At 43.4% G+C, this 66159-nt stretch overlaps 7 protein-coding genes and 1 non-coding gene across 17 annotated transcripts; 2 read left to right on the top strand and 6 right to left on the bottom strand.

Moving 5' to 3' along the window:
* Window positions 1–2027: 2027 nt before the first annotated feature.
* Window positions 2028–5996, bottom strand: LOC133887349 (UDP-rhamnose/UDP-galactose transporter 4-like). Its single transcript, XM_062327277.1, has 6 exons — window positions 5835–5996; window positions 4872–5077; window positions 3937–4121; window positions 3663–3863; window positions 2968–3129; window positions 2028–2665 (listed from the first exon to the last, which is right to left on the bottom strand). The coding sequence occupies exons 2-6, from the start codon at window positions 4999–5001 to the stop codon at window positions 2345–2347; spliced, it is 999 nt and encodes a 332-aa protein (XP_062183261.1). The 5' UTR covers window positions 5002–5077; window positions 5835–5996; the 3' UTR covers window positions 2028–2344.
* A 2052-nt stretch (window positions 5997–8048) lies between these two features.
* TRNAV-CAC (transfer RNA valine (anticodon CAC)) lies at window positions 8049–8122 on the top strand. Its single transcript has one exon. It is a non-coding gene; the product is annotated as a tRNA-Val (tRNA).
* A 1428-nt stretch (window positions 8123–9550) lies between these two features.
* Window positions 9551–11714, bottom strand: LOC133886052 (mitochondrial import inner membrane translocase subunit TIM8-like). Its single transcript, XM_062325785.1, has 2 exons — window positions 11464–11714; window positions 9551–9937 (listed from the first exon to the last, which is right to left on the bottom strand). Exons 1-2 carry the CDS (start codon window positions 11509–11511, stop codon window positions 9746–9748), a joined length of 240 nt encoding a protein of 79 aa, XP_062181769.1. The 5' UTR covers window positions 11512–11714; the 3' UTR covers window positions 9551–9745.
* Window positions 11715–16275: 4561 nt separating this feature from the next.
* Window positions 16276–17625, bottom strand: LOC133887287 (uncharacterized). Its single transcript, XM_062327225.1, has 2 exons — window positions 17289–17625; window positions 16276–17185 (listed from the first exon to the last, which is right to left on the bottom strand). Exons 1-2 carry the CDS (start codon window positions 17587–17589, stop codon window positions 16407–16409), a joined length of 1080 nt encoding a protein of 359 aa, XP_062183209.1. The 5' UTR covers window positions 17590–17625; the 3' UTR covers window positions 16276–16406.
* Window positions 17626–24476: 6851 nt separating this feature from the next.
* On the bottom strand, window positions 24477–25052 carry LOC133887249 (uncharacterized). Its single transcript, XM_062327191.1, has one exon. It carries the CDS (start codon window positions 25047–25049, stop codon window positions 24477–24479), a length of 573 nt encoding a protein of 190 aa, XP_062183175.1. The 5' UTR covers window positions 25050–25052.
* Window positions 25053–27616: 2564 nt separating this feature from the next.
* On the bottom strand, window positions 27617–38387 carry LOC133887455 (replication protein A 70 kDa DNA-binding subunit B-like). 10 transcript variants are annotated; one of them, XM_062327420.1, is made up of 13 exons: window positions 38275–38378; window positions 30823–30967; window positions 30476–30749; window positions 30242–30338; window positions 29987–30114; window positions 29819–29900; window positions 29624–29738; window positions 29388–29545; window positions 28965–29278; window positions 28769–28872; window positions 28627–28680; window positions 28271–28513; window positions 27617–28163 (listed from the first exon to the last, which is right to left on the bottom strand). In XM_062327420.1, the coding sequence occupies exons 3-12, from the start codon at window positions 30633–30635 to the stop codon at window positions 28373–28375; spliced, it is 1353 nt and encodes a 450-aa protein (XP_062183404.1). In that variant the 5' UTR covers window positions 30636–30749; window positions 30823–30967; window positions 38275–38378; the 3' UTR covers window positions 27617–28163; window positions 28271–28372. The 10 variants fall into 10 exon arrangements, with proteins under 10 accessions (XP_062183404.1, XP_062183405.1, XP_062183406.1 ...); XM_062327421.1 differs by lacking the exon at window positions 38275–38378 and adding an exon at window positions 36674–36871; XM_062327422.1 differs by lacking the exon at window positions 38275–38378 and adding an exon at window positions 36231–36871 and having other exon boundaries at window positions 29864–29900.
* An 11648-nt stretch (window positions 38388–50035) lies between these two features.
* Window positions 50036–54302, top strand: LOC133886921 (uncharacterized). Its single transcript, XM_062326833.1, has 2 exons — window positions 50036–50355; window positions 51632–54302. Exons 1-2 carry the CDS (start codon window positions 50349–50351, stop codon window positions 53737–53739), a joined length of 2115 nt encoding a protein of 704 aa, XP_062182817.1. The 5' UTR covers window positions 50036–50348; the 3' UTR covers window positions 53740–54302.
* A 2632-nt stretch (window positions 54303–56934) lies between these two features.
* On the bottom strand, window positions 56935–61529 carry LOC133887149 (rhamnogalacturonate lyase B-like). The gene is made up of 13 exons (XM_062327091.1): window positions 61395–61529; window positions 61015–61136; window positions 60781–60840; window positions 60122–60238; window positions 59841–59960; window positions 59609–59750; window positions 59088–59264; window positions 58633–58989; window positions 58204–58345; window positions 57959–58112; window positions 57757–57873; window positions 57419–57542; window positions 56935–57246 (listed from the first exon to the last, which is right to left on the bottom strand). The coding sequence occupies exons 1-13, from the start codon at window positions 61527–61529 to the stop codon at window positions 56992–56994; spliced, it is 2022 nt and encodes a 673-aa protein (XP_062183075.1). The 3' UTR covers window positions 56935–56991.
* Window positions 61530–66159: the final 4630 nt, after the last annotated feature.

Here is a 66159-nt window from a genome sequence, read left to right on the forward strand (position 1 = left end):
ATATGCAGCACTGCTATGAAAGAGCTCGTAGTCCTCTAAGAGTTCTTGAAGAACAATCATGATCGATGGACGTATCATGATGATCACCGTTCATGATGAATGTTAAATGACACTTAAAAAAAATTCAAATATTCAAAGTTAGAAAAGAGAAATAATAACATTACAAAGAATTGAAGAAACAAGAAAGAACATTGATAAAAAAAACTTACCAAGATTTCTTAAAAAAAGTAGGATGACGGTATTGATTTTTTCCGTATTTTTGGTAACAATTTAAACTACTTTTACTAAATTATCATAATTTTTCAAGAACTTTGAGAGAATAATGAAAGTAGAAAATAAGAGAACAAATATTGTTTCAGTGGTATGTACATAATTTTTACATATACTCCATTATATATACAAATATATATATATATATATATATATATATATTATAATTAGCTAAAATTCATGGATTTGTTTGCAATTTTTTTTCATATAGTTTGTATTGGAATATCTTAGAATTAATGTGTGAATATACTTGGAATGATAAAGAAGTATATCATGTGCATTTATGTGGTATATAATAGATGAGAGTATGTAATTTTGAGAGTACGGACTAGTTTTCTGTATATATATATCTTTCCGCCTCTTCAGGAAAATAAATATCTCCTAAAAAGATTTTGAGTTCTGGATGGCTTTTTTCTTTCTCTTCACTCGGACCAATCCACCTAGTCAACTTCTTGCATTTTTTGTAAGTTGTGTATCCAATATATATATATATATATATATATATATATATATATATATATATATATATATATATATATATATATATATATGCTATTCTACATTCTAGATGTAGCATATTATTCTACACTTACTGAATAAAATTTTAGTAGTAAAACACGATTCAGTAGTTACTGATGAAATTTTATTCAGTAGATGTAGAATAATACTCTACATCATATGTGTAAAATAGCACTACCGTATATAGACAAATACTAGTATATACTACTTTATAAGATGTATATACTACTTTTAAAGATATACATACTCCTTTCTTAACACCTATTAGAGAGACTATGTACACCTGTGAGTACAAAAATGCTTCCTATGTCCTGTTTTTTAGAGTCTGCTGAATCGGACACTCACACCCTATCAGACTTCAACACCCACCCCGTGTTTGTGTAACACTAGTTGTTGCTATGCCACGGCTTGAATTTGGTTGTTAAGGGCGTGCAAATAGGTTATCTTTTGCTGTTGTTACCTCTTCTTGGTCAATGAAAGCACAAGTTTCGAAAACTAACCCTATCAGGTGTATTCGCACACATGTAACGCTTCGGCCTTATTCACGGCACGACACACCGAAGTGACGAACATAAGGGGAAGAGGTGTGGGGGGTTGGATGCAGTAAAGTTGGACGGTTAATTGGGTGCCCGCCTGTATATTAGTGAATTCAATCCAAATTAAACGAACAGTGTTGTTTCTGCTTTGTGCCAAAGATAGCTCTCATCAAGCATAACTGAGGGCTGAATTATCAACGTGACACTACACAAACCCTAATCCGTAATCCGTGGTTGGCTATCACTGTCGGTTCAACTAGAATCAGTAATGATACACAAACTCTAATCCGCGGTGATAGCCAAACCGACGGTGATAAGTATCACTGCTGGTTCAGAACTTTAAATGACCAAATAATCATTGATGCCATATGGGCTGATAGTGATTGCCAATGGGCTAGCCTGGGCAGGCCAAAATCAGGTTGAGCCCAAGCCAGTTTCAAGCTTTTAATACAGCTCACGTGAGACGCAAGCACAGTAAAAACTCTCCCAGTTGAAACCACCAAAACTACTGGGCTCACATAATGCAACTTCCAAGGCTATCACAAGCCGAGATGGGTATAGCATTGTATACCCTTGTAGCGAGAGTCACTAGCCGGGACACTCCAGCTAAAGCATATTCAGTCCTTAGTCCGAAACACAACACTGTCAGCAGCATTTTCTAGGATATAAATGATATTCATATCGACGGTTGAATGCCTACAGTTTCAAACTTTGTAACTGCAATTTCAACAACGTCATACAGCCACCAGCAGAAATTCACGCGAAATACAGGATGCTATGTTTTGCATACAATTACACTATATTTGATAAAACTGTCTCGAAGCCTTGTAAAACATCTGTCATTCCCCTCACTACAAATGATTCGGAGAATAAAAAATGAAGTATACCTGTAACTATAACAATGCTGAGTTTCTAGACGGGAAGAGTTCAGCTTCTACGGTAAACATAACGCTTGCGATACTCGCATCACCAGAACTCACAGGAAAAATGCTCGTCTCAGTTGCAGTCAGATAACAAGACTATTTCTCAGCTTCAACCTTTTCTTCTGAATCCCCCTTGTGCTTCTCAGACCTCACCGGCAGGACGCTACGCCGCTCTTTGCCACCTGGTTTAGCTGATGCATTTCCATACCATATCATTCCAAGAACAGCAAGGACCATCCCAAGGACTACCTGAAGATTCAGACCCTCCTTGCCAAAGAAGAGGAACCCAAGGGACAGAACAAGCACGGTCTTCATGTGGCCCAGGACTTGGAATGATACAGCAGAAAACCGCCCAATGCAGATGAATTGGCTCAGATTAACACCAATGGCAATGAAGCATGAAAGTATGAGGAAAAACTGCAGAATTCAGGAAAAGCAATGGTAAGGAAGACATTCAAATCCAAAATTCTAGGATGACAAAAGCTAATAGTTGCTAGAAACATTTCTAACATAACATCCACAAGACCATAATACAAATATTCCTTAAACTTATAAGCCACTGTGCACGTTCCGTATAGTAAAAATCCCAACCTGCTAAATGCTGGCTAATCACAATTCTATCTCCAAGCAAACAGATGGATAAATCATTTTTAGAGAAGTTGCAGCATCGATCACAATATGATCAGAGAGATGAAACATTGTTATGACTGTGCCCTTACCAGAGCAAGCGATGAGAAATTGAAGTGATCCACCCTTTTGCCGGTCAACAAGAAATCAACAAATGGTCCCACTAGAAGGAGGGATCCTGCTTGGGCTGGAGCAGTGTGGCTCAGGAGGTTGAATGAGTTCAGTGAGTACTTCCTTTGGAGAAAATGAACGTACTGCAAAAAGAGCAGAAATTACAAAAGATTCAAAATTCCCCTTTTAGTTGGGTATATATAGGACCAAAGTCCACATGCAGTGCTAATAGAACAGATACTGAAAATGTAGGGCAGCAAGGGCAATCAAATAATGCACTCCACATTTGGAAAATGAAGTGATAACTTCTGTAAAGATTAAGCAGTAATACCATGAGGACATTGTATCAAGTCTTACAGTTCACAAAAATGGCAAATACCAAGTACTGGCATGGTGAGTAGCTATATCCTAATGTCTAAAAAAGGAGCTATATCGTAAAGCAGTGGCAACACCAACAGGTGATTCAGTAACAGCTAATTATTCATAACTTTGCAGAGTGAACGAGCACCACTGCCACTATAGTGCCATATTTAACACTTTGTCCTTTGAAAAGGTTTCAAGTATGCCAAAGAACTTGCAGTTAATTGCAAACAGAAGCACACAATCAGTTACAGCAAGCAATCTTACTGGTGAGCTGACATATAAGAAATCAGCATACAAAAGTGGTTAAACTTACGTATTGTTGCAAAGCTGTGCTCCAAACAGCTATAACTGCCGCTATTAGACCTCTTGCATTCACACTGACATCAGTAACCGTGCAGACTGCAACACCTATAAGCACAACCATTATGCTCAGCTTTGTGTCCCGGGAATAATGTACATGATCAAAGACAACCTCCAGAAGACATGATGCAGGTATCATGCACAGCTTTGCTATCTGAGCAAGGGGAAAAAATGAATTCAGTTGTTAACAATAAGTCACAGAGTTTAGCTACTGAAAATTCACTAACCTGGTAAAAGCCCACAGAGTTCCACATCAAGCTCACATTCATCCCAACAATTGACAAGTTTGAAAATATCACAAATTTAATCAGATCTGTTAGCGGTAAGTGGGAGGGCTGGCTCAGGCCTAACCACCGAAATACGATAGTCATCAAGGTGGTAGTCACAAAATGAAGCCCGGTTAATGTTGTGGCTGCAAAAAGAAAAAAACAATTAATGAAATGGTAGGAGATATACCCAAGTTCCCATCCATGTACAGTTTGTTGAGAAAGTGCAGAAATATGGTAAAATCTGCAACTACCTAACATATAGTAAGAAATTACATAATGTTAGCATGTTTCTATTGCTTCCATTAAGGCTCAACAGACACATTACCAATATATGCTAAGTTTCATGTTAGCAACTAGAAGAGCGTAGGTTTCAGGTTCAGCAGAAACTTCTGATAGTCAAAGCACTTTATAAGTTTGTGTTACAATTATTCTTTGATCATTAACAAAGCAAGTGTGGTGAATATTTGGTATAAATTGGTATTTGCAGTGAAAATTTTATTGACAGAAGAGCATATATCATTCGAAATGAGGTAGGAATCCCTTTCCTTTAAATGAATTTTAGGTAGGAAATTTGCGTTAGCATTGTTAAAACTACTAGAGTCTATAAGATGCCTGTCAGTTCTCGAAATGTGCACTCTCTAAGGAAAATGTATATAAATTCCACAATTAAATAAGAGCCACCATCACTTTGTTCAGAAAAACCCAACAGGATAACACTGATTTGTTGTTCAAAACAGAAAATACGCATACAGTATTCACTTCGAAGTCTGACAAACACATAATAAAATACAGCACAAAATAATACCACTCAATAGCAACAAATACAAGAAATAGAGACCGAAAGTGAGAGTCAGATATCTGATAAAATAATCTTCACTATATCACAGACATACCAAAACTGAATCCATGTGTAGCCATTAAAGCTTTGTTGACCATGATGATTCCAACAGATGTAGTAACATTGAAACTCCATGCTCCGAAATCTAGGGCAGCTTTCTTGTCAGATTTCTTCAAAGAAGTCATCTCTACTTTGATGATTTGGATTCAATGCTTGCTGAACTACAGTCTCCAAGAGACCAATGCTGAATCCAAGCTTGAACTGCAGAAAATGAAGTGATTAATTATAAGTGAGCAAATGCGGCAGAGAATATTGCACCAGATGACTATAAATCGATCAAAGTGTGCTGCGTGCACCAGTGTGAAATGTAACCAGAGCAGTTCACCCAGTAAGCAGAAATATCTGTATTTACAGGTTGTGGGCAGGTTATGCCTGGGCCTGATATTTGCAGCAAAGGTCAAGTGAGTACTGAGTACACAGGGATTCCAAAAACTGGATAAATGATACAATAGTTCTCTGTGTTTTCACTTGCAAAGATGATTCATGATGCAAGCAACTGGGTTGTTGAACTCAAGTATCCACTACCCAGCAACAAGCAAACGAAAGAAGGCAGGGATTCCATACCAGTGAAGAACTCTCTCGTACCTATCTAATCCAGCAATCCTCCATTTGTTTCCCACCCCTTTCGATTCCCAATCGCATCTCTTTCGCGTTCAATTCGAGGAACTACGTAGCCACAGCACGGAATGCGATCTAGCTAAGCTATCCACACCCTCCATAGATCCGAACAGCAAGCGAACACCAGTCCGTGGAACCCCATCAAGACAGGAGCTGCTCCACCTCCATGAACGCAACGCGGCCTCACACCGACAGCCCTCCTCCGAGCCCGTCCCCAGATCGCACTCGTTCAGCATAGCACGCCAAAAAAAAAAAAAAAAACCACCACCACACCACAGATCGCACCGAAAAAAATGACAGAAAAATCGGAGAATCTGTGAAGGGGAAGAAGAGAAACTACATGCGATTGCGGACCTCCTCCGCGCTCGATTGGATCCCTTCCTCCGGTGTGTTTGATCTGAGATTTGGGTGCGCTCTTTTGAAGGGTTGGGAGTGGTGTTCTGTGTGAGCGCTCGCTCGTTTTTTTTTCTTATCCTTTTTTTTGGTTCTATTTTTTGCCACATCACAACTGCCACTATTTATATAGTGTCTTCCCCGGCAGCATTGCCTGCATGACCGTCACATATCCCAATACATATAAAATGGTAGACGAGATCTAATCAAAGTTAATTATATATGAATAAAATGGTAGATGAGATTTAATGGACGTTAATCATATATGTTAAATAATAAATATACAAGATAATTTTTATTTTAATGAGATCTATCACTTCAAGATCCACATTAGAGATAGGTGGTGGTGATCATTCAGACGATGTTGCAGGCGAATGAGTCTAAAGCACTGCTGTATAGATTTTTTTCCCCTTTATGTAGGCCACTCACTTTGTTTTATTTCATTTTACTTTTTTCAATACAATTTACTCGATTAAATCACTATGATTTCCTTCTTATTTATAAAAGGTGACAAGAAAATGCCATGATTTCCTTCTTATTAAAATTTGTTCTTCTAATGGATTTTTTTAACCGAAGGTCTTTTAATGGTAAAGAAAAGTTGAATTCTCTACGACTCCTCGAAATGTCATGCTTACTCATTTTCGCAATAAAATTCATGGGAAGCGTATTGCAATTATTGGATAACAATGACAAAATGGTCATTATTTCGTAGAATCGAGGAATGTTATTAAACTGAAAATGGAAAATGATTGTCATAGCTGCTGATAGCAATTTGGATGACGCATTAGAATGCACGCCAAGGTGTAACCTTTTTAAGATTAGAAGCCATCTCAATCAAATGAACATGGCATCTAAGCTAATGCAATTGAGACCCTACTGCATTTTTCTTATATATGCATTGCATCGAGAGAAACGAAGAGGTGGCTTGTCTATTTATCTAAACGATCGAGTGTCAAGTGAAATGCACTTGCCACCCGTGTTATAGATTACTAGTAATCAAAAGCTTGCATCTTACTAATACACTTTGCGTCAAAAGGTGCATGCTAACTTGTTGACCAAATTTTAGCTTAGAATATTTTAATCCAAGGATTCTTTTTGAAAGATTGATTAATTCCAAGCTGTTTGTGTGAGAGGTAATTCAGCTAGCAAAGGGTTTGATTTGGCATGCCGATGAAGCAACTTAAATCCATGAGCCGAAAGCCCATGTTTCACTTTCACGCAACTTTTTGTTTCCCAAATCAGGCCAACTTAAAATCTCAGAATTCTTGTTTTAAATCAGGCCAACTTAAAAATCTCTTTTCCTTCAAAAAGGCAGAGCTGGGCGATCTAATCTTGTAAGGCCAGAGCAATTTGAATATTCTCCTTAAGTACAAGAGTAATTTGGTTGCCTGTGCTTAAGAGTAATTTGAATATTATTTCAGGCTTTTATGTGCGGCCTTGTAACAATTAACGTTTCCGTGAGAGTCCTTATGGACTTAGACAGCTCAATTGCTAGCTGATATTGACCCATCGTCTAAAATCTAAAATAGAAAACACCTCTCCATAATGGCTTATGAACACCAGAAGATCTGCCTCTGTGGTATAGATTAGATTGATAATGAGCATGGCCAGAATTATAATCTGTCGGTGCATGTTCAATCGATCCTTGTTTACACGTTAACGGCACATGACTCCGGAAGAAACAAAAAAAGAAGAAGGGAGAAGAGTGAAAGCATGGGGCATGTGACAGGATCCAAATCCTTTGACTTGTAATCAAGGTGAAGTCAGAGGGAATAATATTTCAATCTATTTACAACCTAACGACTCACAGCATAGTGAATTTACCATAACTCCATTTCGTGAGAAGCCAGGGGATCCTCGTCCATATATAACCGGCGTTTGTCAGTGCCAAGGACGGAGCCATTGTTGCTCAAGATCGGAGGTCTGCAGTCTTGTGTTCTGTACCCACTCCGTTGCGACAGAGATTTCTGGCAAATACTCCATTGCTAGTGTTGTACATCAAGACATGCTCGTAGATCTCTAGTTTCTCGTAGTTTGTAACAGTGTAGATGGTTCGGATCACAATTCTTACAGATTGCGAATCCATTCGTACATCTGCATGCTGTTCGTTCAAAATGTAATGGTGTTAAGTGGTTGTCTTTAATTAGTTCAATGTCAGATTGTCAGGGTGGTGTAGTTGGTTATCACGCTAGTCTCACACACTAGAGGTCCCCAGTCCGAACCTGGGCTCAGACAAATGGTTTTTGTACTTCTTTTTTCAGAAAATTTTGTGGCTTCCATAGTACCAAATGCAGCAGAGTTATTAACACTGTCATTCTTGTGTCCCATCTGCAAGTAGTACTCGCAGGAAGATTGTTATCAGCAGATATTTACATGTGGCATACTGGTATTCCTAAGTCTGGAAGCGTGTTGTTGAATAAGTGTCGAATATTATATAAGTTAGGGTATGTATTAGATTTGAAGCTGTAATTAATGGTATGAATAGAGTTGGTGTTAGACTCTTATAATCCAGTCTTTTCATAAATATGAGATGTTCGATGTTAGTATGGCAATATAACGACAGGCTTGTAAGGGGGCGGCGGCGGTTCTATCAGAATTTTGGGGTAGCAGCGGTTCTATTGGGATCTCGGAAGGATCGGTATTGTAACCATAGGGAGGAGCACCTATAATTATGCCTCAATATGTAGGTTTCGACTGAACCTTATTAATAAATATTATGTTTCTGGTGTCGTATATGATTTCATGTGTATCATCTCAGTATATCAATCCACACTTCTGCATGCTAATTTCCTAACAAAGCGCATAAAACCCTTTAGTTTTCACGATCGACATAAGTAATTGAAGTGGCTTGATCCTTTCTCATCATCGACATCGTTAACAAGGCGCACAGGTCGTCTGGTCGTGGTTCTCAATCTTCAAGCAGTATAACCTTATCTCTTGTGGAAGGATTTGCTTTCCATTTGTCAGTCATCTTCCAAACTGAAACCCCAACAGGCTCCCTTCTCATCTTGTACTTGATAACACTAAAACCATTCTTTGCTTTGTCTATCCAAGTATCTTCGATGCAAAAGAGGAGCCCATCAGAAATGTAAATTTTACCGGAGTTACAGAATGGGTCCTGTGCGCTGCGCACAACCCTGATCAGGTTTTTTCTTTTTCGTGCTGTTCGTGAGAGCGAGGTTACCCCTTTCAAGCTTCTGGTCACGCTTCTCCTTGTGCCGACTATTGCCTCCAGTCATCATTCTCATAACCACCAGACGAGATAATGCTAACGGCCATAGTCTCATCTTTTCCAACATGCTCAGCAGAAATGTAATCGACACCAGCCATGGCAGGTGCATGTAAGCCTTGAGATTTCGTGCCGCTGGAGTTAATTGGAAACGACTGAAAACAGTGTAATGGTCGATGGTTGCTACGATGAAACAGCAGTGTCAACAACAAACAGCAGTAGCAGCCTTTATCCCAAATAAGTTAAGGTAGGCTAGAGATGAAACACACAAGATCCAACTAAAAAGATGAATAAAACAGCAGTGTAGAATGTAAAATCTGTGAATCCTATTGCATCAGCAGCTGAAACTCATTTCAATTCAACAACGCCTCTGCCACACATTTTTTCTTAGCCTCTGCTTCTCTCAGCTTATTTCCAGGTCAAACTTTGAAGAATACTAGAACATTGAACATAGCATTTCAATAACCAAGCCATATGGATATGGGCATGTCTTTCCATCATCTCACCAACGATAGTATACCAGCAAAGGATAACAAAACTCGTGCTGCAGCAGAAGAAAGGTACTAATTTTGGGTTGCATAAACTCCAGAGGGTACTACACTTTTAGATGCAGAGAGACCTATGTGGTTTTATCTACTGCTGCTGGTCAATTTTTGCATGGTCAGCATCTTCAGTTCGGCGAAGCGTTTTGCACAGTTGGAAAGGCATGAGGTTTCACTCTTGCTGAAGCTGCTTCCGATGCTCCCGGTGATGCATTTGTCCCAGCAAACGTCGGTCAGCTTTGCCACGAGCTCGTTTGCCAGTGCCTTCGTTCTCTCCTCCTGCATCAAAAGAAAAAAAAAAGTAATTGATTTCTGTTGAAGCAACAATCATCATGCTATTTCAGTCACACAGGTGTTTCCCAGAAAATAAACAGAATGCATGAATCTTAAGTATAAATGCTGCAAAAAGATACACGAGTCGAGAGACACTGCTTAATCCTCCGGTATCCAGATAAGAAAACAAATGGAGGCACGGAACGAAAGTGAACAATCAATTTCTGTCCATTTAATATAAAAATCCATGATGATGGTTGCTGAAGCATACTACTAGATGTAAAGCAGCAATGCCTGTTGCAATTATTCACTTCAAATTCGACCATGCCACCCTCAGGTTGGACTGCCTAACTGCCAAGTGCAAATTTTGATGCTTTTTCTTGTGCATGTTTATACCAGAAAAAGGAACCTCATACTGCCAATGTCCCCCTTGTATCGGATTATGTAGATGCATACACGGTAAGTTTGATACTACTTTAAACCAAGCAACTTCTATGCACATGCTCCCCATGGTAAGATATATACATCACAGATATTGACTACAAATCATTCATCTCATCAATGAAATAATGTGCAGCAACATTATTTAGATCCAGGACAGACGTGCATTTCTGTTAAATCCACAGGAATGTAACAAGTCGGCTCCCTTGCATAGATCAGAGACGCACTTGGTGATCCAGGATTGCTTTAATTCAAGCAACTAGAAAAATTAAACTGTCTCCCTGGTACCACGAGGTCAAACTCATATTAGAGGTCCAAGAGACCAATTTATTATTATATGGGTCCATGAGGCTAATTTTAACTTCCATTTGAAACAACCATGGTCATAAGTACAGGTTACGACAAAACCATTCCGGAAGTCCCCTTAGTCTAGGTGATAGAAACATGGAAAGTTGTGGTATTTCTTCTTTAGCAAAAACATCATGAGTAGCTAGTGCCATTTAGGCTACGCCAGAGCTCAGAGAGCAGGGACATGGTTCAGTCTAGGGTGAGGGCGATGACTAAATAGTTAAGGAATCGGTAAAAGTCAGAAGGTTCTACACCCGTGTCAGATTCCAAGTTGTATTTCGCGTATCCAAATTTTCTTTGTTGAATCGAACACCCGAATCCAAGTCGGATTCCAACACCTATATCCTTGTTCAGATAACACTGCTCTAAACCCAAACCGAAGGGCACTCTCGATCTTAGTCTCAGCTGAAGAGATTCACCAGCTCTCTATGTTCAAGAATCCTAGCACACTGACGAATAATGCTAACTAATGAAGAAAAACAATAAACGCGGATTCCGGGTGGAAATTAATGGTTGGGACATTACATACAATTACACCTAAGCCCAAATTTCTAAGCTTTTCGACGCTAGGTGCCGAGGGCATCGAGCAGTATCGTCGATTAGACGAGAAAAAGCCACGGCAAAATAAAAAGCGCGAAACAAAAGAAAAGCCCTGCGGCTAGGGACATGGCTAGCAGCAGCAGATCGACAGCCGGGTAGCAAGAAAAGGTGAGTGGATCATCGTTATCCGTATGAGCAGGTACCTCTATGAGCGCCTTCAGCCGCGGGTTGTTGAGGGCCGAAGCATCCATAGCTCTTCCCTCTCGAGCTCTGCTCTCGACTCTGCCGCTGCCGCTGCCTGCCTGCCTGCCCTCTCTTCTACCCTTTTCTGTCCTTGGCAAGGAAGAAGAAGGGATGGCGCCGGCCGCCGCAAGGGAAGGATGGATTTTGAGGAGTGCCGTGGGGTGGGTGGAAGAAGCTCTTTCTTTGGGCCGGTTTAGGATCTGTTTGTAATGAGGGCTGAAATCTGGCCCGCTTGATAATCTGTTTGGGTAAATAAGTTTTGGAAAGTCGAAAATGAAAATCAAGTTGGAACTATTTGATTTCGAAAACAGAGCCATCATAAGGAAGGAGGACGCGGATCCTTTAATATCGCGCGCTATCGCTGATGCATGAGATCGAACCTACATATTAACGATGAAGTCACCGTGACGTTGACATCAAAAGATCCAGATCTGAAAAAGAATAGATCTCGAGAAGAAGTGATATGAGGTGAGGTGGGGTGGGGGTAGAAAAGGCTCTTTTTTTGGGCTGGTTTTGTTTAGCAAACATGTTAGTATTCAAATCAAAATGTCGAAACACAGAACCATAGTGTCAAATGTTTGACTTAGCACAAGCATTTATAATTATATAAGTTAATATATTCATACAAGCCCACTGGCATATATGAGTTACAATACAAATATATTAATGCTCATAACGTCGTAAATTCAATATAGAATTTTAGGTTTCATAACATCGTAAATACAAATATATTAATAAGGTCTCGTAACATCGTAAATGTCCGAGATCACTGGACTTTAGGTCTGCATCTCGACATTGCATCAAGGCTTGAGCACAAGCAGGTTGTTTCTTTTCTGCTGAGCATATATACTTGATGTGCCAACGTCTGAATTTTTAGTTTTGTTCTTAAACTTTAGGCGTGCTATTGTTATTCTTTTTTTCTATTTACAAAATTCGAGGTGTTTTATTCCATCGTCAAGGATCGAATGATCTAAGAGAGGGTGAATTATTCTACAAAAAACTAGAATAAATAGTAGCATTAGCCTAGATAAAAAGAAATCCGATTACACAAATAAGTTAGGAGAAATCAACTAAACAAGCAAGTAAAGACATTAAGAAAATACATAATTGAAAACTTGCAAGTATGTAAATACTCAAATTAAATTATAGAATAGTAAAGAAATGGACAAGAGAACATTGGATTTTTTTTCCCCCGTTGTATCAAGAAGTTGGTACTCCTCCTAGTCCTCGTTGGAGCATCCACAAATGATATTGCTCCCTCTTTAGTTACCAAGACTCAAGTGCTCACTTATGATTGTCACTTCTCTATCTCTGAATTAGTGGGCATCAAATTAAGTACATAGCTCTTCCCAGGGCTCTCACAATAACTTCAGGATCTCACCAAGACACCACCAATCAACAAAGACCTGCTAGATGTTATCAACCACCAAAAGTAACAAGTTAATAGCTTCACTTGATCAAGATCAAACCTAGACTACGGCTATATACATATTTGCTACTCTTCAAACACTAATGATATTCTTAATCTTTAATTAAGGACTTATAAATCAACTCAAGTGCTCTATCTTACTTCTTGATGACACACACAGTGTATGAATTCTTCTGGGACACGAGAGAGATAAATAAAACCAAATAAAGGGGTATTTATAGGCTAAAGATCCAAATTAGTCGTTACCTAACCATCCACCTTTTCTGTTAACACTGGATGATCCGGTGAGTATCTACTTACTCACACCGGACAATCCGGTGACTCACTATGTCAAACTAATACTCTTAACCTCTGTTAATAGTACGGTCAAAAAACTAAAGAAAAATAACCTATACTGCTCTAAGTGTCATTTATCTCTTTTGTGATATTTAGAAACTAGAAAATCCTTAATCTTGATGCACAAGTCATTTGATCATCCACATAATCGTTTTAAGGACCAAGAATACCCACTTATCATTGTAAACTGAATTTTTTATTCTCTTCAAAACAAATTGTTAGTCACAATAATACGATTGTCATTAATCACCGAAATACTTACCACTTACCTAGAGGTCTAAATTGTACGATATATTTTAAATTAGGGAATATAAATCAGGCTATGAAAAACGTAAGAAGAAGAAGAAGAAAAAAAAGACTCCAAGCGCTAGCTTAGACTCAAAAGGTTGTTCTTGATAGATTTCTTGTAAATCAATATCAAATTACTTGGAATGACGGCGATAGAACTCGAGATGTTCTTTTGTTGCGAAATATGTTCCAGAGAAGATTAATTACAAACATATAACTGGATATTCCATTTCAAAGAATACTAGATGGATTGTATCGGCTTAGTGTTTATTAAACACTACCTTTTCTCTTTTAGCATGAATGCCTAATGTAATTCTTAGTACTGTAAGAAAAAATTATGTTGCCGGTATATAACGAAATAAAAAATATTTTGATTGTTGATATTTCTCAAATGTAGGGCAAAATTTTGCGTTTAGCACCAGGGACAAATTCAAATTCTCGGATACGGCCTTGAGGCTACCAAGGAGCCTGGGAGGGAGCTCAACGTACACGTGTTTGTTTGGGCTTCTGGAGCTGCTGATAGCTAGACATCATATGCATCGATCGGTCCGACACTAGAAACAACTAGGATACAGATTTATCTCCAGTGCACTGACGAGTGAAATGCATGTAGAAGGTAAAGGTAGCACGGCATCACGGTATTGTTGGAGATTTTGAAAACAGTTCTGATGTCTTGCATTGGTTCCTATTGCGGCGCTGCATGGACGGGCAAAATCAGAAATCTAGAGGAAAAGGCTAGCAAGACCGGCGCAATATCTCCACACCATGGATGCACCATTGTGCCAAACACGGCGAGATCGATTTTGCTTGGTGCTGTCAAATTCGCGGCGTTCTGACTGCGACCCATATGCACGCAAGAGTTTATATAAATGGAGGCTGGATGCTCCGCTCCAGCGGCCGGTGTGCGGCGCCGGCCGTGCCCGGTGATGACCTGTGGACCATGCATCACACGGCGGCGCGTGCGAGCGCGAAGCAAGCACGAACGGACTTGGAGCGTGCTGCACATGCCTGAGCGCCTGACGGTGGCGCCGCCGGCGCCAAGTCGCGCCTGACTCCATGCCGTTGCAATCCATTCCATTCACGTCCGCCGCTCAACGTATTCCTTTTTTTTTTCTCGATCAAATTACGACTATAAAATCTGGAAAAAAATTTACAGAGATGGGTGATAGTATGGAGAAGAATTGTATAAAATTTCGTACACAAATTCAAGCTGTGCAAGGAGAACTGAAAAAGAGAGTGAAATCGGGGTGGTCGGTATTTCAAATACCGTCCACCCCAGAGCCTGCATGTCGCTTTGTTTCCGGACCAAATCGCGACGACAAAATCTGAGAAAAATCACAGATATGGGTGATACGATGGAGAAGCACCGTATAAAGTTTCAAACTCAAATTCTATCTGCGTTGGGAGAACTAAAAATGAATTTCGGACTTGGGGTGGTCGGTTGAATTTCGGACTTGGGGTGGTCGGTGTTTTAAATACCGACCACCCCTGAACTCGTTTTTCACTTCGTTCCCCCAACCAAATCGTTAATATAGAATCTGAGAAAAATCAAAGAGGTGGCTGATACAATCTGGAAATAACTTGCAAAGTTTCATACTCAAACACGAGCTGTGGAGGGGGAGCTAAAAAGGAGAAAATCTGGACAGATGGTGGAGTACTGATGATGCTCGATCGGAGTTTCAGTCTTTCAGATAGCGACCACCATGTACACTTCTTTTATGTTCAGTCATTTGAGGAAAAAGATAAGGCACTAGCTCCTCTATTTGTGATGCAGTTAGAGGGTCTGTGATTTGGCATGTTGGCTTCTTGTTCACAAGCCATTGGGGCAACGGAATTATCTTTTCAAAGTTAGAATGGTTACAAAGTTGAAGCATTCTCAGTCGGTGATATCTGTTCTGCTCTTTCCATCCATCGCCCGTTCCTGCAGTCTCATTCTCACATGCTCCCTTTTATCATAACTGGACAGAATGGGAGTTGTTGTCGGACGCGACCTGCAACATGTTCTTGTTTTGTAACTCGAATGCGGCCGGACAACCAAAAGCTAGCGGCCGCACTTGCTCATGTTCAGTTCAGCTGTTGCTTGTCACCTTGCACTGTTAAATAGTAGTACTTGCTTGTACAATTTATACATACTTAAACATTCATTTGTACACTGCTTACAAGTGAACTAATTATCAATCGAATATCCAATGAATAGCCTCTTCCATCTACACTACTTACAAGTGAAATAATTATGAACCCTTTCTCACAATTGGAGTGCTTTGATGGTTTTACTAACCGTGACGCCCGCGAGCTGTATAGCCAGTGGTTGATCCCCAACAATCCCTATCTGAACCTGTTTCTTTTCTTTCGTGTTAAAAATTTTGAATCGAAAATTTTCAAGTTGAACTTCTTTTAGCTGGGTGAACATATTGAATCTGAGTTTACGACAATTTTATGTTCTTAGTTTTGACTGTTTTTTCCTTGGATTGAAGAAGAGAAATGGAGTGGGGGAGGGAGTCAGGGGAAGAAGAAGAAGTGGGTGCTTCGCCCGTCAGGTATTTACCTGGCCGGTAATCACGTACTGTATTACTCTTCTCCGTGCTTAGAGCAGCCAACTCGGCCGTTACTTACGCAAAACCGATTTTACTTTCTGCATTTAAGCATGCATATCGAGTGAAACAAAATAATTTTTTAGGCAGCTGAATTTAGCAAACCCGATATATATAAAGGACAACAATTTGTGACAAGTTTATTGCTGGTACTTGGAGACCATGCATGCAGGCATGGCTACAGTACAAGTCACATATGGTAACACCATGGATTGCTCAACGTAATTTAATTTTGGGCACATATATAAGTAGACGTGTCTTACTTCTTGCACACCACCCCATGGCCACTCATGGCGCCACTGGCGCAGGTGACACCAGCAAGCTCTGACATCACCGCAGCACCGTCGTCGTGACGATCGGATCCAAAGCGCGAGACGGCACAGTCGGCGGCGAACAGGCTGGACGTGGTGAAGTCGCTCTCCCCTCCCATGGTCGGCATGGAGGCCCTGACGTCGAACTGGTTCACGTAGTCCGAGCGGTACGTCTGGCCGACCACGCCGTGCACGTCGCTGGTGAGCGTGTCGAGCTTGAAGGCCAGGTCAAGGTGCGCAAGGCAGTCATCCGCCGTCACGCCGTACCGGTGCACCCTCGACTCCTCCTCGGTGATCGGCACGGCATTCGCCCTGATCTTGAACTTGCCGTCGAGCACGACCAGCACGCCGTTCGCCGCCTTCGTGCGGGTTATGGACAGGGCCGGCACGGCGCTGGACGTCCACGTCGTGTCCACCGCCTCCTCCGGAAGGTGCACGGGCTCCCCGTCCAGGGTGAGCTCCATGCGGTCAACGTCATCGTCCCATGTGGCGGTCTTCATGGCGCCGACGTAGAGCCGGTGGCCGTCGAAAAGCACGGCGATGGCCTGGATCCACGTGAAGTCCCGGGACATGCCATCACCGCGCTTACCGATGAAATGGGCGTTGATGTGGAGGTCACGGTCGGAGAGGACGCAGAAGTCGGCGTCCCTGCGGCCGTGGAAGTAGAAGGCGTTGCCGTCGCCGCCGATGAAGCGCGGGTCGCCGCAGGCTCCCGGCACGCTGCACACTGAGATCGATCGACGCGTCACATCACAACCAATACATTGGCATGATCAAGGTACGTACGGCGATTAAGATGGAGCAAGCGACGGGCCGACGAGAGTCCTCACCGCAGACGGGTTTGCAGGAGTTGCAGTCGACGTAGCAGGACTGAGGGCAGGTGGCGGGGCACTCCATCGGCCTTCCGGAACAGTAAGGGTAGGCCTTGCGGTCCTGGCACTTGACCTTCATCGGCTTCGGCTTCGGCTTCGGCTTCGGCTTCGGCTTCTCCTTCTCCTGCTTTGGTGGTTTCGTGTCTTTCGGCCCCTGGGCCTTGGGTGGCCTGTCAGAAGGCTGCGCGGCGGCCGCGACGGCGAGCAGGAGGACGACGGCCGCGAAGGCCAGGGGAAGCAGCGCTCGCAGCCTGGCCATTTGGACTGCACGTTGTAACGGGTTGTTGTGCAGTGGTGTTGTATGAATGACATGATCCCATGCAACATTGCTAGGAAATTTATAGGCGATCGAGCTGCTGCTATCTGGCGAGCTTCTACCCTTCAATATGGGATCTTGCCAACCTTCCCTGGTACATGCCTAGCTTGTAGCGCCGCCAACAATATACCTTTGCGTGCATTGATCCATGCGTAACTTTATACCGCCTAATCACCTGCATGCATGCATGCATGCTCGTTCGTAGCACTGGCCTTTCCAGTTGTTTCAAGATTCCTTCGTCGTCGCAGGTTTCCAGGGCCAGCTCGTGAGATGCTTAATTATGTCACGCTTCCTAAATTTTATAGGAGCGGCGATCACGCCACGACGGCCGGTGAGATTTAAGATTTAGGATAACATTTTTGGGTTGTTGGTGTGCTTCTCGGGTTTAGAGAGATATTCAGGGAAGTGGCAAACCTAACAGATGAGATGGGCGTGGGGACGAGGCCTGTCACCCGCGGGCGGTGGAGGACTACCGGTGGGACAGTGCCAGCGGCGGGAGGCAATGATGCTGTTTGATGGAGCCGGGTTAGCGCGGTGGCGGATGGCAGGCGCGGCTCCCACTGCCGGAGGCAGACAGGACGGGGAGTGGTTGTGCGTGCTGGAGGAAGAAGTTAGTCGAGCGCCATCCGATCGTGATTGTCGTCTGAGGAACACCTGGTTTTTTTCAGGCACCTGACAAATAGTAACCGCCTAATTATATATATATTACCTTAGTAATTTGGTTAGATAAGTTAAACAATGTTTTTTATTTGCTAGCTGCATAAGCATAAATTCAAGTGTAAGTCGTCTAAGCTGGGGGTTCTAATTACCACAGGACGGCCGGCCACGTTCATTTCCATTCCTTCAAGAAAAACAAGCTATGCATGTGCTTAGCAGCACACTCAATGAAGCAATCCTCATGTGCTTGACAATCTCGTACACTTCTCGTCCTATTCATTTCGCTATGATTGAGGTCAAATGCTTGCTTATATCTGAATGAAGAAAACATGCAGGGCATCGAGTGGTATTGAGGAATACGTGCGCAATCTTATTCTAGTCTTGGCACAATCGTACGTACGTGCATTCAGGAATACGTGTGCGTACATTTCTTTGCTTCATATGCCCGGAACAATACTTTAACATTTATCGGGCAGCCCGGCCTGGCCTGGCCCAATCAGGGCCCGGTTTGGGCCCGACTTCTGTTGTCCCGATGGGTTTACTGGATGTGCCTGGTTACAGATTTCAGACCAAAAAATCGACTTTTTGCAGGCCCGGCCGAGCCTGACCCGCAAAATGCCCGGGATAGTGCTAAGCAAGGAGCTGAAAGAATGGACGGACACACTTGGTTTGGGCTTCATCTGTATTTCTGTCTAATAGTGGCACATGAGGCCCAATATTTTAAATGGGCCTTAAAGTTGTCCTCTGTTTTTCTCTTGGAAAAAGTCTATTTGTCCCTCTCAACTATTGCTCGAGTCTATTTTTCTCCTTTAAACCGTAAAATCAGTTACACAGGCTCATTTAATAATTAAAACCGTTTGTTTTTCCTCACTGAGCGGGTTTGGATGATGTTTTTATCCGATACGGATCACGCGTAGTAGTGGCCTCACATGTTATATGACAACTAGCTCTATGGTTCACTAGACCCACACTAGTCATCCTCTTCACCAAAGTTGTGGGGCCCGCTTTTTGGCCGCACAGAGTAAGAGCACGACCACGGCGGCTCTGATCACGCTCACCGGTGGCAGCACGTGGTCATGAGATGCAGCACACTAAGGCAAAATCAGATAGGGGCTCTGCTGCAAAAGCGCGTGGCCAGAGTCGGTTGGAGGCGAAGAATGATGACGGTGGCGCTCAATCCTTCAGAGAGCATTGCACCGGCCATCGGTTCGCCACCACCATTTTCCCCCATTTGTCGGTTCATCGAAGTCAGTCGCACCAAAACCGTGGCCCCTTCCTTCTCCCTCTCTCCCGCCGCCATTTTTCCCCATTTGCTCCGTAGCCAAGCAGAGCGGCGATCAATGGGAAGGAGCTCGAGATGTTGCCACACTTGGTCACACCCCATCCAAGAAACTGTGGTAGGAAGGTGCGCCATGAGTTCCTGGTGCTGTCATAGCCACTAGGTCCTCGCCTCCCCGCTAAAGAAGCCGATCACAGTGCCTTCTTCTCCACCTCCGGCCTTGGGCCGAGCTCCATCGCACCGGCAAATCCACCACAACGGTGAGCTTTGGCTCAATAACCTTTGTTAACAGCTTCCTCACCTTCTCATGCTGCTCCTTGGCTGTTCACTGTTGTGGATCCTCCCTTGTACAGTCCATCATAGGCGATCTCCTCACCGCTGGTCTCTATTGCCGCCGCTGAGGAGTGCCAAGCCATCGACCCGAACCAGTGCCTCTCTAGGCCAATTGGCATTACGGTGGTGTCCCCCTCACCATGCGGATGCTGATTCCCACACCAGTTTGGCTCAAACTTGAAGCCAGCTGACACTCCGCTAAGTGCCCTTGCTTCGTCGAGCCGCCTCGCCCTCGCCGACCGTGCCCCTATCATGCCCATCGGGCGGGAGCCCCACGAGTGGGTTCTCCAAAGCGTAGTGAAGCTGCTGCTACCCTCAGCTAGCCAGGTTGTGGCCTAGTTCGTCGTCAGCATAGTGCTCTCCGAAGGATCGAGCGCCACCGTTGCCATTCTTCGTCGCCGACCAACTTCGGCCATACCCATTTGCAGCAGAGCCCCCATCCGAGTTCACCTTCATGCACTGCAGCTTCCTGTGCAGCTCACCAACCACGCCAACCACTGGTGAGCACGACCAAAGCCGCTGTGGTCACGCTCTTGCTCTGTGCGACCGAAAAGCGGGCACCACGACTTCGGTGAAGAGGATGACAGGTGGGTCCCGTGGACACTAGAGCTAGATGTCATATGGCATGTGGGGGCCACTGCCACGTGTGATCCACATTGGACAAAACCACCATCTAAACACGCTCAGGGAGGAAAAATAAACGATTTTAATTGTTAAAGGAGCCTGTATAACTGGTTTTGCGGCCGAGGAGGGAAAAATTGGACTTGGGCAATAGTTAAGGGAGGCAAAATAGACTTTTTTTCTTCTCTCTTGGAATCCGGGCTTCTCGTGCTCTATATATTGACGTGCACTCCGCTCACAAAATCATGAGCTATCTTCCTAACCATCCATGGGATTTTTTATTTTTATGTTTTTTAAATCTAAAAATTGCAAATATATGCATTTGTTTCCAAATTTTGCAATTATATACTCATGTGGTCTGTTGGAAAGGTTACAAAAACCGGAGGTGTCAATGGCCTTGGATTGGGCGATGAGGCCATAGTGGCATCCACATCGGATGCCACCCACCCATCACCCTTCCGAAGGGAGACAACGGCCACGGTACTACATGAGGCTCACGTAAAAGCTGCTGCCCATCCGAAGAACAACAACTTTTACTATTTAAGAGGTGCGATGGCCCTTGCACCGAGCACAATGCTCAATTGTGCCTCCATCAAACTGATTAAGAGTGAGACAAGAAGAGAAGAGAGGGGAGGGAGCTGAGGAAAGGGAAGGGGAGTGAGAAGAAAGCGGCGAAACCTTACTAGAATTCATATGTGGTAAAGTTAAATATTGTAATTTTTTTTTTTACAAACCAGTTATGTTAGCTATTATATCTAGTTTTAGACATATCTTATATATCATATCTAGAATTTAGTAATATTAGACTTAGTTTTTTTTATGGATAGTTATAAATGTTAGACTTAGGTATTTTAAGGATAGTTGTACTGTTATTAGATATATATTTTTAGAGCAATGTAGAGTAACTATTAGACCTAAGTTTTTTAAGGATGGTCGTAGTGTTATTAGATCTCGGTTATTAGAGCAACACAAAGTAACATTAGCTATTTGTGTTATTATGTTTTATTGTTGTAGATCTAGTACATATATTTGTTGTAAGCCAAGATAATAACATTAGCTATTTGTGTTATTATGTTTTATTGTTGTAGATCTAGCACATCTAGCACCACCATCGACCCGGCCTCCGTCGCGTCGGACTGGCCATCACTATGCAAGACCAGCCATCGCTGTCGCCCAGGCCCAGTGCAGATCCAGACGTCTCTTTGAGTCACCGAGCTAGCCACTGCCATGCGGGACTAGCCGGCACACTGCCGTAGCGACAACGTCGAACGAAAGCCCAAAGTGGTCACAGACATCCCAGGCCACCGCAAGGCCAAGGACACCCCTTGCCAGACTAGGCACCACCATGCGAACCTAGCCGCCGTAGGGCACCCGGCCATCGCCCACACAGCCACATGCGGGCTGTCCCATGCCAGTTACAGCCACCACACTTGGTCCAGTCTGGAACCGCTAGCCTCCGACGTGTTGTCAACCTGGTTGTGATACACGGATACCCTCGCCCGCTGTGGCCACCACACGCCGCATCGCACCACCCATAGCTCTACCAGGGTCAAGGGTGGCACCATCTTCTCATGACGCCTCCGTCTCGTCAGACCATGCCGCCTCTTTGAGAGAAACTGGATCTGTGCAGTGTCACCCATACCTCAACGTCGGTCCTGCAGTCCCCACCACACCATGCAACGCCACCACAACTGCACCCTCTCCTCGATGCCCCGCGTAGACGCCTAGCACCGAAATTGATCGCCGCTATGCGTGACCGATCGCCGCCATGCCACCTTGCCCCACTAGCTCCATTGCACATAGCGTCACCACCATCACCGAGCACCGCTACCACTCAGGTGGCCTCAGCCGCAGCACCACCGCTCATCGCCCCTTAACACCACCACCACACCCCGCAGGGACACCACCATGCCCGCACCACCGAGCGTGTATCTGAGACCCCTCAGGCGACGCCCTCTCTAACATCCCAGCTCCCCTCCGGCGACGTTACGGCCTAGCCGCACATGGCCAACGTCGCCGTCCTCCTCTGCCTGCAGCACCACGCAGTTGCCAACGCGCCTCCGCTGCCAACGGGCAAACGCCCCTCCTCCTGGAGATCTCCGGCCGCCTCCTTCGTAGATCTGCGGCCACCGCGACCTCGTTGCTTGAAGTGGCCCTGCCGCCGTCGTCCTTGCAGCTGTGCGGCCATCCAGCAGCGTGCTCAAGCAGCGGCAAGGCGGAAGGGAGGTGGGGGAGGGGTGGCGGCGCGCTGTGGTTAGGGAGCCACCCGTGTCGCCCCTTGGAGCGACGTGGGGGCCTTGCACAGTTTTTTTGACCCGTTTGTCCTGGTGTTGTGCTCGTTCCCTATGATTTAACGTTGCAGTAATTATGTTTGAAGAAAACAATCAACTGGAACCCCGATGCTATTGTCTTCAACTCCTGGCAACATTATGGAAATCCTAGTTACTGGATGAAGACGCTTTTCTGTGAGTCTATTGGTGCTATGATTCATCCCATTACAATCAGTTCCAGCTACTCTCGTTTGCTAGCAGCATCTGTAATTACTTGGCAGGATTCAGAGAACAGCTTCCGAAGAGTAGATAAAGGCAAGCAAAGTTTCTCGCATTCATCTTAGCCTGTACCTGAACTCCGAAGGATTATAAACTTGTACTGATGCTGAAAGCTCTTTTGTGCAGGTTGTAAACTTTGGGTCGGACGCTGTTAGCCTCGATCACAATCTCCACAAAATGGACTTGAGGCCAGTGTTAATGCGTTGGGATCAACCGCCACGTAATGTTATGACATCTAGCAATGTGATGGATGGAAATTCTTTCAGCAACCCATAACAAGGTAATCTAGCCGGCCTTTCCTTCTTCTTCCTTGTGTCTGAATGACCATATGAATTAACTAAATGCGTCGCTATATATGTTTAGAGATTATTAATTGTTGGTTTTGGTCTCCTTGCATTGTGCCTCCGGCTCATCTGAACCCAAAGGGTGCTTGTAAACAATGGCGCAGGTTGTGCCGGTGAAAAGCGAGCTGCGCAACGCTGTAGAGCAGATGCAAGTCGCGCTGTCTCCTCACTCCTCCACTTCCTTGGATCTCGCGCTGGCTCAGTCCAAACTTGTTGCTGCAGAGCAGATGTGAAGTAGCCACATGATGCTGGCGACAGGCACACGAGAAAAGAAATCCACGAGTACGCAAATGCATGTAATCAATCAGTCAGCTGTCAGTACTCATCAGCGTTGTACTTGACAAATTATAGCGTTGTAGTATATATAGGTATAGATGAAAAATATATCTAAAATGACGATATAGATAAAATTATTCTCATATATAGTATAACACTAATGATATTATATATTAAATAAAGCGACTGCTATTTGTCAGGCGATCGAGAATCGGATGACATCAATTCACAATCAAACGGCACTCGTCTATCATCTTCCTCTAGCTCGCGCAACTGCTCGTGCAATGCTCCTCGTCCCGTCCGCCTCCAACTATCTCTGACGGCTCTCCCGTCGCCGAATCTGTACCCACCATCTGCCACTGCGCTAACCTGGCTCCGACGGACCGCATCCTTGTCTCCCCCGACACTGACCCACCGATCATCCTCCACTGCCTCCTTCGTTAGGTTGACATGTTTCTCCAGGCATCCCTCTACGATTGGAAAGCACACCAACAACCTAAAAACCCCTCCTCAAACCCTAAACCTCACCGATCATAGCATTCGTGGCTGCCTTCATCGCCTGATAGCTGCTCATAAATTTCAAGCACCTGAAATTTAGGAGCGTGACTAAATAAACATCACATCAGGTTTGTTTGAGGTTGATTAACTTGCCTTTTCTCCGTGTTTGCTTTGTATGTCAGATGACGCCATATTGCTCCGTTTTATTCATTATTATTTATTGGAAAAAGTCAGTTCCAGACTACCAGTACGGAGGAATACGACTAAGCTTCTTCAGTAAGCGTTGCTGAGCAACGCGACGGCGAGCTTCGCGAGCTTGAACGCGTCGTCGTCCTCCATCGCCACCGGCGACGCCACTTTTCTCTTCCCGAAGCCGTCCTCACACTCCTTCGCTGCGCTCGCTGATTCCTCCATGCACATCACGGCCTCGCCGTCCCTCTTGTCCTTGACGGCGGCTGCGCAGCCGGGCTGCCTCTGCACTATGCCTCTGTACAGCGCTTGGCATGACCGGATGCAACGCGTCGTGGCGTCACCTTCGCCGCCGCCCTCCCGGAGCAAGCCGTCGATCTTGGTCGCCGTGCTGGTGGCGTTGGCTGTGAGGAGGTCGATGGCGATGATGGAGTAGGCCCGGTAGTTCATGCCGGCGTTGGCGCTCCGGCCATCGGAGCCAAGTGCCTCCACACAGAACTGGACGTCGAAGAACGTACTGCCGCCGCCGACGGTCTTGCATACCGGGAGTATACTTGGGACGACGTCGGCGGTTGCCTCGGTGTGCGTGCCCCCAAAGAAGAGAGCGTAGAGCAAGATTGCACTCACACTACTAAAGGAGGAGGCGGCGGCGGACATGGCTATTTCTGGAGTTCCTAGGTATGTTATGTCAGATGGGGATAGTGGTGTATAAGGAAGGATTTAAAGATGATTGGTTTAGCATAATGTAAAATTTAGCCTTGTGTAATTAATAATTAGAGGTGCGTATTAAATAATTCATTATCTATACATATCCATCCTATACTACTATAAAATAGAGTTTTGATAAATTCGAACTATCTTCACCGAACATCTTATATGATCAAACGGTCCATAATCAAAGTTGATTCACGGTCTCCTCCTTTTTCAATTGTTTGAAAACTTCTAATCAATTTGAAAACCTACAATTAAAAAATAGTAACGCTAAGAAAAAGCGGGTAGAGGAAGAGATATCACGGCTCTCAGCTGAGTTAGAGGCCAGACATGCTCCAGAGCTTTCTTCTTTTGGGTGCAAACCCACAGCCAGCTCAGAAAAGTAAATCCTCAACAACTTAGAGTCTATTTGGTTGAGACTTTTTTAAAACTACTTTTAAAAGCTGCCGTTGAAAAGTTGCTTATAGAAAAGCTGCTTTTGAATTGTCTTTGAATGCGAATGAAATATATAATATATGTAATACCTCTATAAACATTATCCCTTTAAAGTTAAAAAAACTCCTCCAAACCAACTTCTAGTAATAATGACAACTTTTGTTTCTCACAAACTATTTTTAAAAATAGACTATTTAGTTAAATTTCTGATTCTAAATAATAGAGGACAGCAGAAGCTGAACCAAACATGCCTTAGTCAAGGCCATAGCTGGTGTTTCCGTGTCCAGCCGTTCTGATTCCGCAAAGCCTAGCAAGGGTGCACAACAGTGAAATACAAATTATATGTCGCACTACCATAAAATGGATTGTTGGTGACTGCTCCACAAATTTGGTGACTGCAGTATAAAAACCGTGTGTGCTTGATTTTTGGTGACTGCTCCATAAAATGAATGTAGGTTAGTAACAGGGGCGGACCCACAGGGTAGTCCTGGTAGGCTCAGGACTACCCTGTGTAGCCCAAAGCCCGTTGAGGAAACCGGAGAGATCTTCGCTGAGGAATTCGGAGCGCGTTGGTCGATTGGTCGCGATTCCTGGGAACTGAAGGAAGGAGGGGCGCTGCTTTGCTGAGAAGGAGGCGTTGTATTTTTTGGATTTTGCTCGGGCTCCGGTCGAGGAGGTAAACTCTCCGTTCTTCTCGTCGGTGGCCGGCTCGTTTTCTTGGTGCTTCGATTTGGGGGAGATTTGGCTGGAACAGGGTGGGGAGCAGTAGAATCTGGTGGTGTCAGGTTACGGTTCAAGGTTTGAGGAGAAAAAGAGGGATTTTTCTTGGAGGTTATGGTTCGAGGTTTCGTTCGTTTGGTTTGATTTCTTCTCGTGCGTGGTTGATTTTTGTTTGTTTTACGAGGTTCATTTGAAGGAAGCTTTCTAGATTAATTGAGAATTTGGTGAGTTGTTGGGTGGTTTTGGTGTGCGGATTTGGGTTTTAGGAAGCTTTTTGCCCCCCTTTCTTGATGGTCTCTGATGTCTATCTTCGTTTGCTCTAGCTGGGAGATAGTTGTGTAGTACTGTGGTTAAAACGTTTTATGCAGGTTTGATCTGTATTATCTTTTACGATGCAACATTTATAATATTATACCAAATTATCAAATTTGTATTATCTTTTGTTAAATTTTATACTCTTTTATCGAATTTATGATCTTAAAAATTTAGATGCCTACCCTACGAAAAAATCCGGGGTCCACCACTGGTTAGTAATAGGCTGTGTGCTTATGTTTTGTGCTGGGTGTACAAACTCAACCACGGTCCGGTACTTATGTTTTGTGTGTTTATGTTGTTGCACCTTTCATTTAAGTTGGTGATTATTTGCTATTGTACGCTCTTCCTTCTCTAGCCTATGGCTAAAACGTCGTAATAATATATGGCTGGTGCATCTTCGGATATTGTGGTCGGATATGTTTCATATTCCATTATCTTAAAAGATACTACCTCGGATGTAAAGACCCAAACCAACTGTAATTTATTGGGCTAACCACTTACTCATGCTGTTTTTTACAGTCCATCCTAGAAAAAGAATTTTTACAATGATATTGGGCCTAAAGATGGGCTTCCAAGAAGGCCCTTTAGTTGTTATACCTGCACATGGATCAAGTAGCGATGCATACGCCGGGCCAGAATGACAACAGAACATGCTGCATTTGATTTGTGGGGAGAGATATCAGAAAGAGAAAAAAAAAGAGAAAGAGCAGAAATAAACGCATTATATTGTTCTGTAGCCTCTCTGTCTGCCTGGAACGAAGGCTCTCAACATTTGACGATGACGATGATGATATGTATTAAGCTGTTCACGTTAGGGCATGCACTTGGGCCATGACAGATCGAGCTGCAGATAAGAAACCATTGAGCTGGAGGTTGGAGTTGGCGATCGAATTAGCGTGACCTCCAAGTGAAAGTGATCTCCCCATGTCTGTCCCATTCTTCCTTAATGGCTTGCAGCATAATATATACTAGGAAGAGAGGCGCGCTACGCTGCGCCCGTTATAATACTTAATCAGGGCTTTGCCTTCAGGTTTGAAAAGGTGGGTACAATCGTCAGAACGGGTGAATGTTAGGTCTCGAAGAACAATTATTGGCAACCTGCATCAATCGTAATGCATTGTACACGCATGAGCGGGCGTTGTAGATAGAGTAGAACAGTTCAGTCATAGTCTAAGTATACCAAGCGTGATAGTCTAGCATAAGTAGCGAAGGCATGTTCAAAGGTTAACCATATCAAGCTTGATGTTTTAGCGCAAGCATTGAAGCAACGCCGTTTTGTTTTATCATGGCGTTGCAGAACGTAAAATATTTACAGCATGATGTTTGTCGGTACAATATTTCGGTGCAGATATTAGTGCGGTGATACATATTACTGGCATATCGTAAAATACATAGGAGGTCCTATGGCAATGTAGGCCAGGGTGCAAACAACCGCAAAAGGTGTGGCTTAGTAATAGATGGAGATGTCTTCTTGTAGTGTGCTGCGCTGAGAGGACTGAACGGGTAGCATTTGCCGCTGTGTTGTCTACATTTTATAGGAGGACATATTCAAAATTGCAAAAGGAGGTCTTCATCACTAAGTTAGCTGACCTGTGCATATGAGAAGATGAAGATATGTATATTATCACTGCCTTGCCATGAAATGTGTAGTATGCAAAAATATTGATGCTATGTTTTGGTTGTTCATTAGAGATTACCTAGGTTTCCTCTGGTAAGTCATCGAGGATGAGCTTCCTTGCTGTTGACCGTTTGGTTATAGTATGCTCATCACTGAAAGTTTTTCATTAAGATGTTTTTTTTCAGTGTATGAGTACTTGTGCTAGTATGTGATCATAGTTGTATGAACTGGATTTGTACCTGCTTGAGTCGGCAGTTTTTCCTTGTTTATTGGCTTGAGGAGATCGAGGTCGTTTGTGAGTAGCAATAGCAGGGTGATCTGTCTGTTTGCAAAGAGAGAAGTAGAGGTGAATAGAATTGAAGAATAAAAAGGCTTGGGTTGCCTTGTTTTTGTTGAAGAAGGTTTGCATCTGGGTCAATAGGGGAAATCATTTACCTCTAGGTTAGGCGGTGTTTGCATCGGAGGCGGGGTTAATGATGATGATGTCTCCTGTATCAGAGAGTTCAATGGTTGTGGTACATCAGTGACTATTGTGCAATTGGAAATGATAGGTTTGAGAAAAGAAGGGGGAACAAACTTTAGGCGGCGTTATTTCGGTTGCCTTTTGGGAAGATGAACCTCCAGCCTGTCCTTGAGCATTAGTTAATATTGAGGGAGCAGTGGGTTGTTCCTGCAGGGTTGCTACAGGAATAGTTCTGTTGTTAATATGGTGAATGGAATGCAAAATATTGGTCAATAATCAGGAAATAGAGATGGTGATAGTGTGGGATTACATGGAAGTATTGGTAGAGGCTGAGTGATTGGGAGATTGCCAACATTGACAATGCCGTCAACTTGATAAGAGAGGTTTGGCCTTTGAAGGGCTCCAGGAGAAACACTAATGCGTAATCTGAATTCCCTTCCATAGAGTCTTGTTATGTGTGGTGGAACGAAGCCCTCTACGCCTCCACTTGATGCAATTAGGGCATCGACTGGGATTCCTATTATTTCTTCAGCGAGGGGACCAAAGAAGACCAATTCAATAGATGGTGGGTTGGGGTCATTGATTGGCGTTGCTGGATCAGTGGCGATAACAGCAAGGCGATATCTGTGATGAACACCATGGAACAGGAATGATCAAATTGTAATGTATCAATCTATATAGATATATCATAGATATAATCCTGTAGATGACAATAAATTTTAGGAATGAGAACCTGGGTTCCCCATCTGTGCTGGGACATTTTATGCCTGTGCATTTATATCTATTGCCATGAGCTTGGATTGTTTTGTTGCATCTTCGACAGGCCAAATACCACCAGGATTGGTTGCGCAATAAATTCTTCATTTTAATAGTTGCAATGTATCTGTTGCACTGGGGAAAGCAAAGAGGAAATAATGTTCAGAGCCATGGTAAATGTATATTGAATGCATTTGTAATATAATGGCTTACATAGATAGTATGTGGGTTTGTCAACATTGCCAAATCTGTAACAGTGGTTTCAATTGGTCCAATCTGCGATGGTGCTGGACCATGCCAGATTGGCTGTCGTAGCCCATGTGGATAGCTAGACATGCAGAGGATTAATGGACAAAAAGATCAGCCATGAAGGAATTTCATATTTTATATGGAGTGAATTTATTAAACCTGTCATGGAGGGCAGCGGCTTCTGGCAGGTCAGGGTTTAAATACCATTTGCATATTGTGGACCCTTGAAGTGATAATTTTCCTAGATATTATACATGAAGAGCATTAAAAGAGGCACATTGGATAGGCATATTGGAACATATCTGCATACAGGAAGGATATACTTACCTTCATGCCATGCACATGTTACAGCGACAAAGAGAAAAACCAGAGTTTTGGTTTTAGCTATTTCCATATACTGCTCATCATTGAAGTCATAGGCATGCTGGTTCCACAAAGCGACGCGAATAGTTTCTCTACAGGATATAATTAGTAAAAAGATGAGGTAATGAAGGGAATCAACGGTTAATTTTGTACTTGGTTTCTACTGCTAATATAGGTAGTTACAATAAGTAAATGCTGTAATATTTAGTGAGCAGGTACCTCCCGTCTGATATGTAAATGTTTCTGAGTGGTTTAACGCCGTTCTTCGTATTTTGTTGCATGATACGTGTGCACCCTTCAAAAATCCCAATAGCATCTATGTTGCATAATGTGTTAATAGCAGTAGGTAATGAAGTAGAATAAATTTAGACTTTGGAAAGTAAGCGAAAGCATGGAATGGCAGAATAAAGATTCAGAATGTTGTATATGAGGCAATGTTTCATTTATCAATACCTGATGAAAATTCTTGCACACCCACTCTTTCACGAAGTTCAGCGAACGATGCTATTTTACATGCATACATTGGAAATGTGTCCGGCACAGGATTCACTTCGACCACTCTTGTATATTTTGTGAACCGCATCATGTATTCATGATCAACAGGTCGGTACATTGTACGGGCAGGACGTACTTGAAAATATTGGATATAGTAAACGGAATTTTCTTTTAGAATTGGCTTAAATTGTTGAACCCAATTTTCGGGGATCTAGCCTTCCATGGCAGTTCCCTGGACATCATCAGATAACATAGGTGAACTGGGGGGAGAATGAGAAAAATGTATCAGGACGAAATTTATGAACCTGTTCATCAAGAAGTATGAGATCAAGCCTTAGGACTTTAGCCGGTTGAGCTTTGTTGACATACTCAGAGAATCGGAGTACCCTTGTTCTGACTTGCCATTGATGTGAGTCGGATGTCACGTCTTTGAGAAGCGAGTATTGCATCCTGCACATATAAAATAGGGTGTCAATTAAAGTAGCACAATATGATACGAAGCATTAAAAGATAGGAGTGTAGGAGTGGCATGATAGTTGGAGAGAAACGAAGGTAACACTGACAATAGAAGCTAATGCAAATGGGAAAGTCAAAAGGTTGTATAGGTTTTGGAATGAAAGCAGTGAAAAGAATAAGGAACCCAAAGGATGAACTAAAGTATTGAAAGGGCACAAATTTAGAACCGAAAGGTATAGCACAGAAGGAAGCAAAGGAATGTAAAATGAATGATGAAATGAACATAGAATGTAAGTGTAACATTACACAGGGTCAATCAATGGAGCACAATATGATAAGTGATGCATTAAAAGGCATGGGTGGGCTCATACTTAGAGAGAAGCAAAGGTGATGTTGGCATTAGAAGGCAATATGAATGGGAGAGTCGAAAGGATGTATAGTTCTTAGAATAAAAGCAGTAAAAAGAATAAGGTAACGAAAGGATGAACAAAAGTATCAAAAGGGCACAAAATTCAGGACCCAAAGGTACACCACAGTAGGAACAAAAGGAATTAAAAAAAATGATGATATGAACATAGAATATAAGAGCAATACATAGGGGACGTGCAACATCAACAAAAACAAAGCATATAGTGAAGGACTACAAAAGGGGTAATGATAATAAAGTCAGCAATTAAGCTGGGACCAAAAAACATCAAGAAATGATCAAGGAGCCCTATTAAAATAAAACTACACATGCTTAAGGACTTCTTCATAGACAATATTTTTGGTTGTTGATGTCGGCTCTCCATCATCATCTTCTATCAGTATCTTTAGGCCTTTCCTTGAGTTTACTCTAGAGACAGCAACATAGAGCTGACCATGGGTAAAGACTGGCTCACGAAGATAAACCCCGACCCTTTGTAATGTTTGTCCTTGACATTTGTTTATTGTCATAGCATAGCACAGTTTGATTGGGAACTGTCGGCGTTGCAATGTGAAAGGCCATTTTGGACTTGTACCATTCAGGACAATGCGAGGTATGCATACTTTGTCACCCACATGGTTCCCAGTCATAATCCGACCTTCTAAGAGACGATCACCTAGCCTTTCGATAAGCAAGCGTGTTCCATTGCATAGCCCAATTGATTGATTAATGTTCCTAAGCAGGACAACAGGTACACCAATCTTTAGGCTAAGATGGTGTTGTGGGAAATTATTAATGACAATTGAATTCAAGAACTCTGGTGGGTAAAGCATTTCATAGTCAGAAGGTTGTTCAGATGAATTAGCAATGCTGTCAAAGCTAAGATAATCCCGAGCAGAGGTAGGAACTTTTTGAATCATGAATGCATTAACTTCATCAACAACAGAATTGATTGGGCAAACGATGCATCGCTGAGCTAAATATGGAATAGAGGAATAAAACTGCTGAAAATCATCATATATACATTCAGCAATAGCCGGTATTTTAATACCAGAGGGTCTCAATAGAAGGTCATCAGGTATCTCGATCCAAGACTTTGTGACCTCACCATTTCTCACGATGGGTTTAAGTCGCCCTTCACCAACATCCAGCACCCATTGTGCAAAGGTATGCATTTCAATTTTTTGTTCTAAAGAAAGAGAAGGATTGGTCAGTCTCATGTTTATGGACAAACGTAAGATCTTCACATTATTCCATAAGTAGGAACCCAACAAAGAAGCTTTGAACATTTCAGATTTATCACCCCCTTCAATAACAGGCAGAACCTGCCTAAAGTCACCGCCGAGCAACATTGGCTTCCCACCGAATGGCTTGCATGCATTCTGTTGATTTTCTACAGATAATATATCTCGAAATGTACGGTCTACCGCTTCGAAGGAATGTTTGTGAGCCATAGGAGCTTCATCCCATATAATAAGAGAGGCTCTTTGTATAAGACCAGAGAGCATGGTGCCCCTGCTAATAGCACACAAACTACCCTCATGAATATCCAGGGGGATTTTGAATCGTGAATGAGCAGTCCGACCTCCAGGGAGCAGGAGAGAAGCAACACCGCAGGATGCAACAGCAAGAACAATGTGTTCGTTGGATCTGAGATTTGCTAGAATAGCATTCCACAGGAATGTCTTCCCAGTTCCACCATGCCCAGAGACAAAATAAACAAACGGCTCATTCTGTGAAATAGAATGAATGACATTATCATAGATGATTCTCTGATCAGAATTAAGAGCAGTTGACATTTCTTTAGCTTCACGATGAAGCTTGATTCTATCATAGCTTAATTCTTCTAGGATCAATCTGTTACCGTCGCTGTTGCTGGGGTTATCAGTAGGCGTAGGCAGGTCATAAGATGCGATGGATAGGCCATTATTAGAGAACATATGTGTTAATTCCTTCATTAAGCTAGACTGCAAAGCATGATCAGGGATAACATAAGATGGGTTTTGTAGAGCTCGTTTGAGTTTGTAGGCAAGATCATCTGCCATATACTTCCAATATCTATTGAAGAGGGATTTCACATTACCAACCTCACAATATACTAAGACCGTCATAAACAGGTTTCTAAGTTGGTATGCTGTAGCCCAGACTATTGCTTCATCAAATAAATAGACCCACTCAGTATCATCACCTATCAAGCCTCGAGCTTGGCATGCACCACGGTATGTTGGATAGACAATGCCTTCATATGTCCTGACATCTTCATAACTCATGGCACCACGAACAACCATCAAAAGCATGCGAAGATAAAAAGTTTCATCAGTGCTAGGATGAACATAGCGCAATCTACCAATCTTGATGCCTCTTTTCCTTGGTTTCCAGAGCTTATGGTCAGCATCCCATGTGTATTTTGAGGGGAACTCACAATAGGTAAGGCTGCGAGCTGTCGGATACCGGCGGTTTGCAACAAACCACTCAATTAACATGCTCTTCTGAAAGTCAGGATCATCAATGATTTCCTGCAAATCAGTGTCATCACGGACAGTAACAAAATTCATTCCAGGAAGGTGAATACAGAGACGTTCAACTGGTGGGAATTTACCATGTATTTCAAATCCAAGCAATCTCCAAGTGGCTTCACAACAGGACAAATACCTTGATCTTATATATTCTGCTATTTCGTCTATGCCTCCATTGTTCAGTCCTTGCTGATCAGAAGTGGGAGGGATTTTCTTAAAACTGAACCTTGCACAATCAAAACCTTTGTTACAGTACTTGAATAGATATTTGACTAAATATGACTGGTTGCATTCTTCAATGTTGATATGAGCTTGGTATTTTTTCAGGACATCAAGATTATGCGGTACAACCCAACGATTATCAAGGTTGACATTGTGCTTCCATACTTTGGCCCCATTATTCCTGCGCCGATAAATAGGATACCCATGTTGATCAAAGGTAGTTTCAGAGTGAAAATCTTTAGGATACCTTTTAGAACATGTACCATCTTTCATACATGAAGAATTTGGATTAGAAGGACCACAAGGACCATGGGTCATAAATTCCTGAACCAAAGAAAATCCCAACGGGTCTAGGATCTGATCAGGTAGTTCAGCGGAGATATAGCGGTCAACATCAGCAACGGATCGGTCTCGACCAGTGGCAGATTGCCACACAAGGATATGAGAATGCGGAAGGCCACGCTTTTGGAATTCATTAGTATGCGCCACTGCAAGCATAACAGGGGACAGATAATATTATTTAGATGAATCAGAAGCCAATGCAAGAATAAGAAGAGGCAGATAAAATAAATAGGGACACATAATGAAATAATGAGAGTAAACAAACTAACTTGCATGTACAGGGCCGAAGATTCGATCTTCCTTAATATCATTGAGATATTCATGAAGTTTCATATGGAATACACGAACTACCATGTCTGATCTATCACATGGTTTCTGGCCAGGTTCAAAACGAATAGCCTCTATAATCTCAGGCCACTTTGGGTTGCAAGTGAATGTGGTGAATTTATTGGGCGGTCCATACACGCGACAAATAGCCATGCAATCTTGATAATTCTGTTGCATATACCTTTTACTACCAATAAAGCTAGAAGGCAACATCTTTTTAATCCCAACATCTTTTCCTGTGGAAGCACCGTGGCATATGGCATCTGATATTCCTTGATATGTTTCAGATCGTAAGAGGTGTTGATTAAAGAAATGAAAGGAAAGGCGGCTTGCTTCAACACATGAATAAGCGTTGACACCAAATTGTTGGGAAAGCCGACCACAGCAAGTGGCTGGATTAGGCTCATGCCTGCGATAATGCATGTAGTAACAATAGAACTCCATCATAGAAACGTCCTCACGGGATCCTACAGTACCTGAATCAGCTTCCTTCAACTTGATAGCAGTATGAAAACCTTTGTCGCCGTACGGAAACAATAGGGGATATTGCAAAGACATGAGTACTGGATGGATTGGGGAAATCTGCTTGAATTGTGAGGGCTGAGCTTCGACGACAACGTCGAAAGTAGAAGTATTAGCAGAAGAACCACCAATTAGTAATCCTGCTAATTCAGAAGAAGTTGGAAGGGAATATCTATCATCATGTGTTTTTACAGAACTGATAAGTTTGATAGCAACATCAGGTGCATTTGGAGACATAAGTCTATCTCTTGCCATTCGAAATTTCTTGACGAATGGATTGACCCTATTCAACATATCAATAAGGTCAGAAACAATTTCAGGATTGGGTTTATCAGCCTCTTCTGCAGGGAACATGTTCAATCTATTTTGTAATTCATTAAGAGTGTCATAGATGTACAGTTGTGCGTATTCAGGACGCTTGCCAATAGGGGGGATCAACGAACCAATACGATGATGAACAACACCATTAATACGGAAGACATAAGGACCATCACCAGTATTAATAGATCTATCAACATCAACTCCAAGAGAAGTGAAGGCAAACAAAGAATTATATTGTCGGATCATTCGCATAAAACTGTTCGATCGAGAACCAGCATCAAAGCGAATCAGGTCCTGCAACGGTGGTGGAAAAGGCCTATGCATAGGTAATGATATTCTCCCAACACGACAGCAATTCTTGTAAACTGTACGATGCTGACTGATCGAGCTTTGAGTCTCAATCCTCTCTTGGTACCAGAAAATCGCAGAACACCTATCGCAGGCATAATCGGGCCCACCGTAATAAGAACGATCCTTATATGTAGCTATATGACAACAAAAGCGAGACATACCAAAAATGCAAGCAAATATGTAAATAACAAATATGAGGAACAAATAGAAGGCGGCGGGAACAGAACTATATGAAGGAACAAAAGTATACCTTTCAATATATCAATGTATTCCTGAGGAAATGAAAATATGTGATCCATACGTGGGCCCTGTGGAATAAGGCCTACAATGCATCGAATTTAAACGGGAAACTGCGAATAAATGCATGTGCAAGGATAGAATAGGCATGCACATAGGGCACAGACCTTGCCTTATGATAACCCTTGCCTTGTTGAACCGTATTCTCTTTGCACGGTTTGCGTTAGATTCGGAACGGGAAACAATAGGCCAGAAATGTTGGCCTATAGTTTAGGGTGGCAAAGAATAAGAAGTGGTAAGAAGCAATAAGACCAAGAAAAAAGAGGCAGCATAAAAAGGAGGGAAAAGATTGGTAAAGAAAAATGGTACGATGAGGCAGCACAGAAGCACCAAAAGCACCTAAAAATGAAAGAAGAAAAGGAAGCAAAAAAGGTAGAACAGGCCTAGCAGATGTACCCGGGCGTTGGGAAGCAGCAGATGTCGACGGAAAATCAAGGCCTTCACGAACAGCCCTAGTTCTCTTAGGAGGCATGCCTCAAAATAGCAGAGCCATAACAACGCCATAGGAACAAAAGGGAATGGATAAATGAAGGAATGCAATAACAAATAAGTGGACAGTAGCGCATAATACATAATAGAGAAAAACCAGGATACCAAGAAGACAAAAAAACCCATACTACACGAAACCACGAAGCACAAAAAGCAGGCATAATGAATAGAAAGTGAAGGAAGAAAAACAGCAAGAAAATATGAAAAGAACGCAAATAATTATTTACTTCAGAACATCATAGGCATAGCACAATAGCAGCCACTAATTAAAAATGTAATTTAGTGATTAAATGAAGCCACAGGAGGCAAAATAGCACATAACAAAATGGCAAATCCAATGGTTAAACAAAGGCACAACAGGTAGGTTAATATGTAGTAAGGCATGTACTAACGTAATGCGTAATTCAATGTGTAAACAAAGGTAATTTAATAAGGAAACAAAGTTGCAGGAGACGAAGTAGCATATAACAGAAGGTATCGGAAGCAAAGTAAGACATAACAGGATCAGTAATTCAATATTTAACCAAATGCACAGGTAACATATTAGCACACAATAAGCGATGGATGGAAAAATTTGGGTATTCTACAAATGGAAGACTAAATTTAGTGGCTAAGGAAAGCGACAGTGGGCGAAGCAGAATATTATAAGGGACAAATAAAACAAAGTTGCAGAAGACAAAGCAATACATAATAGAAGGTGCCAGAGACAAAATAATACATATCAGGATAGGTAACCCAAAGAATAACCAAATGCAGAGGAACTACATTAATCCCAATAGGATCGTTAATCCCATGATTAAGCAAAGGCACAATAGGTGCACTAATATATAATGATACGGGAAAGCGACAGTGGACGAAGCAGAATATTATAAGGGACAAATAAAATAAAGCTGCAGAAGACAAAGCAATACATAATAGAAGGTGGCAGAGACAAAATAATACATATCAGGATAGGTAACCCAAAGATTAACCAAATGCAGAGGAACTACATTAATCCCAATATGATCGTTAATCCTATGATTAAGCAAAGGTACAGTAGGTGCACTAATATATAATGATACGGGAAAGCGACAGTGGACGAAGCAGAATATTATAAGGGACAAATAAAACAAAGCTGCAGAAGACAAAGCAATACATAATAGAAGGTGGCAGAGACAAAATAATACATATCAGGATAGGTAACCCAAAGATTAACCAAATGCAGAGGAACTACATTAATCCCAATAGGATCGTTAATCCTATGATTAAGCAAAGGCACAGTAGGCACACTAATATATAATGATACATGAACTAATAAAATATATAGAATCTAATAGGGGAATAAAGGCACAACACCTAAAGGAACACATAATAAAATTAATAACCCAACGACGAACCAAAGGTACAGGAAGGCAATATAATATAAACAGCTCAATAGCTAATTGGAAACAGAAAAGTTCGATTCTAGAACATGACGGATTGATAGCACATATATGAACCTATGAAGGATTGGTAACACATATAAGCACCTGTTCCCTGGAGGGAGTACGCAGCCAGGCAGTGAAGAGGAGTAAACGGGTGACAACGTAGTCACAGGAGGTGAGGCTTGGAACAGAAGGTACCGGAAGCAAATGAAAGACCAAACTTAGTGGCTAAGGAAAGCGACAGTGGGCGAAGCAGAATATTATAAGGGACAAATAAAACAAAGCTGCAGAAGACAAAACAATACATAATAGGAGGTGCCAGAGACAAAATAATACATATCAGGATAGGTAACCCAAAGATTAACCAAATGCAGAGGAACCACATTAATTCCAATAGGATCGTTAATCCCGTGATTAAATAAAGGCGCAGTAGGCGGACTAATATATAATGATATATGAACTAATAAAATATATACAATCCAACGCGGGAATAAAGGCAGAACACCTAAAGGAACGCATAATAAAATTAATAACCCAACGATGAACCAAAGGTACAGGAAGGCAATATAATATGAGCAGCTCAATAGCTAATCGGAAACAGAAAAGTTCGATTCTAGAACACGAAAGATTGATAGCATATATAAGAACCTACGAAGGATTGGTAACACAGATAAGCACCTGTTCCCTGAAGGGAGTACGCAGCCAGGTAGTGAAGAGGACTGAACGGGTGACAACGCAGTCACAGGAGGTGAGGCTTGGAACCTTGCACAGAGAAATAAATAATGCAGCATCAGGAACGGAAGCAAATGAATGGAAAAGAACGCGTAAAAGCATAGAATCAAAAGTAAACACAGAGGTTATCAAAGAAGAAAGGGAAAGAACCGAGTGAAGTGAGGAGGCAGCGGAGAAGGGAAAGAAAGGGGAAAAACTTACGATGCAGCCGAGGAAAGAAGACGACACAGGCGAGGATGTCTGCTGTGTTTAATGCGACTGACCGCCGTCTGGCGCAACGCGCACGCTAAAGCCTCCACCGGCGGACGTTTCCTGGAGCACCGGACACGTGGAGGGAGGGACGGGGCTCGGGTCCTCCAGTCCAGCGACGGCCGTTCGATAACGGCGTTGCCGCGCGGCGAGGCACGAGGCAGACATTTCTCGGAGCACCGGCGAGGCACGAGGCAGATGTTTCTCAGAGCACCGAACACGCGGAGGGTGGTACGGGTATCGATAACGGTGTTGCCGCGCGGCAAGGCACGAGGAGCCGACGTACACGAGCGGGAGCGCCGTACGCGTTGAGGGAGACCGGAGCGGCGAACGCGTGGTGGCTGATACAGGGCCCGGGTCCTGCAGCGACGTCTGTTCGAGCCGTTCGAGCACGGCGTTGCAATCCGATCAGCGCGGGGAGACACGCGTAGCGGGGAGGCAGCTGAGGCTCTGATTCGATGTACACGGCTGAGGCTCTCCGATTCGATGTACACGAGGCGGAGCGTCGGACGCATGGAGGGAGCAGCGAGGCTCGATTCCGCCGGCGACGTCCGTCCGATCAGCGCGCGGAGACACGCGTAGCGGGGAGGCGCCTGAGGCTCCGGATGGCCTCCGAATCCTTCCGTGTTAAAAGGTCCCTGAAGGGAGTACGCAGCCAGGTAGTGAAGAGGACTGAACGGGTGACAACGCAGTCACAGGAGGTGAGGCTTGGAACCTTGCACAGAGAAATAAATAATGCAGCATCAGGAACGGAAGCAAATGAATGGAAAAGAACGCGTAAAAGCATAGAATCAAAAGTAAACACAGAGGTTATCAAAGAAGAAAGGGAAAGAACCGAGTGAAGTGAGGAGGCAGCGGAGAAGGGAAAGAAAGGGGAAAAACTTACGATGCAGCCGAGGAAAGAAGACGACACAGGCGAGGATGTCTGCTGTGTTTAATGCGACTGACCGCCGTCTGGCGCAACGCGCACGCTAAAGCCTCCACCGGCGGACGTTTCCTGGAGCACCGGACACGTGGAGGGAGGGACGGGGCTCGGGTCCTCCAGTCCAGCGACGGCCGTTCGATAACGGCGTTGCCGCGCGGCGAGGCACGAGGCAGACATTTCTCGGAGCACCGGCGAGGCACGAGGCAGATGTTTCTCAGAGCACCGAACACGCGGAGGGTGGTACGGGTATCGATAACGGTGTTGCCGCGCGGCAAGGCACGAGGAGCCGACGTACACGAGTGGGAGCGCCGTACGCGTTGAGGGAGACCGGAGCGGCGAACGCGTGGTGGCTGATACAGGGCCCGGGTCCTGCAGCGACGTCTGTTCGAGCCGTTCGAGCACGGCGTTGCAATCCGATCAGCGCGGGGAGACACGCGTAGCGGGGAGGCAGCTGAGGCTCTGATTCGATGTACACGGCTGAGGCTCTCCGATTCGATGTACACGAGGCGGAGCGTCGGACGCATGGAGGGAGCAGCGAGGCTCGATTCCGCCGGCGACGTCCGTCCGATCAGCGCGCGGAGACACGCGTAGCGGGGAGGCGCCTGAGGCTCCGGATGGCCTCCGAATCCTTCCGTGTTAAAAGGTACATATATATATATATATATAATGCTGGATGTGCATGCTGCCATGCCTCATGGTCCCACAACTCATGATATATCACGATAGATTATTGGTCCCGACCAATCACAATCACTACTTACAGAGATCGATCAGTGTCTGTCATCGATCTCTGAATGCCCATATATTATATCGTAGCATAAACAACGACGTGCCTAGCTTAGCTTTTTCCTGCTGCTCTTGTAATAATGCGAGGGATATATTAAATTAAATTAAACTAAACTGGTATGATAAAAAAGCTAGGATATATAGTAAACTGGATCACCTTTTAGTTAGCAATATAATATAAATGTAATGTACCATGCATGCAAATGCAACAAAGTGCCCGTGAAGAGCTCGCGTGCCTCTGCTACGATATATATCATGCATGCTGTCGTCTAGCTTGGAACGACGATCGACATGCTTGTCACCACTCTTGAGTACACACATATCCATCGATTAGATCGCTAGCTACGCATTGGTCAGCTAGCTCAAGTGCCCGTGAAGAGCTCATCGATCACCTCTACTACAATATAATATAATTTTGATTATCAGGTTGATGAGAACATGCAAGATGCCAGGCACGTCAGACAGTAGCTATATAGCTTAGCCAGGAAAAAGGATGAGGTGCTTAAGTTGCATGGTTAGTTAGGTCAGCTATTTTAAATTTTTATTTTTTAAAAATACTATTACAGCATCCCTATCACTATTACAACATCTTTTATTTTTTTATCTCCAGTAGCTACCCTATTTCTACCTTCTACTCCTCTTTTTCTCTCTCCGGTCCCGCTGACAACCTCTGTAAACAGTACTGCTACAGTACCCGACACGTTTTCTACCTTCGGACCCACGGCCAGTCTCCGTGAACAGTGTTGCTACAGTACTGCTACAATACCCCGCAAAAATGCAGACACCCCTCCCTCTCAACACTGTAGCGCACTGTTTGGCACTGTAAGTACTGGATGAGGTAGCTACTGGAGACCGATTTCCAGTGCTACAGTACTATGCGGAGCACTGTAAGTACTGTAGCACTGGATAACTGCTGGAGTTGGTCTTAAAAGCTATCAATTGTCTGCTTATTATTGTATTAACTAGTGTCGTAGTATATTTTATCCCAACTGTTGAAACTGTTGTTTCAAATTACGTTTTAGCAACGTTTCGATTGAATTGATTCTGAATGTACAAGAATATATAAAAACATAACTGACAACATATATCATATAGGTAAACATGAGCATTTCAAAAGCATATATGAAAGCACATAAGCTACTCATAGATACAAATGAATCGAGACTGTCAGTTGACAAAGTGAGGCAATATAACTCATGAACATTTATTAAAACAAAGCCATGGCCCTCAGAGCGAGTTGCCGACTTAACGGTTATCAACACATACTAAGATGTTACCGATCAGTGTATCAAATCTCCTCTAAAGCTAGGCCGAGCTACACTAGTCTATGATCAAGAGAACTCCTCTGAAAAGCACAGTATCAGTTGGCTAATAGAGAAAGAATGCCGAACACAGAGCACATCAGGGCGCCCAAACCACCAGGATCAGGCAGTCTCAAAGACAGCCGAATGCAACTGATCAGAGCAAAATGCCACAAGGTGACACCAGATCAAGAGCAACATACAAGGGCGCCCAAGCCAACAGAATCAGACAACACCTAATGCTTTCCAGAGTTCTCGTGCCAACACAGAGCCACTGAACAGAGGGTGACAAATGCACACCACAGTGGACACACAGAAGAATATCAGAAATTCAGCTAGATCAATAACCGGCAACTACGGCCCAGCTTAAGAGCTCAATTGATACACTAAACGCACTTAGCTCGCATTCATCACAGAGCAGAATATTACCAATTCTAGTATGCATATACAAAGTACTTAGATGAGAATCAAAATTGCACGCTAGAATGTAAAGATGGGATTGGAACGAGCTTACTGTCCAGGAGGATGAAGATGGCAAGGCACGCGAATGCGCTGACCCAGAAAACTGAGATTCCCCCTCTATGCCGAGGACAACTGGGAACTGCTTTCGGAGATACAATGCCACAGAGCTGGCTGCGAGGCACACCACAGCCAACTCGCGAGAAGCAGAGAAACCACAACAGCAAGAGTCCAACACCGGGCCAAGGTGAAGAAGCCGAACACTGCAAGCAATGGCGTGCTCGAAGGCACAGCCCAGAAAACACCAAGCCACCACACCACAGATCTCCTCGCGCACACGCGCAGCCAGCCACCGAATCAGCCGAACACCAAACAGGCAGAAGGCGTAGCGCCAAAATCCCGCACGAGGTCGGCGAGAGAGAGCCGACGGGAACTCAACCAGAGGTGAGCTCAACCGTGTCGGTCGATGCCCCACCGGAGGAAGCCGGCACAGCCTCGCGCGAGAAAGAAACAGAGAGAGAGAACCGTGGATCAGAGCAAGTGGGGAATAGCTCGCAGAAGTAAAAAATCCGGGGGGAAGATCAGGTGAGTCCACCTGCATTTGTAGGGAGAGGAAGAGGCCCGGCATCCACCCCACGACGCCTCAACGGCGCGCCGAAATCGCCGGACGACGAACGGAGAACCTAGAAGGGCGGAGCCCTCCAACACGCCCCTGTGGCGGCCGCCTCGGGCACCCCTTTAGGTTAGGAAGCCGGCCGGGTGGACTGCTCGGCTTTTGGGCCTAGAAGCGGCTCATTCGGTCAGGCCTATTCCTCCTTTTTTTTTCTTTTAAGGAATTTTGCTCAATTCAAATTTGACTCCAACTCAAATTCAAATTTTAAAGGAAAAACCTCTTCAAATTTCAACAGAAACTTCTGTCACTTGTGCAGTCTAATGCATCTGTACATTTGGGTTGGTAGAAGCCAACTATACATATAAGGATATGATGCAGCTTTATCGTAGCTGAAAATGCATGTACGGCGACTCACTCAACAGCTGATATTAGTACTGCTGTACTACTTACTACAGCTAGTTGATTGCTGAACACAAGCTTAAGTTTGGATCCTGACAGTCTACTGTGTTTTTGGATCGTTTCCTGCATGCGATGTTTTCAGTCTCGACAAATTCTATATACTATACTATTATACATGGCTGTACTGTCCATACTTACAATATGTGGAGCTGAGGGGTGGTAACACATCGGGACCACACAAGGCCAGAGTGCTACCAAACTAACACATAGATCTGCTGAAAAAAATTCGACAGTATTTTCTTTGTAACTATAGATATAACTAATAAAATATCATAGAGCGAGAGATTAATATATCATCATAGTAATAATAGTAAATATCCTAACAAACAAGAAACATACATTGATCATAAATCCATGCCATAATCAAACAAATATAAAACAAACAACTAAAAATTCAATCTAACAACACAACATAATTAAACCAAAAGTAGAGGTGTTTATGCAAGATGAGCTACTACCCATCCCATATGCTCGCCATCGTTTCAAGGCGCACCTGGAAAGATAGTAAAGATGAGATTCGAAAATCTCAGCAAGTGAATTGTTTTAACAAGCTATTTAGCTATAGTTGATTAAATATTTATCTTTAACAAAGATAATAAACTGAACATGCTAACGATATCTGAAAACATGATTAAGCTTGACAATACAACAACGGCCACATGCTATCATCTTTTAGCTATATTTTACCGTAGCAGTAACAATTCAAAACAATATTAAATACTTCTTTGCAACATAAAAATAACATCAAAGTGACCAAAGTAAATACATCTATATGAATGCATATGATATGCTCTTCCTCATATTTATTCCTCATCGGGTAATGTAAGGGTATACCCCTTCTCGGATAACATACGGTGATGTATCGATACGATCGTAGCTATAAGACAGCGATATAACTTTCAATGTATGAGATATATATGTATGATATGTTTTATATATATAGTTAACAATGTAACTTCTAACATTGTATATTATAATAAATGAACTACTTCGAAGCAACAAATCTCGCTTACTTCACTGCTTACTTTAGGAATTCAAGTAGACTTCAGAAAGTAAATATTAAGATCATGCATAATCGAAAAACATAATGTCAATATAGGTATATACGTCATGCTTCGTATTCGAGGAATATAACACAACTACAAGAGAGAATACATATCTCACTTCTTTTACCTCATAATCTAGAGAAAACATCAATTCTTCACAAGGCAGAAAGTAAGTCACATACTCATATTTAATTTAATAGGTTATTGATAAGTATGGCAATTAAATGATGGAGATAACCAAATAACAAGATAAAACGTAATTATCTGCTACATTACTTAACTTCACCGACAACAAAGGCAAGAACTAGCTAAGTCTCGAAGCAGCACCACCTGAACACGTATATGAATTAGCACCAAAATATCGCAATAATTAAAATAAAAGAATTCACAAACATATGCTCGAAAGCTCTGCAAACACGACAACCGTGGTATAAAAAAGACATCTACCACATAGCTTGCAAGACACCAAGTGAGAACTTCCTCTAACGAGGTCAAAGACCGAAGAACAAAACACCACACGAACTATTTTTCACTGGACAACAATATTGATTAGCCAAAACCTCTTAACCAAAAAGAACAAGACCAACACCAACGAAAAGCTATGGATAGGATCTACAACCTTCTTTTTAACCATACGGTCGAATCCAACAATAAAAACGATTGACCACAAATACTACAAGCAACTAAGGAATACGAAAAAGTCACATTGGCAATGAGAAAGTCGGATCGAAGACAGAATCGACGAAACTCCCAAAATTCTCATCCTTCTCCCTTTCTTCTTCTTCCTCCTCCTTTCTTTTTCTTCTTCTTCTTTTTTCCTGCTCCTTTTTTTTTCTTTCTTTATTTCTTCCTCCTCTTCTCTTCATTAATGTTTTTTTCTTTTCTTTTATTCCTTCCTTCTTAGTGTCAGATGGCCCTTTCTCTACCTCTGCCTTATTCTCTTCTCTTCTTTCTTGCTCTTTTCTTTTCTTTCTTCTTACTTCTATTCTCTTTTCTTCTCTTCTCTTCTTTACTGCTCTTTTCTTTTCTTTCTTTTTTCATTCTTGTTGTCAGCCGGCCCTTCCTCTACCCTTCCTTCGGTCAGCCTTTGCCCAGCCTCCTCCCAGTGCACCCCGCGGCTCGCGGCCTCCACCAATGACGAAAGGAGGCAAGAGGCTGCGCGGAACAATGTGGAATTTAGCTAGGGTGATGCAACGACGAGCGGCCAGGGCGGCGGCTGGTGTGCGACGAGTAGCACGGCACGAGTGGGCATGCGACAAGCAGCACAACACACTGCGGCGATGGTGGACTAGGGTTAGGGAGGCGTGGGGAGTCGGGCGGAAAGGGGTGTTCGGTCTAGGTGGTGTTAGGCTCAGCCGACTTATCCACATGGGTTTTTTATTTTTATTTTTTTAGGTATTACTGGGGTAAGAAAAGAAGCACCTGAAAATGAAAGAAAGGACCGGACAAGAGACGGAGGTCAGCCAAGCATCCAATAATCCAATTGCTCCATGACGTGTAGCAATGCAACCACCTGATGCGGAGTCCTGATCTCACCTTCCCCTCTGCGACTGCACTCACCAGTCTGCAGTGGGCACTGTGCTACTTCTATAAATGACAAAAAAAAAAAATACCTCTGGTTATTCAATAGCTTTGGGCCTACGGCAGCACAACCAGTCTATCTTTGTTTGGATTAGTTTTTTTTTTAATTTTTCTCTGAAAAAAGTCAGAAGCCATATAAACATTTGGCTTCTGGTCCCATTTTATGATAGTTTTCAACTGGTTGAGGAAATAGCTCTGGTTGAAATAAACTAAAAACTGATAAGCAAATTTTAGTTGACTTTTCTGGCTTTTTAGTGTGCTGAGAAACTAAAATTTTATTATAAAAACCAACTATTAAAATTCAACATCACAGTCGTTTCCTTAGCTAGTTGAAAGCTACAAAGCTACAACTTATTTAAACTGATCCTATGTATAGCTTCGCGGACATCATAGAGAAGACAGACAGAAAGTGACATTCTGATAAACTGGTGCAGTGCAACTGACTAGAATTGGACGGCCTAATAGACTCTTTTTGGAACTAATCCAAATTTTCCCCATTCTGACGAGAATTAAACCGTTTCTTATGAAATTTCTGCAGCAAATTCATGTATCCCAATTTCCAAACAAGCTACTAACGTTAACACTAAGTAAAACTGCATATTTTACACCTTGGAAACTCATAACTCTCGCTGTATTATTCGACTTGTACATTACCAACCGGTGTAGCCAGTGATCAGCCTCGTGCCAGCGTTTTTTTTTCTGTATATCGGAGTGTACTAATTAATGAGCTCCATGCCGGATGTTTGTCCTCATCTCCTGGGCACAAATTCAAAATTAAATAACATACGCGATCATATTTATCAAAATAGATAACCATAAAATTTAAAATTATTGTCATGGCTCACGATCGTCTTCCCAAGTTTCTTCAATTATGGTATGATGAGAACCATAAGGGAGTATGATTTTCACAGGACATCATGTACAATAATTATATATGTTTTTAAATTATCATGATAATTAGTTACTTACTCAGTAAAAGTATTGGATACATTTGTAGTTGATTTTGTTGTATGTCAGGAGTATGCACACGATTAAGGAGTTAGACCCTTGATTTCGTGAGCCACTCGTACAGGTAGAACTACTACCGTTCGCTTTCATGATGGCTGAAGCTACCATGACGGGTGGTAGCAGGACACCTCTCCGCTAATTGAGGCGTCAATGCTCACAGCTCTTGTGAATCGGTGGTATCCTGAGATGCACACGTTTCACTTTCTTTTTAGTTAGATGGCCGTAACATTGAGGGACACGGCCATGCTGACCGGGCTGCTGATCAGGGGCGCTCTGTTAGCAGTTTCGTGACCAACAAAGGAGCAGTGTAAGAGTTACGTCCAGGACATGTAATTATTTGTTATGTAATGCACTTCATATGCTTCATTGATCATCTGTATTTTGTAGGTATGGTGTGCAATATGATATGAATGATGTTGGTCTTTTCATGTTCTGGATTTATGGTCTGTCACAGTTTGGTCTATGCCCACTGGATATGGACGAGGCTACAATTATGCAATATTATGATATGTACTTATACATCATGTTGGGAGACATCATATTCTATAACACGACAGATGATTATGTTCTTAAATAATGAGGGATTCGTGCTTTGGTGCAGAGCAAGAACGTTGTAATCAATGAGCAATAAATCTATGGCAGGATATTATAGTACATATTTTTTATGGACACCTACAACAATCGATATAGCATTAAATGCCTCATTACAGGTTATGCGTGGAGAGAATGATGATCACTTCTAGGAGAACAACCTAATCCAAGCCGTGTTCAAATTGCACGTAAGATCCTTCTGTTCGCATTAACTGCTCCGCTCCAATATGTAACCACCGACGACCTTAGGGTTCTCTTACACGAGCGATGTCAAATGTATCCCAGGGTGTGCGAACTAGCTGACCATTCTTCGGTGCTGGATTTCTCTATGAGGTAAAGAAGGATAGCGATGCTGCCCGATCAGTATGCATCCCACATCCAGGTTCGCTATTTTTTATTGGGTCACTCTACTTATCTTTTTTTCATTGATTTGAATGCTCCTCTTTCGCATTAGGCGTTCCAGGAAGACGCCAAATTGATCAACAAAGAAATTCCAAACTTTTTGGTGATGTATATGCTTTTCAGCGGGGGTGTGATGCCTGATTCACATAGAAGACAACAAAGATCAGCGAACTTAAGGGGTACAAAGGCACTCTCTACTATTCAACCAGAAAATGACAAGGCCGATGAGGACTATGATTTCATACCACCAATGTCTCGACGTTTCAGCAGCAATACAGGAGAAGGTTTAAGAAACACTGCAAGAGAACGTTCACGCACCATATCGGCATGGCATATGACCAACAAGAAAATATGGTGTGCTCCTGCTGTGATAGCTCAAGATGACAACGAGGACAACTATTTCATGCCACAACGACCACTCCCTTCGAGACCTCAATGTCCGGAGGACACTAAGGATGCTGAAAATTATGGTGGATTTGCTTCTACCCATCCTCAAAACTTCTAATCACCACCTCGGAGACGACAAACATCTTACCCTGATAGCATGGACTAAAACAACTAGCATTCTTTCGCTAGTTTATGTTGCCACTTTATGTGACACAACCCTTCCCGATATAAAATGACAGTATCAAAGTGCCCGCAGCCGGTCCCGGCCATATTCGGTATATGAGGTGCCGAATATAGCATTGTGGACCATATTCGACGTCTCATGTGCTGAATACACTTGATTTTTGACATATAAGATGTCGAATATGGGCTGTAGTGCCATACCCGAGTTTTTTGGGGTATAATGTACCAAAAGTCAGTTTTTGATAAATAAGATGTCGAATATGGATACTAAAATTGTAAATACAATGACATGTTATCCATTTCGATAAATAGTCACGTATATTGTTTAATTTTAGATTTGTGCCCATCTCACGGGGAAAAGCTTGCATAATTCATCTAGTAGTAGCGCATAAAGTATAAAATCCTGTTAATAACCCATCTCATCTCATCTCATCCAACAAGCGCATTCCACCAAAATGAAGAAGAAAGAGCAAAAGCCCAAAACAACACAGTGCAGGTACATATGTCCAAATGGATCGTGCAATATAGGCCGGCTCAAGGCACGACACTGTTGGCACGGTACGGCACGACGGCTAATGGGCCGAGTCGGAACGACACGACGACTTAGGCCGTGCTTGGACCAAAGCCGCGGCACGGCCCGTTTAACTGTTCATATTTTTGTAGTATTTTATATAATTTGTTTAGATCTAATATTATATAGGATATGTGGTGCAATAATAGTGTGTTTGACTCTCAAGTAGAAGGTCGGTTGTTCGATTTCAATTGAAAGCAAATTTTTGTGATTTTTTTCAATTTTTTCAGACTGACGGGCTAAAAAAAATCATCGGACCTACCGTACCGCGGACTAGCACGGCACAACCCGATCTTAAATGAACCGTGCATGAGCTGAAGTCACGGCACATGAGTCGATACGGCACGACCTATTTAACTAACAGGTCTAAATAGATCGTTCTTAAATAAACCGTACCTCAATAAACTCGTACCGTACCAGACCAAACCGCCTATTTGAACATCTTTCGCGCAGAATCACCCCGAAGCCAGAACTGAACTCACAAAAAGTTAGCTCCCAGTAAAGAAAAAATCCACTAGGTCGAGGCTGAGAGGGCGGCAGCGGGGAGGAAAGGGACAGGTTATCAATCAATCGGCCCCGGGCCTCGGGCCCCGGGCCCCGGCTCAAGCTCCCTGCTCTGCTGTGCAGACCACAGGAATTCGGGTATCAGTAGAAACTGAACGAATTTCCTAGCTGTTTTCTTTAAAAAAAATCAATCTTTTTTCCCTTCATTTGGTGCTGGAGACGCCTGTCTTTTCTTGGTGTAGCCGTTCAGCGACAACGGAGAGCGGAGGCAGTTGGGGGCCTTGGGGCTAGTCGTCCTACCAGTCCACCAGGTGCTCCAATCTAGCACCCGCAGCCGCGAGCCGCGAGCCGCGGGGAACGAGGGCGACGACCCGGCCTCCTCATGGAAGGTACGAGCTTTCTCTTGGTTTCCTCTCGAGGGTAGATGGCTTATGTTCTAGATCTGCGTGGGGTCTCCTGACAAATAGGATTCAGGCAGCTTTGTTTGGTAGGCAGTTCTTTCTCTTGGGATTTTTTATTTTCTGGCAAGTTCTTTGTAGTCCAAGCAGTAGAATATATGTATGAATTCTGGGTCGATTGTCTGCTGTTCTTGATTTTGCATTGATTCTTTAAGTGGATATATCGGTAATGATTGGGGACAAAGAGGCCAATGTTCAATTTTTTCTTTGAGGAGTTATGACTTGTGACCTTTAGGATGCCATTCTGGGATTTTAGCTTTGAATGCTTTGTTTGCTTGAAGTCTTGCTCCCATGAGAGTGCCCGGTTGTTCATACCGGGACTATTTTTCAGGGACGGGTCTTGTGATATATGTTTCTCTTGAATTTTGGCTCTTGCTTTGGCGTGGTATAAGACGGAATTAAACTCTTTCACATGATATAGGATGGTTGTGAAGCTTCTGCGTTTCATGTTTTATGGGTGATTTGTGCTTGTAGTTAAGATTATCATTTTTAAGGTAGCGCAAATTCAATTTCAAGACTATGCCATTCATATAGTTTTATACGTGTGCAATTAGTGAACAAAATTAATATATGTATTTAACGGCAAATTGCACTGCAATGCAGAAAGGAAAGCAATTCCAATCCTGTGGGCTAGTTTTGAAATGATATTACAGAAATTACCATATGCATCTCACAAGTGCAGTTGAGCTTGCCACTTTTTAGTACTGTAGAAAACAACAAACAGAATGCATTGCACATTTCTGCTACCTAAGTTTCTGAGTTTTGTGATGCTCAAGTGCGGATGCCATGTATAATTTGGTCAACAGCAATGCCGTCTTCTTGTCCACCCCTTGTGACCAGAATATAAATGAAATGAAGATTACAAAATGTTGGAATGCCAATTCAGTTCATTTAGAATTAGTCAATCATTTGCGATCTATGAAAGATTGGAAAAGAAGCTGTAGCCGATAAACCACCATGCAGTATTGGTTAAACCTAGTGGATAATCTTTGTAATCTAACATGAAGATGTCAGTATTTTGTGTCATATGTATGGTTTAAAACTACATCTGTTATCTTCAGTACTCTAGTGTTTACCTGTTACTTCCTGTTTCTTTATTCAGCTTCAATCCTTGAATTTCGTGAAGCCCCTCATATTCAATTACTTGAACATCCATTACATACAAACATTTCATTTCGTAACTGAGGAACTTGACAGCATTTTGCAGGCCAATCACCTGACCATATATCAGTTGGTTCAGCACCAAAGAAGTCTAGTATTTCATCACGAGGTAGACAGCGTAATTTCTCATCATCTACATGTAAAGATTTTCTCCGGAAGTTTGTGGACTATGAACTTCTGACTTTGAGCCTAGAGGATTGGTTCTCTGGTCACAGTGAAGATTCTGGTTTCAGGAAGCCAGCATTTGATGTTCCTTTTGACCTTACTGAATTACAGAATTTTGATTATGCTCTGGAGGGTGTTACTTTTCAGCAGCTAGTACGGATGCCAAATGCTCTTCATGCATCAACATCAGATGTTTTTGAAGCTACTGCGTACCTTGCTTTGGAGGATTTCCTACATGCAGGCATTAAGGGATTGTGGGAAACTTTCTGGGGTCCTGACGAAGCAATGCCTTTCTCAGTTGCCTGTATACACAGCACAAGCCCCAAGTTCTATCCTGCTGAGAAGGCTATTAGCAGTGGAAAACTCGATGGTGTTTGTGCAACAGCTGTGCTGCTGAAGAATTCAAAGCACTCACAAGGAAGATGGGATCATATTGTTGTATTGGCTTTGTTGAGACCTGATATTGGAATGGTTTCCGCACAAAGTGACCAGGAACCATCTCCTGCTGTCTTGGGGGAGGCACTGTTCTTTGCCTTGCGTGTTCTACTATCTCGAAGCCTTAGCAGAGCCTCCACTGTTCTTCGAAATTCAGATTGTGTTTACTTGCTTCTTGTTGATTCACAGTTTGGAGGAGTGGTAAAGGTCCATGGTGATCTGAACAAGCTGGGTTTCAATCTGAACAATGTTTATGACTGTGCTGCTGAATGGATAAAGAATCATGCCAAAATTACAGTTTCTTCTATGGATCGAATATGGAACAAACTTGGGAATGCTAACTGGGGAGACATTGGGACCCTTCAAGTTCTCCTTACAATTTTCCACTCAATGATCCAACTTCGTGGAGAACCTAAGTATTCTCTTGATGAACTAGCAACGGAACATAGTTCCCGGCTACAAAGTCGAAGATCAGAAAGATATTTGGTTGACAGACAAGCTAATGGTAATGGTTTATTTCGATTCCGACAACGAAGTCATTCTCCTGAAATTGTTGAAGTACAGGAGGAAGCAGCTGTTGATGTGAAACCACAGGAAACCTTGAAGCTTGAAATTGGATCGGTTGTATTGATGGAGGATGCTTACTGCCAGAAGAGTTTTCAAATCAATGGCATTCTAACGGACAGTGATACTCCTATTTATACTTCTAGTCCTGTAGAAGAGCCTAGTAAAACCTATTTGTTGTATGTAGGCTCCAGCCCTTCTCATTTAGAGCCGGCATGGGAGGATATGAATTCCTGGTACCAAGTACAAAGGCAGACAAAAGTACTGACTTTTATGAAGCAAAGAGGCATTTCTAGCAGATATATACCACAGATGGTAGCCTCTGGACGTGTCATCCATCCAGGCCCATGTAACAAGCCTAATTCAAGTGGGAGTTGTGGTCATCCATGGTGCAGTACTCCAATCCTTGTGAAATCACCAGTTGGTGAGACAATTTCAAATCTGATACGTAATGGATTGTTCGGTGTTGAGGAAGCTCTGAGATGTTGTCATGACTGTTTATCTGCTCTTGCTACTGCAGCATCTGCAGGGATCCGTCATGGTGATATCCGGCCAGAGAATGTGATCCGTGTGAGTAATGGTTCAAGGCATCCATATTTTGTAATTATTGGATGGGGTCATGCTATCCTAGAAGATAGGGATCGGCCTGTAATGAATCTGTTCTTTTCATCTACATTTGCGCTCCAGGAAGGCAAGCTATGTGCATCATCTGACGCTGAAAGTTTAATTTATTTTCTATTTTTCTCTTGTGGTGGAGTTTGCCCAGAGCTTGACTCGGTTGAAAGTGCACTTCAATGGAGGGAGACGTCATGGTCGAGGAGAGTTATACAGCTGAAGTTGGGTGATGTCTCGGCAGTGTTGAAAGCTTTTGCGGATTATGTTGACAGCCTTTGCGGGACTCCATACCCAATGGACTATGAGATATGGTTGAGAAGATTGCGAAGAACAATCAATGAAGATCATGGGAAGGAGATTGATACATCAAGTTAATACTGCAGCACATTTTCTTCCAAATCCAAAATGTGGAAGATCAAGAACGACCACCCCATTACCTTTTGTCGTTGTTGTAGATAATTTATTTGTGAAAGGTCCATAGCTCATAGGATTGCCCTTCATCTTGCACCATATCAGCAATAAGAGTATTTCCAAAAGTGCAATCTGCTGCTGCTATCCTCAACTTGGATAATTGTCACTGTTCACTGTTCAGTGGTTTTGCTTTCAGCCCTTCACACAAGAATTTAGTATATGGATCCTTGAGGATATCAGCAACATGATGTTTTTTGTGAATGGTCTTTGGTAAATTGGTGAGCTTCCTCTGGTTGGCCTCCGAGATTCTGGGTCCATCTTATTCGGTATGGCTGGGCTTGTGGATTTTTTTCTTCTTCTCATGTTCAGAGTTTAAACTGTTAAGCCGTAGGTAAATATGGATGTCGAATGTTCGGTATAGTCGATAAAGTTTTGGTCATTTTTCTCATTTGTGTAATTGCACCAGAATGGATCTGTGATTACAGGTGGTTTGGCATAGTAGCATTTTGGTCTGAGTTCTGACTAAATTATTTGTTGGGTGCAATGCATCAAGTTTCCTGTAAATGGTATCTTGCTCAGCTGTTCAAATTCCAATCCTGAAATTGCTGGGTCTTGAACTCTTGATTTGTTTGACGCCGCTAACTTGCCTCATGCATCAAGAAATGGCTTTCTAATGGTGGTATGATCTTTGTGTGCATCAGGATACACTGCGAGCGTTGTACAATCCATGTATCACGTTCAGTGACTGTGATTGTTACTTTGAGGGGCTCTGACTTATGTTGAGAACCATTTTTAAGCTTTGGATGATGTCACATTCACTTATTACTCCTAAATTCTGTTGTAATGAGTATCTGTTTCCCAGTAGCCTCTGCTTGTTAAAGAGAGCTTGTCCAGGTTTTGAACTCGTTGCAACTTGCTTCAGTTTGCAGCACTGAAGTACTTCAAGGAGCTGCATACAAACATGAATGGAGCAATGTTACATCACGATGAAAGATAACTTTGTTCTTGTTCGGGCCTTGTACTGGATACAAGTAATTTCGGCTAGTAAATATGGACTCGTGCAAATGTTGATTCTCGTATAATTGTATACCTTAGGCGTAATCCGCAGCGATTATAACCATGAATGTAGTCTTTTTTACACGGAATTATCGAGTTTAAAGACGATAATAGCAGAAGAGTTGGAGTGCTATGTTAGGAGCCCACTCTATCAAACACCAAATCACTCTAACTCCACGGTAGAGATAGATGAGGATACATATTGAGAGAGATGGAGTTCGGGATAGACATCAAAGCAAAGGGATTGAAGAAGTGAAGCACATCAACTCAAGGGATCGAGGAGGAAGACAAGCACTAGAAGAAGAACAGTAGTAGCAAGCAGTGCATAGGAAGAGGGGGGGGGGGGGGAGAGAGAGAAAGGAGACGGTTCGATCCCATCTCCAATCCGCTTTGCAAAAATATGTACCTATTTTGAAAATTGACAGAAATGTACTCCTGGCGCCCGCTCAATCGGCGACATAAGGAAGTAACACTCTCTGGTCACGTTCAACAAAGGACAAGTACTAATCCTGTTCGTGTTGGCGTGCCACGTGGATCTGTCACCCATTGAACGGGTTTTTATTGCCCGTTTAACAGAAGGAGTACATTCCTGTCAATTTTCAAAATACTTCTTTCTTCAAATTTTAGAAATATAAAATATTTAAATAAAAAGCTCCTCCAATGGTGCTCCTGCTCCCTTTGTAAGCTATCACGGCCCATGTAGAAGGCCCACCTTCAAGGAGAGAAGACAGAGCGATGGTGGACACGGTGGCGGTGTACCGCGGGTGCTGGTTGTTGAAAGAAAAGGTATTTCACGAATAAGCGCGATAAAAGACTCTTCTTCATGATAGATTTAAGTTTGGACAAAACTGGAGATGAATGAAAACTTATATGTTTTTAGCATGAGGGCTCCGAATGAGCTCTTTTGTGGTGTCGCTATCTAGGAATCAGTGTCGGAGGAGCTCATGGCGAAAGCAGTGCTGCAGCGGAAGAATTAGGGATCGTGGTAAAGCTGATACCATGTAAGACCGAGAGAGAATGAGGATTGCTGCGTGAGTTGTATTGATTCACAAGTCACGTATTTATACATATACAACGGAGCATTGAGCCATCTAACAAACTTCCTAACTGACCCCTACTCTATCGTAGTCATGGCGTGAGACCAGGACGTGGTGAGCTGAGGAATCGATCATGAATAAGCATGTTGCTAACACACACCTCTCTAATTCTGTGTTTTGATTTCAGATTGATCTCCAAAAAGATTATAAATCTTTTCAAGAAACCCGTGCATCTGGATTCACTGAAGAGAGTGGGACATTGGGTTATATACGGGAGATTGTATGAAGCAGTGATCTTCTACTGCTGATATCAGATGCTGCTCAGGTTTGCTTCTTTGGAGATTCATGTGCTAATATATTGCATACTATCTATGATCATTCCCTAGTGTACTGTCGTACCTTATACTATTTAAACTACTGTTTTTTGCTTCAGTTATCTTTCATTATTTTGTATAGAACTTATATCCATAAATCAATTATATTTATGTGCTCTTATACGTAATTTGTTCCTGAGCTGTTAGCGATTTTATTTTTGTTATATTCATATTAGACAAGAAATCAAGAGTCATGACATTATCCTAATGTTGTATCTTAGGCATCATAGAGCATTATTTCTTTATGAATTAAGTGTTATCTTTGGCATCAATGCTTTGTTTTCTTCATGTGGAAAGTAAAACAATATTGTATGTGAGATTTAGGAAACATTGCAATGTAGAGGTGCCAGATTTAGGATCCGTTGCAACGCACGGACATTATACTATAAAGTATTAATAGTCATACCACTTTCATCTTGTCTTATGTTATTTTGGAATATAAAAGTATTTATACGGTAATACTATCATGCTTTATATTATTTTAAATATGTTTTACATGGTGAAATATATTATCTCGTAAAAATTTTTTGGTGTACGGACATATAACTAGTAAACTTTACAAAAGTAGCAATTTGTAAGCTAAAAAAAAAAAGGATCGAGCAGCAATTTGTAAACAAGATTAACCAACTTTGAAGAGCATACTATACATAGTTGACTGAGCCTATTTCACTCTAGTGTAATACTTTGGCTTCTCCGATCGCCATTGCACTGGCGATCTTCTACAAAATTCCTAGCTAACTCGACGATCATCATGAGCGGTCTCGCGAGGATCCGGGAGGCCCTTCCAGCCGGATGTAGTCGTACATGACCCCGAAGAACTCGCTGAAGGCCCTCGTCTGCGTGATGCTGATGCTGTTCTCGCCTTCCGCCAGCAGGTACCCCCTGATCGGGAAGTCGAAGCTCCGCTGCACGCCGTGGATCCCGTGCCGCGCGATCGCGTTGCCGTCGCCGAACGCCGGCGTCGTAAACACGCCGCCTCTCCTCGCACCTCCGTTCACTTGCACCTTCATTCAAAGTTGAAACAGTGTATGCAAACAGAGTTCAGTTCAGAACTGTAGGTATTTTTATATGTAGGATTAGTTGATAGACCAGATAGATTAATTGCGACCCAAAACTCACTAGTACTAACAGCTAACATGTAGTTAAATTTGTTGATAGATAGCCTGAATTGTGTACCTGCAATCTGGACATGTGAGCAGCCGCAACAGCAATGCGCAGAGTGTAGGTGCCGCCTGCCACGACGCGGTCCAGGTTGAATCGTATCTGCCGTGTCGTTGGCACGTTGACATCGCCAGCCTTCCTGCAAACCAAAGATCGATGTAGTTGGTATTTGTTTTTTTATAAAGCAAGTTTTATTGACTCTCAACGTTACATCGAGGAGATACAATTGTAAAAGAGCACACTTTCGATCTTTGTATAGCTAAGGTAGATACATATACAAGTAGCAAAAGAAGAAAGAAACTCAACCAAAACGAGCGTAGGAAATAAACGAACGGTTTGTTCAGTATTATTACCTTGTGACATGCGCGAAGAACCAGTCCCTGGAGTGATCGCTCTGACCAACCGTGAAAACAAGATCGTTTTCAGGGTACAGGTCGGCATACCTTTCCCATAAACCGTACTGCCTGTACCTGTCAGACCAAACCAAATCGACATGTCAGATAAAAAAAACGTATCTGAATGTAAGCGACATGCATGATCAGGAAAGGAGATCACTTGTCTTTGCTCAGAAAGAGCCCGTTGCGGTACTTGGGGTCGGCGTCAGGGACGAAGAACTCCGCCGCAGTCCTGTCCGGGACTCCGATCTCCCACAGTGTCGGGCCTGATCTCGGGGGCTGGAACACAAGATCGCCGAGGTCGATGGCACCACCTGCTCAGATGGATCGAGGACAGTGGTCAGTCAGACACACAGTAGCTAGCTCTGAGTGCACGAGCACTGACAGTATGTTTTTTTAACCAACCTGGGTTTACGGTCACAGAAGAAGTGTGCATGTAGTCTCCGAGGAACCCGGGAACCCATGCGTAGAGATTGTACACCCCTGCCCGGACATTGCCGACGGTGAACCTGCCGGAGGACGACGCCCTTGTCCAGAACTGATAGTTCTGCAGCACAGCATCAGAGCATCAGGAAATCAGGATGTCTGACAGATGACAAGTAGCATTGCCGGACACGGACATGAGTGCTGAAATCCAACTAGGATTTAGGTGTCCGATTTGGTAAAGAAATTTTGAACATAGGAAATATGATTTGGAATCCGACACGGGTATCAAAATCCGACTCGAAATCGGAGCATCTAATTCGGAAAAAAATTGGACACGGATGTTCAACACCGATGACAAGGCGCGTCAGTAAGTTCAGAATCACTTCGATCAGCTTGCAGTTACAGTACCTTGCTCTCCGTCGCCCAGGAGCCAGGCTGCCCGGGCGCGGCGAGCCCGACGTACGCCGCCCCGGCAGGCATGTCGTCTTTGCTGCTCATGTACCTGTCTCTGACCATGAGCCTGCCGGTGACGGAGCCTCTCTCACCTGCCTTGGCGAAGTCCCGGGACTCGGGGAAGCTGTACGGCCATTTGCTGGCTTCGGCTTGCGCCCGCGCTGTGGCGTCCTCCCAGAGATCCCGGAGGTTGCCTCGCTTCGGGCTCGAGTTGAGGTAGACGAAGACCGGCCCCAGCACCTTCTTCCAGTACTCGCCGTCGTTGATCTTCAGAACCATGTCCTTCCCAACGTAATGCGTCCCAAGAAACACCTGGTGGATACAGAAATGGACATCACAAAGTTTTCGTGCCGATCTCTCTCGATGGAATTGGAATGGGGTTGGAGTCTGATGGAAGAGGAAGCTCGTACGCTGAGGGAGGTCGGGCCGACGTGGGAGGTGAGGTCCCGCTTCATCGGGCCGCCGCACTTGAACTCGTTGCTGGGCGTGATGACCCAGAACCCCATGGGATCCGGATGGTTGCTGCTGATCCACCCATGGACAGCGTTGTCCTTGTTGTCCAGCGAGTACTCGTACTTGTCATCCACCTGAAGAAACATACACCCAGTTGCAGGTTCATGCCTCCATATATGCTTTTCATTGATAATTTTTTTCTCTCTTTTGCTTTAGTTCTTGATTATTTTTAATGCAAAAAAATCACTTCTTCCCCAGGATTAAAATTTTGCCGAAATTTTGGTAAAATTTCGAGAATTTTGAAGCGGAACGAAATATCTAGTTTTGTAATTTTCTTTCACTGGCATGTGAGACCGATAAAGTAGATGACAAAAAATGATCAAAATTTCATGAATTTTGATCTTTTTGCCAGTGAAAGAAAAAATTATAAAACGAAATTAAAATCCCTGATTGTTTCATGCATGCTTAGCTAATTTACCTCCCCTTTGAACTGTGGCTCCTTGGGGTCAACGAGCAGAACAGCCTCCTTGTAGGCCAATGGAACACCACGAGGTCCGTCTCTGTCTGCCGTGCTGGGCATGTACCTCTGTATGTCGTCTGAAACCGCCATGTAGTTGAACCTAGCATACACAAATTTGTTGCAGGCAAAAAGCTCAGGTTGGTCAGGTCACTCACAGCTGCAAATGTTCAGAGATGAAAAGGGTACTCACTTGTCCGTGTTGAGTTTGAAGGCGAGCCGAGCCACTGAAATGTTCAGAGCAGGCCAATCCTTGGAGTGCTCCAAGATGGCGTAGCAGTAGAACCCAGAGCTGCCTTTCAGCATCACAAGCCTGAAATAGCAGGGTTTTTTCTTTTCTTTCAGTGATAGTTTGTTTATTTAATTCGGTACTGTTTCACTGGAAGAAAAGAAAAGAAAATTTTGTACTAGCCTACTAGACTTGTTGCTTGTGCAATCAGAATAATAATAATACAGCGAGTGACTGATGTATACCTTTTGTCGATGTCTAGCCGAACGCTGTTTGGACGTGATGGATTATATGTGCTCCTGAAAGAAAGCTCCACTTGTTCTTCGCTTGAGGATACTACTTTGAACTCTGTACCATCCAACCTGTACAAATGCAGTTAGTTATGTCCAAAATAAGCTGAACCAAAAATATATAGTTAGTCTGAACCAATCGATCAGAATACGTCCTCTGTTTGTTGAGCAATAATTTATGATAGTGTTGTGTAACACCCTGTGTTTAAAATTGCTTATAGTCCAACCCTCACGTCAGGCGGGTCTATGTAAGTATATCATATTCGTAGGGAGGAATTTGTCTGTCAAGCGTATATGGTATATACTTCAGATGGAACTACCGAGCTAGCGTTGTTGTACTGTCATATACGTACTAAGATTTATGCATGAGTAGCAGCACCCGTATAAATCGAGAACATGAACACACAAAGAGACCAGCGAGATCGATCCTGAGGTAGCGTCTAGTGGACGCGGTTAAAATATATAAATTTTTACAAATCAGTCCAGGCAACGAAACACCCTCTTGCATTATATATTTATATATCTAGAGTTGCAGACGTATCAGTGATGAACACACAAACATACAAAGGAGGTGAAGCAAAAGATAATCAGGTTGTTAAATAGCTAGCACTCACATATCGATCATCCCTGTTGGGTGATCGGACCCTGGATAATTCCAAACCACATCCCAGTACCTGCAAGAGAGGAGAATTTATACAGTTAATCCGAGAGTTAAGCTTGTCGATCGCCGCTATCGATCTCCAGCGTCATACTAGCAGTAGTTAATTAACCATCACAAGTAGTGCATGCATGCATGCATGCAGGTGAAAAAGAAGATGTAGATATGCAGTTACTACGTACGTACGTACCCTCCCGAGTTGCCGCCGCCGGTGTAGTGCAGCAGGTTGCGCTCGCCGTTGTAGCGGACGCCGGTGATGTGGCCCTGCGGCCTGGACAGCGTCACCTGCACCACGCCGTTGTCGACAAGCACCTGCAACCAGCATGCATGAGTACGTACACATGCAGGAGTCGATGGCACAAGTGATGAGATCGAGTTAACAATAACTGATGACAACACTAACTATATATCAATTTAGATCCATGATCAATTATTAATAATGAACCAAAACTATGAATTCAGACAAAATAAATAAATTAACGAAGAAATCCCTGCGCTGAGTATATAAGGATACAAATAAACATCACGCTAATTAGCTAGCTAGGAGTATAGATAGTATGAACGCCGCACCTGACGAGGGTCGACGCGTAACGTAACACCATGGTCAGCGGCGGCGGCGGCGAGGTGCAGTAGGGACGACGCTCCGACGGCGATGAGCAGGATGACGACCAGCAGTGACCTTGCACCGGCAGCCGCGGCGCCCATCGACGATGGATCGATCGATGTCTCGCGCGTACGTGTCTCTGTCTCTGTCCCTCTCGGCTGGCCGGCCGGCCGGCAACGTAGTACGTGGTGGCGTACTAGCGCGTCCTGATCGAACAGAGGTTTAGGCTGCATGCATGTGCAGACGCCGACTTGAAAGACGTTGGATTGGACGGAAAAGGTAGCTAACTAGGTAGCCTGTTCGGTCGAGCTATATACACGCGCTGACAACGCCCGGTTCGGTTACGTCGATCGTTGCAAATAAACAACAAGCCTGCCGGAGCCGGACTCGATGATCATGCTCCAGGGTCCGATCCGGCTGCAACTACGTCTGCTGAAAGGAGTCCTACGTCATCGTCCGAAACGGACTGCTAGGCAGGAATATAATTTCAATTTTGTTTTACAATGTTTTTTGTTCAACGGCATTAAATTTTGATAATTTTTGTCCACTGCGCTGTGAGTCACATATGTTAGTGAATGAAAATTCTAAAATTAGATATTTCATTCTCTTTCAAAATTCGTAAAATCTTAGAAAATTTTTTATCAGTGCTGCTAGCACAGTTCAAAGCATGAACTTTTTTGAGAGAGAGAGGAAGTTCGAAGCATTATAGAGACGATGCTTCCATGGTATGATCAACACAGACACAACGAGTTCCAAAAAAAAGTCTATATTATCTCTCTCAACTATTGCTCGAATTTGTTTTTCCCCTTCGAACTGTAAAACCAGACATCTCACCTCCTCCAACTATTTAAGCGGATGTAATTTACCTCCTTAACTGGTTTTGAGTGTGGTTTCGTCCTACGTGGCGTTGTCGTGGCGGTGGGAGCCACATGTCAGATACTATCTCATCATCTTGTTCCTCCCTCTTCTCTCTCTGTCTTCTCCCCGTGCGTGCGGCTCAGAGAGAGGAGGTGATGCCTCATCCCCCACTGTCATTTCTCACCTCCTCGCCGCCGGTGCCGACCCCACCCTCGTGGTATAGTGCAGCCCATGGAGGGTGCTGCTCAGCCGATGGTGCCTTGAGGTGGCCAGGCGAAAACAGACGGCGACGATGGAAGCAGGGCAACATTGATAGCTTCACACCATTCACCAGAGAGAAAATGTGGGTAAGGGTTAGATTCCTGGGATCCTATAGATGGTTCAATAGCAAGGAATTGGACAGAGGCTCACCGGAGAAGGTGATCGGATGGCAATGGTGCCATGGCCGGAAAGGAGGAAAACGAGTCCGAGCTGCTCGGCTATTGCATGATTCACACTGTAACTTGAGGGGTTTTACTCCTAGAAGTAATGGACACATGGTGACGCACTTTGGAAAGGTGGGAGATCACTGAGACATCGTGGATAGTGGTGGAGGCTTCAGGCATGCACGTCGGCAATGAGAAAGACGATTAGGCGGCGGGTTCGACGGGCTCCATATGCACCATCAAACTTTAAAATGGGACTAGTGGGACATGTGGATGGTAGTCAATGGGCTCCGACATGCAGTTGGATGGCTAGGATCACCATCGAACAATTACCAGAGTCGGAGAAGACGATGGCGTTCCGGGCCGGTTGGTAGAGAGATGAGGCTGCTTCTTGCTCAATTTGGAAGAGGGGAGAGAGGAGAAGAATGAGGCTCTTCGGCACCATCACAGCTGTGGTGTGAGATAGGTTGTGCGTGCCTTTTTGGTCGAAAGCACGCGCTGATCGTGAAGGTTGATGCGATGCATGAAGCCATCGATTTGGAGCACGTCGCGCCATCGTCCCCGGGCTCTGGAGCGGGAGGTAGGCGCGGTGGCAGGTGCAGCAGCAGGGATGATCGGCTCACCTCCTCTGCTTTCGTCCCTATATCCAGTCGCCGCTGCTGATATCTGCCGCTAGACTAGCTCCAGCCCTAGCTAGCCATCAGTATGCACCACCTGACCTCCCTCTACTTCCACATGGCCACTCCCTCCTCGCTCTCCGTGCCCGTGTGAGCCTAGCAATGAGCCGCCATGGCTATCACCTTTCCTTCACTGTTGCTGGCCACCACCAGCGTCGCTCCGGTCCAACCGAATCCCTGGCCACCTTCACCGAACCCAGCATCAGCTCCTTGACCTCAAAAACCCCCTCTAGAACCCCATCTCAGCCATTTCCATTTTGCGCCATTGTCTCTGCCAACTCCGGCGATGCCTAGCCGCTGCTTCGGCCAACCTCCATCGACGTGGATCCCACCACATGTCGGCAATTGCACGGGGACCACTCCTAGGTAGCCCTCTTCCATCTCCCTACCTGTAACACCGTTCCAGTCGAACTCCGGTGAGCACGCGACCACGTGATGCACTATGCCGGTGCCGCTCTGTCCTCTCTCTCTCTGCGTTTGGCTAACGCACAGGACCCACTATGCCGACTCAGTCAGACCCCAGCCACCTTAGTAACATGGCAGGTTGAGTTGTCGCCACGTAGGACGAAACCACCCTCCAAACCAGTTAAGGAGGTAAATTGCACCGATTTGAATAATTGGAGGAGATAGGATATCTGATTTTGTGGTTCGAGGGGAAAAGTATATTCGAGCAATAGTTGAGGGAGCAATATGAACTCTTTCCAAAAAAAAACACAAACACATAGGTAGGCCCAATTAAACTGGACCCCAAATGGAGATGCAGCCCATACACTAGCCCAATTCTATTATATGTATTTGATTGCAAGGACTACAATGATGATTGTTTCATTATCGCCAGTGTTGATGGCTATGCTCGAGTTGCTCGGGAGAGGCCAGTTTTGCTCCACTGGGTTGCTATTGGGTGGGAGCCTTTTTTGTTTATTTTGTTGTTTGATGTTTTGAGGTCGCCTACGATGCTTGAGGCGTTAGACCCTATATCCCTTGGCGATGCTACGGCCGGCGACCATAATGAAGTGCTTGAACTTTCAACGATTAAAAATCATGTCTTTCGATATGCTACTCGTGGAAATAAAAAACTTCAAGGCTTCTTCGAAAGCCCTTTCGTCGGGAAAGGTATCGGCTTCAGGTTGCAAGCTCAATGTGACCACCTGCCAGCACGGTGGTGGTTAGCTGAGTGGCATCGGGAAATCCCTGCAAGGATCACGATGTACTTCTTCTTTTTCTCAGGGGTGTCGGTGTAAAACTACAATGTAATTCAATACATATCTATATAAAATAACCCGGTTTTTCAAAAAAGCGATGATGATTAAAAATTAATTAATCTGGTTTCAAGCGTGCACTTGAAAACTATAGATAAACCAAGATGACTCGTATTGTTTAAAAAAGAGGGTCCCTTGGTTGTTGATCTGACTTGAAAAAATTCTTGACAAGAAAGACAAGGGAGCCATATAGCTAAACCTAGATGACTCGTATTGTTTTGTTCGTTGACAGTAATGGCTAGTACTACACTGATAAACTATAGTGTGGTTCGATCTCACATTTCTTAGTTTGCGCGCGCAATTTGACTCCACAAACCATAAGCCATATCCAGTTGCGGAATAAGTCTAGATGATTTCTAACTATTGTATTTCATTTACTTCACACTCCTACATAATAAATCAGATATTTAGCATCCTTATCTTTTCGATACTGTCTAATTAACCCTCTTAGTCGGTTTTTTACGATGGTTTTGCCTAGCTAGCGCGCCACATCACCTCCTATTTATGTGGTTGCCACGTCAGCATCTAGTCAACATAGCCAAGCCATATCAGCATGTTGACATCAAAGTTATATAGTAATTTGATTTATTAGAAGAAGAATTCACAAAAATAGATTATTCCAAAAATAGGTTTTCTATTGAGAAAAAATCCAAAAATATAAAACGATTTAAATAAATATTTTAATATATTTAAAAATATTATCTTTGATAAAATAAATGCTTTTAATATGTGTTATTGCATATAAAATTATTTTTAATTCTAAAAAATGGTTTGAACTACTTTTATGTTGAAAAATAATTCTGAATTTTTTTAAATAAATGCTTTATCCCTTTTAATAATTAGATTTAAACTAGAAAAATAGTTTTTTTATCGTTTTTAGCCATCTAAAATTCGTTTAGATGTAGTTTTCGTATCATTGCTCTGATTTGAGTGCATTTTAGGCTGATTTGGGCACATTTTGAGCACATTTTGGGTGTATTTTGGTCCTATTTGGACGCATTTAGACACATTTTGGGTGTTGTCGGTGACATGGGAATCGGGGGTCCCCGAGTCCCGAGGCCAGGACAGCAGAGTGTCACGTAGCGTCCTCCCTCGGGAATTATCCCTCTGAGGTCCGAGAAGACCAAGTTCCGAGAGAGGGTGCTCAGGGCCATGAACAGTAGTCCCCGAGTACCCAAGTTCCCCGATAACCCCAGAAGACCAAGTTCCGAGAGAGGGTGCTCAGGGCCATGAACAGTAGTCCCCGAGTACCCGAGTTCCCCGATGACCCGAGCAGTCACAGTTCCAGGAGAGGGCGCTTGGGGCTATGAACAGTGGTCCCCGAGTACCCGAGTTCCCCGAGGACCAAGAAAAGGAATATCCGGGAGAGAGTGCTCGGGGCTGTGAACAATAGTCCCCGAGCACTCACAGTTCCCCGAGGACCTGAGAAGTCATTCGCCGGTGGTCCCCATAGGGGCTCAACGGTGAGGTGTCAATTGGTGAGAGGTCCAATGCTGCATTTAAGAAGGCGCG

This window comes from Phragmites australis, chromosome 12 (genome assembly GCF_958298935.1).
Source record: "Phragmites australis chromosome 12, lpPhrAust1.1, whole genome shotgun sequence".
NCBI lineage: Eukaryota > Viridiplantae > Streptophyta > Magnoliopsida > Poales > Poaceae > Phragmites > Phragmites australis.

Bases quoted from the DNA above. Each gene is read 5' to 3' on its own strand.
- LOC133887349 (XM_062327277.1), bottom strand. From the start codon at position 5,001: ATGACTTCTTTGAAGAAATCTGACAAGAAAGCTGCCCTAGATTTCGGA. The intron at 3,130-3,662 runs GTAAGTTTAACC...CTCTTTTTGCAG, and splicing joins GCACAGCTTTGCAACAATAC to TACGTTCATTTTCTCCAAAG. The intron at 2,666-2,967 runs GTAAGGGCACAG...TGAATTCTGCAG, and splicing joins ATTTCTCATCGCTTGCTCTG to TTTTTCCTCATACTTTCATG.
- LOC133886052 (XM_062325785.1), bottom strand. From the start codon at position 11,511: ATGGATGCTTCGGCCCTCAACAACCCGCGGCTGAAGGCGCTCATAGAG. The intron at 9,938-11,463 runs GTACCTGCTCAT...CTTTTGATGCAG, and splicing joins GGCTGAAGGCGCTCATAGAG to GAGGAGAGAACGAAGGCACT.
- LOC133887287 (XM_062327225.1), bottom strand. From the start codon at position 17,589: ATGGCCAGGCTGCGAGCGCTGCTTCCCCTGGCCTTCGCGGCCGTCGTC. The intron at 17,186-17,288 runs GTGAGGACTCTC...GATCGATCTCAG, and splicing joins CTCCTGCAAACCCGTCTGCG to TGTGCAGCGTGCCGGGAGCC.
- LOC133887249 (XM_062327191.1), bottom strand. From the start codon at position 25,049: ATGTCCGCCGCCGCCTCCTCCTTTAGTAGTGTGAGTGCAATCTTGCTC.
- LOC133887455 (XM_062327414.1), bottom strand. From the start codon at position 36,139: ATGTCTCGCTTTTGTTGTCATATAGCTACATATAAGGATCGTTCTTAT. The intron at 34,606-34,728 runs GTTAGTTTGTTT...TTATGCTTGCAG, and splicing joins CTTCGGCCCTGTACATGCAA to TGGCGCATACTAATGAATTC. The intron at 30,968-33,567 runs GTGATGATACTG...TTATATGTGCAG, and splicing joins CCAAGCTCGAGGCTTGATAG to GATGCAATACTCGCTTCTCA.
- LOC133887149 (XM_062327091.1), bottom strand. From the start codon at position 61,529: ATGGGCGCCGCGGCTGCCGGTGCAAGGTCACTGCTGGTCGTCATCCTG. The intron at 59,751-59,840 runs GTGAGTACCCTT...TGTGTATGCTAG, and splicing joins TTCAAACTCAACACGGACAA to GTTCAACTACATGGCGGTTT. The intron at 58,346-58,632 runs GTACTGTAACTG...GCTGTGCTGCAG, and splicing joins CCTGGGCGACGGAGAGCAAG to AACTATCAGTTCTGGACAAG.